Below are 71,628 nucleotides of genomic sequence, written 5' to 3' on the forward strand. Positions count from 1 at the left end.
TAATATTGAATCAAACAGACTGCATGGCAAGCAAATATATCATCTTGTATTTAGAACGTGTAATATGTTGGGAAACATTTCACTGAGAGTCCCAAGATAAGAACAATACATCTACTACCCCATATACTAATTTATGAAGCAAATTGATAACAGCAATTTTGGGAGATATCTATAAAGAATGCAGGTTAAAAACTTACTAGCAAGAACGGATTAAGTAAGCAAGTCCTCCACAGCAGAAGCTGTTTTGTTCTGACCTTCCTCTCTCTTTTTCAGAGAAAAGTGTTTCGGGAAGAGGGAATAAAACCTTTACATTTAGTGGGGTAGGGAGTAAGGAATTATATTGTGGTAATGTGAGACCAACCACGCAGCACTGTAGCTGGCAGAAACTTAAGCTTGACAGTTATGTCAAAATTAAAAATATTCACCCTTTTGTCCCCAAACTAATTAGTTTTAGTTTTAATGTAAATTCCAGAGGAGCCAGTTAGGGTTCTGCACCTATATCCCAGGGGCTGAAAACACTAGTGAGCATAGCTGCAGACCCACATATCCTAAATTAGATTGTAAGCTAAGGCACAAGCAATTAACAAAAATGAGAGATAAGGTGGCTGGATAAAACATACGTTATATACTCCAGTCATATAACCAACTCTGAATTTAGACATTTCTTTGACTTTAAATAGAGATGATCTAACTCTTCCCACTTCTTCAAATTGAGCAAGGGAAGGGGTTTAGCATCACTTTTGGCAGAAACGGCTTTTGAGGAGAAATTTGGAGAAGCGGAGTAGTGGGAGAAAAAAAATGGTTTTGATGGTTAGTAACTTGTGTTTGTGCTGACTCACCTCTAGCCAAAATTTGTTAAGAGGCTTCAGAAGTAGTCAGCATTTCCAAACGTAGGTGCCTGAAGTTAACATTCTAATTGCACTGTTAGGCACTGCTCCAATAGCTACCCCTCAGTGCTGGGAGAAGAGGAGAGGTCACCATACATCTGGAAACTCTGTTCTTGGGTTCTGAACAAGAGAAATGGTCTGGATTCTTCACCATTTTTCCACCTTCCTAAAACCACTCTTCCCCACTACCCTAGCACAGAGTAATGGGTGTGGCCATAAACAGTTCTTGGGAGCCTTCCCTCTTCAAAGTGATGTTACAGCTTCCCGCAGAAGGAAGAAACAGCATCTTGGAGTTCCTCCTAAGCTACAATTCAAGCTGCTAGAGAAAGAAGGCACGGCCTTCAGCAAGCGTAAATCAACTCAACTTCACTGGTCAACAGCTAAGCTCATAGCCTAGAATTTATTCATGGTTCCATCTCATCTTAGAATTAAAGCTTTTACTATTCAGAAATAAGACAGAGAGAAAACATAGTCCTACTGAGCCTAGGCATGAGCCTGTCCTGGGCCCAGCTACACAAAATTGTTTCCAGAGAGCCTCTACCAACCATCTTCCCTTATAAAAGCCTCAGGGTGAGTGCCTGGCATGCTGAGGAGCTCCAGTTGCTTTTCTGGGCTCTGTCAATTAACTCTTGCTTCCCCAGCCTTAAGTCTTGGTGCTGTCTCATTGGGTCACATGCCCTACCACTCTGGGCCTGTGATGGGCAGCATATCCAATCACCATCATGTCTATAGCTATGCAACTACTCTGTCTTTGATTTCTGTGACCATGACACATCGCACTGTTAAGAACTCTGCTGTTTGCAGAGACCAGAAGCCATTTTAAGAGACAGCCTGTTACAGGGGCCTTTCACAGAAACGTAGTGTTTTTCCTTCAATGTTGTGTACCTTACTGTAAAAGAAAAGCCATTCTGGGTGAAAATGCATGTTCACTCTCATGTAAAACATATCACTGTTGCAATGGAAAATGAAGGCTCAGATCCTGCAACCACTTACATATGCAATGAACTTCACTTCCCTGAGTAGCCTCCTTGAAATCAACTCACGTTAATAAAATTAACACACAAGTGCCTGCAGGATCAGGGCCTAATTTTCAGACATACTCTCCCAGTTCTCAGCATGCATCCCTCACCACACTGAACGTTATCAATTTCTCAGTAGTGCCAGCTGTGAAATAGCACTTCCTGCCTGTCAGGAGGGTGTACCACTCACCGCTTACCTGGCACCTCCTTCTGGGCACTCTAGGGAGTATCTCTTGAGGCTGACCCACCTTCCTGTAGTCATGTGCCATCACATCTCTCTCCTCCCAGGAACTGCAGTGTCCTCTTCATGACTCAGCATTCCCCCTCCCAGGGTATATCAAAGTCTTTCCTTCAGCAGTCCTAGGCAGTCTTCCCATTCACCACCTCAGGTGCCACTTCTCCTTCAGTGGCTGGTAGGAGGCCCCAGGCCCACCCTCTGCTCTGGGTTCCAGTCCCAACACCCTCTGGGCTTTACTCTCTCAGCCCTCACTGCTCCTTCCTCAGACTGGTTCTTACCACTCCTGGTTCCTCAACTTTCTCTGGGAGGACAAGCTCTAAACTTACCTCCCAGGGCCTGACTGCTGCTTTTTCCCAGCAGCAGCCTCCAAACACATCTCCCTCTTCCCAGGAGCTAACAGCCCCTGTCTGTTGCCAGCTTCCTGCCCAGCTAAGCCTGCTTGCAATCAATCCCTGCTCCCTGGCTCTTCCTCCAGCTGTAGCCTGTGGAGTTAATAGGTCTACCTAGCCACCTTAACCCCTTCCAATCCAGGAGGGCTGGACACCCTATTACACTGCCCCATATCTTTTCCCTGCCCTGAGTAAAGACGGTTACTCACCGTAGTAACTGTTGTTCTTCGAGATGTGTTGCTCCTATCCATTCCAGTCAGGTGTGCGCGCTGCGCGTGCACGGCTCTTCGGAACATTTTTACCCTAGCAACTCCAGCGGGCCGGCTGGCGCCCCCTGGAGTGGCGCCGCTATGGCGCCGGTTATATACCCCAGCCGGCCCGTCCACTCCTCAGTTCCTTCTTGCCGGCTACTCCGACAGTGGGGAAGGAGGGCGGGTCTGGAATGGATAGGAGCAACACATCTCGAAGAACAACAGTTACTAAGGTGAGTAACCGTCTTTTCTTCTTCGAGTGATTGCTCCTATGCATTCCAGTCAGGTGATTCCCAAGCCTTACCTAGGCGGTGGGGTCGGAGTGAGACGTGGCGGAGTGTAAAACTGCGGAGCCGAAGGCTGCGTCGTCTCTTGACTGCTGCACCAACGCGTAGTGGGAGGCGAAGGTGTGGACAGAAGACCAGGTGGCCGCTCGACAGATGTCCTGGATAGGAACATGGGCCAGGAAGGCGGCAGACGAGGCCTGCGCTCTCGTCGAGTGAGCGGTGAGGCGGCATGCAGGCACGCGAGCAAGCTCATAGCATGTCCGGATACATGCCGTCACCCAGGAGGAAATCCTTTGAGAGGAGACCGGTTCGCCCTTCATGCGATCAGCAACCGCTACGAACAGCTGGGTCGAACGCCGGAAGGGCTTCGTCCGCTCGATATAAAAAGTGAGGGCCCTGCGGACGTCGAGGGTGTGAAGCTGTTGCTCCCGAGGCGAGGCATGCGGCTTCGGGAAGAAGACCGGGAAGAAGATCTCCTGGTTGAGGTGGAAGGCCGACACCACCTTAGGGAGGAAGGCCAGATGTGGTCGAAGCTGCACCTTGTCTCCGTGGAAGACGGTGTATGGTGGACCAACCGTTAGAGCACGGAGCTCAGAGACTCGTCTCGCGGATGTAACTGCGACGAGGAAGGCTGTCTTCCAGGAGAGGTAGAGCAGAGAGCACGTGGCCAGAGGCTCGAAGGGCGGACCCATAAGCTGGGCCAGAACGAGGTTCAAATCCCAGGTCGGGGCAGGACGCCGCACCGGCGGGTACAAGCGGTCCAGGCCTTTAAGGAAGCGGGAAATCATCTGTTTGGAGAAGATGGACCGGCCTTCCACAGATGGACGAAAGGCGGACACTGCTGCCAGGTGCACCCTCAAGGAGGAGACCGCAAGACCTTGCTCCTTAAGGTACCAGAGGTAGTCCAGGATGGTAGGGACAGGGACTAGGAATGGATTGAGTCCTCGTTGATCACACCAGAGCGCAAACCGCTTCCATTTTGCAAGGTAGGTGGAGCGAGTGGAAGGCTTTCTGCTCTCTAGCAGGACTTGCTGTACTGCCGCCGAACAGTCCCTCTCTGCGTGGGTCAACCACGCAGGTACCAAGCTGTAAGATGGAGGGACTGCAGGTTCGGATGGCGGAGTCTGCCGAAGTCCTGTGTGATGAGGTCCGGCCATAACGGAAGGGGGATGGGATCCCGAACGGAGAGCTCGAGCAGCAGGGTGTACCAGTGCTGTCTCGGCCAGGCCGGAGCTACGAGAATGACGTGGGCTCTGTCCCTCCGAAGCTTCAGTAGCACGCGGTGCACGAGCGGGAATGGCGGGAAGGCGTAGAGGAGGTGATCCGTCCAGGAGTAAAGGAAGGCGTCCGACAGGGAGCCCGGCGAGTGACCCTGGTACAAGCAAAAGAGGAGGCACTTCCTGTTCTCCTTGGAGGTGAATAGGTCTATCCGGGGAAACCCCCACCTCTGGAAGATTGTGTGGACGACATCGGGACGGAGAGACCACTCGTGGGAGAGGAACGACCGGCTGAGATGATCGGCCAGCGTGTTCTGCACTCCCGGAAGAAAGGACACTTCCAGGTGAATCGAGTGGGTCACGCAGAAGTCCCACAGGAGCATCGCTTCCTTGCAGAGGAGGGAGGAGCGGGCTCCGCCCTGCTTGTTCACGTAGAACATCGCCGTCGTGTTGTCCGTGAACACTGTCATGCAGCGGCCTTGCAGGCGGGCGCGGAAGGTGTGACACGCCAAACGGATTGCTCGCAGCTTGCGGATGTTGATGTGCAGAGCGAGCTCGTGGGGTGACCAAAGACCTTAGGTGTGAAGGTCGCCCAGGTGAGCTCCCCAGCCGAGCGCTGAGGCATCCGTGGTCAGAGTGGCGGATGGGCGAGGAGGGTGAAACGGGACTCCCGCACACACGACCTCCGGGTTGAGCCACCAGCTGAGGGACTCGAGGGTTGGGTTGGTGACTGTGACCACCATGTCGATGGGGTCGCGATGCGGCCGGTACACCGACGCTAGCCAGGACTGGAACGGGCGAAGGTGGAGCCGCGCGTACGCGGTGACATACGTACAGGATGCCATGTGGCCCAGGAGGCAGAGGCAGGATCGCACCGTCGTGGTAGGGAAGGTGAGGAGGTCTCGAATGATGGAGACCATTGTCTGGTGCCGAGATCGTGGTAGGCAGGCCCTGGCCAACGAGGAGTCGAGAACCGCTCCAATGAACTCCACCCGCTGGGACGGAATTAAGGTGGACTTCTCGGCATTGATGAGAAGACCGAGCTGTTGAAATAGAGACAGGATTTCTGTCATCTGGCCCATTACCAGCCGCCGGGACTTTCCGCGAACCAGCCAGTCGTCGAGATACGGGTAGATGTGGATATGACGACGGCGGAGGGCTGCGGCAACCACTGCCATGCATTTGGTAAACACCTTCGGTGCGGTGGAGAGCCCGAATGGTAACACGGCGAACTGGTAGTGTGCATTGTTGACCACAAAACGGAGGTAGCGTCGATGGGGAGGGTAGATCGCGACATGGAAGTAGGCGTCCTTCATGTCGAGGGCGGCAAACCAGTCTCCCGGATCCAGGGAGGGAATGATGGTCCCCAGGGTGACCATGCGAAACTTGGGCTTGAGCAGGTACTTGTTCAGCTCGCGAAGGTCCAGGATAGGACGTAGCCCTCCTTTCGCTTTGGGGATGAGAAAATATCGGGACTAGAATCCCCTGCCCCGCCTGTCTTGAGGAACTGCCTCTATGGCACCCACGCTCAACAGAGTCTGGACCTCTTGTAAGAGGAATTATTCGTGAGAGGGGTCCCTGAAGAGGGACAGGGAGGGTGGGTGGGAAGGGGGGGGCGAAACAAATTGAAGGCGGTATCCCGACTGGACTGTTTGAAGCACCCAGTTGTCCGTTGTTATTTGGGACCACGCCGAAAAGAAATGGGAGAGGCGGTTGTAAAACAAAAGGGCAGGATCCGGTAGGGAGAGTGATGGGCCGTCCTCGGGCGTCCCATCAAAAGGCCTGCTTGGACCCTTGAGGGGCCTTGGAAGGGGCCTGGGCCTGGTTGCGCCTGTTGCCGGATGGTCGACGGCGATTTAGGCCCGGTCGCCTGCTGTTGTAAGGGCGGTACCGATGCTGAGGGAAAGGTCGTGAGGGTTGCTGCCTGAAGGACCTGCGCTGTGGTGCCGGTGTGTGCATCCCGAGGGTGCGGATGGCAACGCGACCGTCCTTCAAGATCTGGATCCGGGAATCAGTTTTTTCAGAGAACAGACCCTGGGTATCAAACGGGAGGTCCTGCAATGTGTACTGCACCTCCAGTGGCAGGGTGGAGGACTGCAGCCAGAAGATGCGCCGCATCGTCACTCCTGAGGCCAGGGTCCGAGCTCCGGAGTCCGCGGAGTCAAGGGCAGCCTGGATGGAGGACCTGGAAGATTTCTTCCCCTCATCCAACAACGCCAAGAACTCTTGGCGGGAGGCTGTTGGGAGGAGCTCTGTAAACTTCGCCAGGGACGCCATGATGTCATATGCGTACCTGGCGAGGAGGGCCATCTGGTTGGCGATGCGAAGTTGCAGGCCGCCGGCAGAGTAGACCTTGCGGCCCAACAGGTCCATTCGCCGCGCCTCCTTTGACTTCGGCGCAGGGGCGGGTTGACCATGCCTCTCCCTGTCGTTGACCGACTGCACGACCAACGAGTCTGGGGTCGGGTGAGTATACAGGTACTCATATCCCGTGGGGGGGAGCGAGTACTTGCGCTCGACCCCGCGGGCCTTAGGAGGGATGGACGCCGGTGACTGCCAGAGTGTGGTGGCGTTCTTTTGGATTGTCCGAATGAACGGTAAGACCACCCGTACTGGAACCTCCGCTCCAATGACGTTTGTGACTGGGTCCTCATCCTCCTGGACCTCTGCCACGGGGAGATCTATGGCCTTCGCCACGCGGCGAAGCAGGTCTTGATGGGCCCTTAGGTCTATCGGTGGAGGATCTTTGGCAGATGCTCCGGCCACCGCCTCATCTGGTGACGACGACGAGGACAAGCCCTGGACGACAGCCTCCGTGGATGGATCTGCTGACGGTTGCTCGGCTGGCTCGGGCTGCGGGTGCCTCTGGGGGTCAGGCGGTATCGAAACCGAACGCGGTGGCGAAGGGGGTGGTGGACTGATGGTGGCCTCTGGTACCCTGCGCTCGGAGGCAGGTGCTCTTGGAGGAAAAGGCACCCCCTGGGTCTCGTATTGGGCCCAAGGGACCCAAAAGCCCCACTGCTGTGCCCCCTGAGGTTGGCCCTGCGGAGTAGGTGGCAGGTGCCCGTTGCTGTCTGCCCCGGAAGCGACCGACGCGGGGCGGGATGGCCATGGGGGTGCCGAGGCGCTGACGGACTGTGCCATTGAATGAGGCAGTCTGGCCCCGGACGGTGCCGAGGACCGGTGCCGGTCATCACGGTACCGGGATGGTGACCGAGACCAACGTCCGCCACGGTGCCGGGAGCTCGACCGGTGCCGGGAGCTCGACCGGGATGGGGACCGGCGGTGCCGGGAGCGGCTGCGCGAATCATGGTGCCGAGAACGGTGCCGGGAAGCAGACCTCCGTCGGTGCCGACGCGAAGGCGATCGGGACCTGGAGCGCCGCCGGGAGTGCGACCGGTACCGCGATGTCGAACGGTACCGGGACTGCGACCGGCATCGAGACGGCGACCGGTACCGCGATGGTGAGCGGTGCCGGGATCTTGATCGGCGGGACGGTGACCTGCGTTGGGACCGGGAATGTGACCGGGACCGGGAGCGCCGTCCATGCCGTCCATCTGGAGAAGGGGGCCGGATCATCATGGCCGGCTTTCCCGCTGACACAACAGCCCGCACCGGCGGTGCCGGGGGCCGGAGGCTCGGTGCCTCTGTGAGCTCTATGAGCTTGCGCGCCGTACAGAAAGTCTCAGGCGTGGATGGCAGCCGGAGCTCAACCGCGGTCGGAGCCGGGGAGCGTGGCGGTGCCGGACTCGACGGCCCTTGCGGCGCCGGAGTCAACGGCACGGTGCACGTCCTGTGCACGGCCACCGCCGGTACCGCAGGTGGCGGTATTGGCTTGGCTGCTGGGACCTCAGTGTGGGACTTGGCAGCTGTCTTCGCCGGCTTGCGCTTCTTGGATGGCGATAGGGAGCGGTGCCGGGCCTTCGGTGCCGCTGGCTGAGGTCGCGGAGCCTCGGTGCCGGAGTGGCTCGGAGCCGCCGGTGCGCTCCGCACTGATGAAGTCTTCGGTGCCGACGCGGACGGTGCCGGGGGCTGGAGCGACGCCTCCATTAGGAGCTGCTTTAAGCGAATGTCCCGCTCCTTACGCGTTCGGGGTTTAAAAGCGGAACAGATAGGGCACTTATCTGTCCTGTGACTCTCCCCGAGGCAACGGAGGCAGGAGTCGTGCGGATCCCCAACCGGCATAGGCCGCTGGCAAGATGCGCAGGGCTTAAAGCCCAGTGCCTTGGGCATGAGCCCGCACCGGGAGAGGAAAGGGAGGAGAAACCCCCCCTTATCCTTATCCTAAAACTAACTAACTAACAGAACTATCTACACTAAGTAATGAACGAACTATATACAGGAAAAAGTAGCAAGAGCTAGGGTTGTGGAGGACAGAGAGCACTCCACAGTTCCAACTGGCCGTCACGGGCGGTAAGAAGGAACTGAGGAGCGGACGGGCCGGCTGGGCTATATAACCGGCGCCATAGCGGCGCCACTCCAGGGGGCGCCAGCCGGCTTGCCGAAGTTGCTAAGGTAAAAATGTTCCAAAGAGCCGTGCACGCGCAGCGCGCACACCTGACTGGAATGCATAGGAGCAATCACTCGAAGAAGAATGTATATTCCTTCGCATAATCATGGTTCGTGATTTCTTATTTCACAGTATGAATTCCTTGTTCCCTCAAACACTTTACACACACAACGAAATGCAATAAAGGCCTTTCTTAAATGATATACAAGGTTGTTTTAATTAAAGTGTTTGCATCAACAAAGCACCATTTATGCTAATCTACAGAATTAAGGTCTTCTGTATGAGTTGAAGCAATGTGTGTAAGAAGAATAGGCAGTTTAGAAAGAGATATTCAATATAATGAACTGTTTCATTAAATGTCCTATCATGATTCATGACCTTAACCTTTTTGAAAAATTTAATGCCAACATGAGACTGAATATAGATAATTTACAGCATTGTGAATCAGAACTTCCATGTGAATTAGTGTTTTCTGGAATTTCAGGAGATTTTTATTTTATTTCAGAAGCAGCAGGCTACTCAGGAAATGAATCTGGAAATGGAGAAATGTTTCATATCCACAAGAGAGATGTGGAATACGGTATATGTGAGGGGGGAAAAAAGAAGACACAAAATGCCTACACATAAAATTGCTGTCTAAAATAGGCAGATTCTACCCCAGTTCAGCAAAGCACTGAAGCACATGCTTAAGTTGAAGCACATTCCTGGATCACATTGAAATCAATGAGACTTAAGCATGAAATTAAAATTAACAGTTGTGGTTAAGCATGTGCTTAAGTATTTTGCTGAACTGAGGCCATGGAGAATTCTAGAAACCACCATGACCATAGTAATTTATGGCCAAACGAAGTTGCATATATGAATGGGTGGACCAGAATTTTTCCGTTATTCAGTGCCAAAGACGATGTACAATTTGTTACCACTGGGATCTGGAATCTCAATAGAATCCGATATTATGGTATCATTTGCAAGAAACGCTTTGATATGTAAGGGGCTATGTTCATTGTATCTAACGGTCAAACAAACATGTTGTTTTGTCTTTTAAGAAGCCAGTGCAAAAGGTAAGCGTAATTGCCCTTGTTCTCTGGCAGTGGGTAGTTTGTAACTACCAGCAGATAACAGGCAACACCGCTACTATCAGATCTGTGTTCTACGGGCCAGACCCAGAGCAGGTGTAAAGCAAAATAACTCCACTGATTTTACCAGACAAGGATCTGGCCCCAAATCTCCCATAAGCAAGTTTTTTTCCCCCCATTGTTAAGGAAATTCAAAGGGTACACATTAGTTTGATACTGCTTCCAGGTAATGTGCTTAGGCATCTGCACTGCCAAATGAGAGGCATGATTCTTAGGTGTCACCAACTCATTTATATTTGCATATTTTCACTTTCCAGAAATAGATTTGTTTCTTTATAACATCCTATGGTTGTAAAGTTCATTCCTGCTGATGGCAGGAGTACTGTAATTTCCATGTGGAAAATAAACTCTATACCACTATAGAAAGGTAGGGAGAGAATATGGCTTTGGTTATTTTATTGGTTTCTTTTATTGTCAACAAGGAGAGAAAAGGCAAATGATCTTTGGAAATCCACATTTCTGCGCAACTAATTCAGCATCTCTTCGAGCCTCTGCTTTGGCGGCGTGGATTTGATGGTGTTCCATATGGGTACATTTAATCATGTTTATCGCCCCGTTGCCTCTGTTGGCAATAACTTTTCTAAATCAAATGTTTTAATCAAAATCCATGACCATTCAGAGATGGGTGGAGGAGCTAACGGCTTTGCAGTTTTTTTGCCAGAGTGTACTTTATTGCTGAAAGTGTTAGGTCCAATTGCTTTTTCATTCATTTCTTTCTTTATAGCTGCAAGATGGGAAACAGAACTATCCCCCAAGCTGTGTGTAACGATGGCCAGCACTTTGCCTGCCACCAGTGTTGCATACTTTCAAAAGGCCCCAACCTCACAGGGAACTCTACTTGGGCAGAACTTTGTGTCCATTGAAAATTCTATTGAATTCAACAATACTTCCAGCCATCTGATTTCAATAAGACAATTATTGCTAAATATATGACCACAAATATAATTTTGCCCAGATACGTTACTTGTTCATCTATCCTCAAATGATCTCTGCTGTGGTGGATTCCTGAACCTGGAATATGTCTCACCGAGAGCCCTTCCAACTGAGATTGGGACCACCACTGTGCAAACACATAGTAAGGGACAGTCTCTGCCCTGGACAGCTCACAATCTAAATAGCCCAAGGTCACAGAGCAGGTTAGCAGAAGAGGCAAGGTTAGAATCCAAAACTCCTGATTCCTGGTTCAGACAATGTTAGAAATATCCCCCAGGTTATGTCTGTCTCCCCTCTTGTACAAAGCTTTGACTAATATGTAGAGGTTGCTCTTTTATCTGTAAAATATAGGCGAGTAAATACTGGATAGCTCTGTTTCTAAATTGGTAGCGTTCCACCAGGGCAAAGGTTTGCACTGGAAAGGTGCTCACTGCCGGACTGGGGGGGGGTTGGACATACCCAATGAGGCACCTCTGGTTTCTCCTAGGATGAACATCTTTGACATTTATCAGTTACATATGAAGTCATATATTTATTATACATATGTATCCTACCGCCCTTCCGTCCTTCTTGTTCATGATTATAAGATTTTACACAGCCCTTTAAGTGTGGCTCATGCTTAAATCTGCTTCCTGAATACCGATAGTTCCTTCAGTCAAGGCCACGGGAAATACCATCGCACTTTTAATGACCTAACATAGTCAAAGCTCTATTTTCTGGCTTATCGGAGAGCAGAGCATGAATACTCACTGATCTGGGGTATGTCACTTGCTGACACACCACGGAATTTCCTTAAGCAGATGGGGCAAGATTTCAAAACCCCACTAGGTGCCTATCTGCATGTAGGTGTCTCCATACCTTTAAAGATCTGACCCCCGGGTTCCCAGACACATATTGGTCCAATCCCATACCCTTTAGCTTAGGAGGGCTAATGACAGCACCTCCCACGTAAGCTTAGTGCAGCGCAATGACTCACCCAATCTATTGCTGTCCATATCAAGTTAGCTACCTCGTCCCACTTCTTTTGCAAAGGTATCACCTCACATTTATCCAATAAATCCAGCATAAATGAGATAAATCATAGCGTGTTCATTTTGGTCCCATGTCCCACTAAAGTTCAATGCTCCATAATACTTCCTAATTGCACAGCTTATTTGCAGAAACTTTTTAAAAAATGCCTTTTGCAGGGATACTAGACCACATCTGTATGGCTTCGAAAGGGGATTAGAATCAGTTTGGGGTGGAGGGAAGATGGATTCTTTTCGGGGTGGGGGGCAAAGGAGAGGAATTTAAACTGTCATCCACCTGTGTCTTTAGAAAGGTTAGAAAGGGGGATGCCAGCAATCCTGGGGGCTTCAAATCAGCATCCTGCTCTGTGATTAATTATTATTTGTATTAAAGCAGCATCGGGAGGCCCTAAGGTGCTGCACAGATGCAAAGTCAGAGACAGTTCCTGTTCCAACCTAAGACCTTGATTCTGCAAAGGCTTACACACCCTTGCTTAACTTCAGTTGAGTTCAGTGGAACTACTCAGGCACATAAAATTAAGCAGATGCAGAAGTCTGAGGCCTGTAATTATGAGGCTGGGAGTATAGTACTTTGCTAACTATGGGCCCTTCCTTTATCTGCAATAGCCATATAGAGAGGATACTAAAGAGAGCTCTATTCAACCCATCCTCCAACTACCCCTTGCCTCTTGCTGTTCACTCACCCCATTGTATACATTGCCATTAAATATATGGCAATATCCTAAACAGATTGAACAAATCATTAGAACCTACCTTTTTTTGGTCTGTTTATTCTACATTTGTTTTTCGTCTTAATTTATGCAAAAGTGTCTTTGATTAGTCACGAAGAATCTTAAATAAAGTAAATCTACTCTTGTTGTCAGTGGTTAATCCTTCACCAGCTGTGACGATAGTATGAGTAAATCCCCAAATTTCCAATGTTTACTTAATTAGCTGATGTATTTGTAAAATGTGTTCTTTTTTGCTGCCCGAATCAGCAAGCAGAATAGATGGCAAAAGTTCATTTTGAGTCATTTGTTAATTAAAATCACCAAGACTGTCAATGCTTCTTCACTTCATTAAGAACTGCAATCACAATGGAATAAAGGTTGGGCTCCCTCTGGGTGGTTTTGGAAAGAATCAGATGTCTGGCGAGGATGCTGGGCAACTCATGTTTTGGTATGGAGAATGCAAGGCCATGAAAGGGTTAAGTTAGAAGAGACAGTGTTCAGGAAGTGCTTGGGTTTGATCAGCCCATGAGATTTGTTCTGCTGATGTGATGCCTCAAATCTGTATTTTTATTGGCCAAACATTGTCTTTTCATATCCTGCTGGAGCTCTTTGTGGGTGGGGCATTTTGGAAGCTCGCAGAACATTCCCGCTTACAATAGCTCGTTATACCCTTATTAAACCCATTAAAAATAAACAAACATTCTAAATTCCTCTCTGAACTCAACATTGCCAAACCCTAACTTTCAAAAATTATGAACCAGGCCCTCCGACTTTCGCTTAAAATAATGAGATTTTTAAAAAATAATAAATTTGATGTTTGGGGTTCTTTTATTTGTCTTCAGCTTTCTGACTCTTTAGGATGCACTCACTTCATTTTTTCAAGCTTTTCTCTACAACTCTGAGGGCTAGAAACTTACTATTTTTGTTTAATAATAGTTGAGATTCTCATGCAATTTCGTGATGCCAGCAGCTAAGGGCTTTAAGAAAAGCACTCAGTACTGTGAGACTCACAATGCAATCACAAGAATTGGCAACACTGATTTTAAATGTGATTGCTCTAGAGACAAACATTGGGAAATGCACTTCTTCAAAGATATCGAGTCTGGCAGGGCATCATAATATTTATGTAGCTGGGAAGCAAAGAACAGAAAATGCATTGACAAAAGAGCCTTATTTTTCTAGTTGTTTTCTCCTTTTCACCTAGCCTTTGCCTGAATAAAGACTTCAGCATTGATAAAATTAATCAAGAGACTGTAAGAACAAGCATACAAAAGGCCTGTAATATAGAGCAGAACCTCTCTATAGTGAGCCCTTCGATGATGGAATTAAATTTGATAGTGAAGTTGAACAAAAGTCTCAGATCATGCCAATGCATTGCAGTATGCACATTATATTTCTGCTTACAGAGTAATTTTTTAAGGCCCAGTTCAGGACAATCCTCCATTCAGCACTGCCACTCATTAACAGAGAGACACTTAAGCACATGCTTAAGGGGTTTCCTAATTTGGGACCACGCTAATGGAATCTTTCAGGGGTGGGAAGTGGAGGAATGGCTTCACAAGAGAACTAATCTCAATCACAGTTTCACTAGGACTCTTAAATGTATTAAGCATTAAAAGTAATAATATGTATGCAAATGAGATGTTAAATATCAGTTAAACTGCTGCTCTAGTAATCCTTATATTAAGATGCGAGGCATTGCTGTCATTTATGGCGCCAGCCTGAATTGCTGCGTAACAAAGAGTTTAATTGAAAAGTTCTGTGAAACAGAAAGTCAGTCTGGCTGGCAAAGTATTTACACTTCAAATGAGCTGTCACAAATAAGCATTTAAATTAGGTATAATAAAGCAGTTACTAAAGGTTAATTACTACTTAATAAAATATATATATACACTTTAGCAAGCATGAAAGAAAGGACAAACCAGTTGCTTTGCTGTTATCTCAGAATTATACAGGCAATAAAGTTGGATTTGCATTTTAATATATTTAAAGTTTATGGATTTAATGGTAATATTCTGAAATAACTTGCCAATCATTAATTCATCTGAAATGCATTGCAATGACATTTATTAAGATCAAATCTTTTGGCAATAATATGGATATGAGATGATAGATAAAAAAAGTAGTAAAATTTGCCAGCATGAAAATCCAACCATATTTAAACGCTAACAATAAACATAAGAGAATCTGAAAAGTTGTTTCAACTAGTCCTGATAAAATAAGAACTGTCCTGAATCTTCACCCGTCTTTCAATTGAATTATTTGAAATTGTAAGATGCTCATATAATTTTTAAAGCATTTTTAGATGCTTCTCTATTTTTTCCTGTTTCATCTCACAGTGGAAGCAGATGTGTCAATCGTCTGCACACACACACCTGTTCTCAGATAATTTCTGACTCAATCCAAACCACAGAGTACATCATAGGTCTTGAAAGAAGCTGGTCCTTGCTCTATCTGAAATCTATCTGTAGCTTGAGATTCTTTTTTCAGAAAGAGGAAAATGAAATCGATCCCTGGGGAGTTTGTGCTGTTTAGCTTAGTAGCCTTCAAAGGGAAAGATAACCCAAACAACATTGGAGAGGAAATTGAGAATGTATGTGCTCAGGTGTGAGAGAGAGATAAACAGCAAGATCACTTCTGAGCAGATACCTGCAGGGAAAACAAGTACTTTAAGAATGATAGCTTGCGACACTGGTGACATGACATCACAATGGGGGGAAATGGGGCAATTTTGGATGGGAAGAATATTTTAATTTAGATTTTTAGATCTCTTCAGCATAAAATGGGAGGAGTCAAGGCCCCCAAATCCCATCTTTAGGCACTGCTATGAACCACAACACTCCTACCCAGCAGTTGCCTAATCCTGTAGATGCCTAGTCTCTTGGCACCTATTTTTTTTTGCAATAAAAGGTCCCTATGCACATGTGTTTCACATTCTGAGCATGCACACTGCTGCCTTGCTCTAGGCCTCCCGGGGCTCATCTCCCACCTAAGCCCCAGAGCAATCCATGAGCTGGAAAAAGATACGTTCATCCACCTAAGTCATATGTGGGGCCCAGTGTGGTAGGTTTGTAGACAGGCAACCTACCTCCACAGCACCTCCCTTATAACATGAAACCTACAGGTTAAGGTACTCACATGCAATGTGGGATACTGCTCCACAGCTCATGTCCCCTCTGTATCTCATTAGGAGAAGGGACCTGAACAGTAATCAGCCTCCTCTCAGGTGAGTGCCCTACTCACTGAGCTAAGGAATAGTTTGATACTCAGTCTCTCCTATTGAAGTTGTTCCACTCTAATTAAATAATTGAATAGTTAAATATTAATTGGGCCAGATTAATAGCTAGAATAACTCAATAGCCTAGTGGGTAGGGCACTCACCTGAGAAGTCACAAATCAGGTAGCGGGAGCTTCCATTATCTCACCAGAGTACCCTAACCAAAGGTTACACGGAAGGACCTGGGCTGTTCTCTGTGGAGTTAGGCAGCCTCTGATCAGGACCCATATGCAACTTATGTGGCTGAATGCCTGTGTTCCCCCAGTTCATGAATCACAAGTGAAGACAGCTGCCTCCCTGCAGCCTGGATGTAGATGCTGAATTCTAAGAAAGGGACGGGGCTTAGCACACACCCCTTTTGTCAGCATCGCCCACTGGCTAGCTTAGGCGGCTTTCTGCCTAACACACTGGATTTGTGGATCACTTTCTAAGATGTCTCTCTCTGGGCATTCATGGTATAGGAGATTAAGCACCTAACTCAAGCTTTGTGGATCACAGTGTTCCTGTGATTTTCTGGATGCCTAAAGGATAGGTTTTGCAATACTGAGAGTCACAGGACCTATTTCCCTTCTGTGGATCCAGGCCTACATGACTAACCCCATACCATGCATGTTAAAAAGCAAATAGTCAAAGTGAACACAGAGCTGACTGAAAAATGTAAAAAGAGTAAATAAAGCCCCTCTCGCCTCAATTTTTACACGGAAATTTCAAATTTCACCATTTTTGGTGGGGAGGGGGAATTACCAGAGAAAGAACTAGAATGACATTCGTTCCAGTTTCAGGTTCTTGCAATCTAGGTTAAGAATTGGTAACAAAGATATTTCTTCCTATGCAGTTAAAGTGTGCATTATGAAAGGAGTGATCCGACTGGTTTGCAAAATTGACTCTGCAAGTATCTAGGCAGTAAATGAGAGGAAGGCTGAAAAGGCATAGATTCAGAGATTTTAAGACCAAAATGGTTCTTTGTGGTGATCATGTAGACTGATTTCCTGAATAACACATGTTGTAGTCACATTGGTCCTAGGATATGAGAGAGACAAGGTTAGGTGAGGTAATATCTCTTATTGGACCAGCTTCTGTTGGTGAGAGGACAAGCTTTCAATCTTCTTCAAGTCTGCACTGTGTCAGCTCAAAAGCTTGTCTCTCTCACCAGCAGAAGTGGGTTCAATAAAAGATATTACCTCACCAATCCTGTCTCTCTCCATAACATAAACCAGATATTTTTACCTAGTTATTCCAGCATCAAGCTCAGTAACTTGCAAGGTAATAAGAACACATTTTTTATAAAGATATACAGTCTTTAAATCAATACGAAGTCAGGGAGAATCCGTCAGCCATCTTGGTAGCTGTTTCTATGATTAATAACAATTGCTATTAAAAATGTGCACCTTATTTCCGGTTTGAATTTGCCCACCTTCAACTTCCAACCATTGGATCTCGTTATGACTATGCTACATATACCATCAAATTTTTTCTTCTCATGTAGTTACTTATTGGCAGTGATCAAGTCACTGCAAATATTGTCTTTGATAAACTCAGGGCCGGCTCTAGACCCCAGCGTGCCAAGCAGGCGCGTGGGGCGGCCCTTTCCCGGGGGGGCGGCATTTGGCTTCGGCGGACCTTCCGCAGGCATGCCTGCAGGAGGTCCACCGGCGCCCGGGACGAGCGGACCTGCCGCAGTCATGCCTGCGGCGGGTCCGCTCTTCCCGCGGCTCCGGTTGAGCTCCCGCAGGCATGACTGCGGGAGGTCCACCGGAGCCCGGGACAAGCGGACCTGCCGCAGTCATGCCTGCAGCGGGTGCCGTGGTCCCACGGCTCCGGTTGAGCTCCCGCAGGCTTGCCTGCGGCAGCTCAAGCAGAGCCGCGGGACCACGACACCCGCCGCGGGACCGGGGAAGGGCGGCGCAGCGCACCGCGCTGCTTGGGGCGGCCTAATTTATAGAGCCACCCCTGGATAAACTCATTAGATTGAGCTGCTTAAGTTTCTGGACTTCAGATCATTCTTGCGGCTCTTCTCTAAACCCTCTCCAATTTTTCAGTATCTTTTTTGACGTGTGGACACCAGAGCTGGACACAGCATCCCAACAGTAATCTCATCAGTGCCATATACAGATAGGAAATGGAAGCTCTAGGTTGTAGATTCCATTTACTGGATATCTACAGAGGCCTACAAGTGTCTGTTGGCCAAGACAACCCCCATTTTTTTCAAAGAACAGTCTAATTTTCAGGTCAGATCTTCTCTTAACAATATAATTAGAATAGGTTTACCCTAGAAAAAATTGATTTTGTGGAAACTACATTTGCGATGGAAAATATCATTGACAGAAAATTCCAAACCAGCTCTGTTCGTGAGGCTACTTTAGCATGCAATCGGAAGCACAAAAGGCATGCATGCCCCTGAGCAAAGAAATGAAACAATGAAGGAGAGAAATAAAGCAGTATGGTTCCATGGCAAGTTACAAGAAGCCACAGCCAAAGAATTTGCTGTCCACTACCCTCCCTCCAGAATAATAATCATTAAGCCCAAATAAAGTCACTAGGAAGGCACAAACTATGGCAAATGCATATTAGTTATGAAATGAAAGGTGGGATCATCAGGAAAGTTTTCTCTAGCTTATCACTGGATTCCCATTATAATATTTTAAACACACGCTTTTCAAATATAACAATGTATCAGTTTGATTATAGAGAGTATCAGCTCAACCAGAGAAGAACATGATGAGTTTCCTCACAGCTTTATCACTGTGATTTATGATCTTCTGATACATGGGAAGCACCTACTGTCCCTCTTTTTAGTGGAGCTACTTGGCAAGTTGTCTGTGGAAGAGGGTGATTCCCCACTGTTAACAATTTCTTCTCCTGGGGACAGAAGCTGCGCACGCTTAACTGTCTCTTCAGCTTTGGACCGAATCAATTCAAATATAACTGGCTCTTCGGTTTTGGCCTCAATCTGCTTGCTGTTATCTATTTCTTCTGCTTCTGACTGAACGTGCTCAGTGATATGGACAACTTCTCTTTCAGGCTGAATCTGCTGTGGTAGGGGCAGTGTATCATTTCTTTGATTATCAAACTGGCCATCACTGGAAACAGTCAAACATCCAGCACCATGACTATTGCTAGAGTCGGGGTCCCTTATAGGCTGCATCTTCTCTTCCTCTTTTTCCCCATCATGTTTAGTCTCTGCAGTATTGGAGAATGAATCAAAAGTGTTGGCCTTCCTCTCAGCTAGTGAATAAAGGATGCAGTTGTCTGAAGGAGAGCGATTATTAGCCTCATCAAAGTGTGTCTGCATCTGAAACAACCTCTGCACATTGTCTCTCCTGACAAATTCTCCATCAGAGGAACCAAGCGTGGAAACCAAGTCATCAACAGCCTGTTCTAAACTGGAACAAGTTGATCCTGGGATTTCATCATCCCAAGAATCCTCATCGTTAGTGGCTATTGATTCACCATCATCATCATCTTGGGAATCCTCTTCCTCCTCTGAAGTAGTAAGTGAAGAATAAAACTGGTATCCCTCTTCATGAAGAAGAAAGGGAATATCATAATTGGCTCGCCAGTCATATGCCTTAATGTTGAATGGAGATCGGGCAAAATTGATGAATTCATGAAGGAAGTGATTAGTATAATACAGCAAGTGAGGTTGTAGGATATCAGCAAAGGCCTGACTTTCCAGATCATAATGAGTCATGTTGTGCAGGATGATATGCTGTATATCATTGACCAAAGACACATGAGTGCCACACAGTACTCTTAATTCACGCTTGAGCCATGGAACTAATCTGTGGAGGCGGGAGGGATTGCGGTGGAAAAAACCTGCTGAAATATCCCGGTAGAAACCTCCAGCTTGGACAATCCTCACCCACACTCCAGATTGATACAGAGCTCTCCTGAACTTAATTGTAACCTGCTCCCGTATTTGCCCCAATGATATTCCCCCAGGGTGAGATGGTCTTCTGATTGCAAACTGTCTCATCAGCTCATCAATTGCTCTCTCCCTCACTCGAGATGGTGGACCTGAAAAGCCATCATGCAGGATCCCATGGTCTGGTGGAGATTCAGGCCTTTGAGCAGAAGCTGATCTTACCTCAAACATGGCAGAGGATCTGTTCTCCACGGGTAGAATATATTCCTCAAAATCATTGTCAGCCTTGATAGTGTGGAAGAATGAATGGAAATGTTGCTTACAGAGTGGGCACTCAGCTTTCCTTTCTGACCATTCCTGTATACAAACAAAACAGAACCCATGGAAGCAGGGATTTAAGTAAGACACATTTCGGATTCTCTCCAAGCAGATAGGGCATCTTGAGTCTGAAGATCCCTCTCCTGCCACTGGAACATCCTCACTGCTTGTCCCGGCTATGGATGAAAAGCTGCCATCAGATTTAAATGCTTCTTTTGAGGATGCCATGATCTACTGAAAGAGAAAAAAAGAGGCTGTCGAAGAAAAACTCAGTTCTCGCTTTTTGTTTGGGTGCAGCAAAATCAAATACTTTATTATTTCTCCAGTAATTACAATGGAGGGAGAGAGTGCCATAGGACACAGGGTCGCCCCAGTCCTGGACAGGTCTCTCAACTGGTAAACAATCACAGCAAGCCTTTATACCTTTGTTACAGACAATTTCTAGCAATAATACAGACAGTAAAAAGCAACAAATACATTTTGTTTATACATAGCAGAAAGGCTTATCTTATTTGTCTCACTCCTAGAAAAAGCAAGCCTGCATTTTTGGTTAGACTGTTGCAAGGTCGTAATAACTTTTCACACAGTTCACTCTGTCTCACATTATTTTGCTTCTACAAATCTCACATCATTAGGGTCACAGCTAGCCTAACTCATGCTAAGTAACTAACATGCATTAAGATCCCTTCAAATCCTTGTTAATTATTTAGTGGCCTCCACAAGGCCAATCAGTAGGATGAGTTTATGGTAGACTTGTTTGACTCAATTTTTTTTGGCCAGAATAATGGGCTGAATTGCTTTATTTTGTATTACCACTGCACCTGGCCTCTAAGTATGACATAGTCCAGAGACCACATATCCCCTTCATCAAGCCCTGCTGACTTAAAGACATCTAATTTATCAAAATATTCTTTAACATGTTCTTTCCCTATTCAGGCTTCTCTTCCCTCTTCTTTGCTCTTAATATTAATTGTGTTAAGCATCTGGTAACATTTTTAGTGATGACAGAAGCAAAACAGGCATTCAACACCTCAGCCTTCTTGGTCTTGCCTAATGTTAACTCTCCTTCCTGCTAACTAGAGGACATATACTTTCCTTCATCTTTCTCTTGCTCTTAATATATTTATAGAATCTATTCTTTTTGCTTTCTATGTCGCTTGCTAGGTGTAACTCATTTTGTGCCTTAGCTTTTCTGATTTAATGCCTACATGTTTGTGCTACTCTTCTGTATTTATCCTTGGAAATATGGATGAATTGCTACTTTTTGTATAATTTAATATTGGCATCTATTCTTCCTATCTTTTCTTCACATTGGGATAGTTTGATGTTGTACCTTTAATATGGTCTCTTTCAGAAATGGCCAGCTCTCCTGAACTCCTTTTTCTCTTAGATTTTCTTACCATGGGACCTTACGGATCAGTTCTCTGAGTTTGTTCAAGTCTGCATTGTCCTTATTCTGCCGCCTGAACTCCTTCCTTTCCTTAAAAAAATGAAATCTACCATTTCATGATCACTTTCATTCATGATCACCTTCATGTCTGCAACCAATTCCTCCTGTTTGTCAGAAGTAAGTCTAGAATAGCTGTCCGCTTGGTTACTTACCTGTGACTGCAGCATAGACATGCCTTAAGAATTAATTCACCAGTACCACTAGAGACTAATGCCTGAGATCTTAAGAGGGGACAGAAACAGTAAGCAATGATTTATATTACATAATGCTCACTAGTTAGAGTGAAGGATCAAGCCAACCCATATTATTTGTAAGTTCTCCAAAAACTGGTTCTGTACTCAAAGAGTAATTCTGTGGAGGCCACATTATACTTTTCTTACATGAAAGAGAGAGGCTGAATCTTTGATTAAAGTACAAAACTCAATTCATCCTTAACTACGGAGTCACTACCAACATCTCTTTACTAAGGAGACTTAAACAAGTTGAAAGGTTTTTTAAATGTTTTACCTAGAGGTAATTTGTAAATGTTATTTCCTTTTCTTTTCTTGTCTCTCTTTTCCACTCCACTCTGTGATTTTTTCCTTCATAAAGTATGTCTCCTTTTTTTCTCTCATGTCATCATCTCTCTAATGATCTCTTATTATAGGCTTAAGGATCCATGTTTCATGTGTTGCCCAAGACCAACAACATTCTGATTGGATCTTTTCGATGATGTCACAACCACACACCAGCTCACAATGATGGCATGGCTTGAACCTTGTTGCTAAACATTCATAACCACAACATAAGGACTTTTTTTGGAGAGAGGCAAACTGGCAATTAAAGAGGGAATGGAGAGAGGGTTTTTTTTATTTTTACATTATATTATTTCATAGTATATCAGTAGTAGCATGCAATATGACATGTATGTCATGTCAAGTCACATCAAAATATGGCATGTCCTGTGATGCACTGCTTCTACTGCCATGTCATGAAATACAAAAATAAAGGTATTTTTAAAAGGGGGGGAAGGTTTGAAAGCAAAATTGTTTTTATACAACATTTCTAAGTTTTTAATTAATGTACTTGAGCAGGAATTTTCATAAATATTGATCCAATTTCACACACACACAGACACACACCAGATTTGTTAAATGGAATTTTCTGATCAGCTCTAACAGTGACATCCCACTGAACTGATGGAGAACCCTGGAGAGGAATGCTTCCTCTAACTCTGATACTGTTGCAGCAGAGAAAGGGACAGTAAAAATTTCAGATATGGCCAGGGGAGAACCCTCCCTCTCCCCCCATACTTCAACACAGAAAGTAGGTTGGGTCAGGGTTGTAACAGATCCTGCTGACTGTAGGTGGCTCAATTTGGGTAACCCAGCATAGAATCGCAAGGTTGTGATCAGGGGCGGCTCTAGCAATTTCGCCGCCCCAAGCACAGCGGTACGCCACGGGGGGCGCTCTGGCGGTCACCAGTCCCGCGGCTCCGGTGGAGCATCCGCAGGCACGCCTGCGGGAGATCCACCGGAGCCGCGGGACCAGCGGACCCTCCGCAGGCACGCCTGTGGGAGGTCCACCGGAGCCACCTGCCGCCCTCCCGGCAACAGGCAGAGCGCCCCCTGCGGCATGCCGCCCCAAGCACACACTTGGCTCGCTGGGGTCTGGAGCCGACCCTGGTTGTGATGTTGGCTCAAAATCAACAATTAGTCCCTTCTCCCTCTGGTCTGTGAGTTTTGCGGTTTACCTCAGAGAGACAAAGCAAAACCAGAACAAACAAAAAACCACACCCTTGATCCAGTTCTCAGGGATAACAAAGGATCTTGCTAAGAGCACCATGTTGGTTCAAGGCCCAAGGGAGACAGGGTACAGAGGGACTCTGCAGGTAGCACGAACAGCCCTTAGAGGAGTCATCAAGAGACCTGGCTTTCTCCTCCTCTCTTGCTAACAAGGAACAAAGGCAGACTAACTGACTTGTTTCCTTTATTCTGAAAATAGCACCTCAGCCCTCCACACACATACCTCAGTTTTCAAAACCACAACCTCAAAGTGACTAGTTCAGCCAACAATTAACCTTCTGAAATTAATTAATCCTATGATCAGGGACTGCCCTATAAGAAACTCAAGAGGAAGTCCAGAGGTCAAAAGACAGAGTCCATCATGGAAAATGTCCTGCAGGCTTGATGGTACAGTTGGCTTTGCATTCTCCGGAGAAGCAAGTGATGAGCAGATTACACCTAGACTGATGATGAGCACTATCACTGTTTAGCAACACACGTGGGTAAGGAAAGGGAATTGATCATTCTATGAACACAAGTTGTAGTTGTCTGCGAAGGCTTCCGCACTGTAGTGGCATACAGGAAATTGTAACAGATTTATATACATACATTTTCAATACAATTAGAATAAATCCTCTTTTATTGTAAATCTTTACAATACTTTAAAAAAAATCACTCTAGAGGAGAAAAAAATCGGAGAGGAGGAACAATTAATTCAACTGCCACCTTGTTGGGAGCATGGCTCCTTCATTCTTGAGAGGCTGCATGACCTAGCAGGGGAGGCAAGAAACAGGAGTCAAGTGAGCTGTTCTCAATTCTGCCCCTGGCCAATTCACTTTCCCTCTTTGTGCCTTTGAGTCTCTCCCCACACCCCCATTTATTTGCCTTGTTTATTTAAGTTGAAATCTTTCCAAGACAGACCATTTGTAGAACGCCTAGAATGATGGGGCCTCCCAATGCGAGTTACAGCCTCTATCTATTACATGCACATAGTTTTCCATCGCTCCAAAGGGTAATGTGATAGAAGAGAGGAAATCCATTTAACATTGGAGAGCCCACTTCATTCATCATTCTCAAAACCAGATAGTTACAGTGGGTTTTCCTAGAAGCCCCCACAGCTTGGCCTATCTCCTACCCTCACCAAAGGGAGAAAGTTACCCAAGAACTGAGTTCTTTTGAAAAAAATCCACCCCATGTAAAGGTAAAGTTAACCAAAGATTAGGAGCATAAGGTATCTGAACTCTCTCCTGCATGAGTCAGTGCAATACCATTTTTGGTTTTGGATGTTCCGTTTTTCTATTAAATATCAAAGTTTTCCATGAAAGGAGATGCAGTCTGTTAAAAATTCCCTCTCAAAACTCCAGATTTCCATTAAAAGAGATTGAGAAGAAAGTTTTCAGTAGGCCCTAAGATTGAATGCTTTTGATTCTGAAGAACCGGAACATCATGCGGGACACAAGTTTGTTAAGCAGTCTACTTGCTGCCACAAGTGCCTGTGTTTGACACCTTTGTACTAGATCTAGAAAGCAATCAGATGAACAGGATTTCAAATGCATTTTAATAAATAGGCTGCAGCCAGAGACAAAGTTTAGAAGATAAAGTACTCCTACCAAGTCAATTGTTTGTTGAAGCTGGGAAAGGGCTTGCTGAGCCATTTGCTCACCATGATCCATCTTGGCCAGGGAATCCTGGTAAGCTTGGTGCTGGAGCTCAGCTGGTTCTGCTGCTCTACAGAACCCATTACTGATCCCTCCAAAGAAGCTGCAAGTTTAGCTGAAGGAAACAAATAAGTTTAGCCATCTAATCAAATTAAAAGGAGAGGCTATCTGCAGGAGCGGCGCCAGAGTTTCTGGCGCCCTAGGCAGAATTCAGGGGGAGGCATTTTGTGCGCTCCTCATGGGGCACACTGGAGCTTTCAGTTCCACTCCCATCACGTCGCCGAAGAAGGACCCTCCGCCGAAATGCCGCAGGCGACAGCAGCAGTCATTGAGCTGCTCAATTGCCTGCCACTGTTTTCCGCGGCACGTTGGCAGAAGGTCCTTCTTTGGCGGCGGGACGGGAGTGGAAACAGAAGCTCCCGTGCACCTGTGGGGAGCGCACAAAATGCCGCCCCCCGAATCCTGGCACCCTAGGCGACCGCCTAGGGTTGCCTAATGGAAGTGCCGGCCCTGGCTATCTGCTAAATAAGTCAACTAGACTAAAATGTGGGTCAGGCTTGGAATTTCTTTAAACCAATTATATAAAAATCTGCAATCGGTTATTCAGACTTAGCAGAGTGTGCATTACATGGCTGAGTCTTGAACAGTTTTGCTTTATGAAACAAAGAAGGTTGTCATTTGCTGCAAGCTAAAGGATGTGCTGTTAAATGTTGCAGTTTGATTTTTCATACCTCAGCTTTAAAAGGCCAAAGATAAAACTATGATTTGATGGGCATTTTGCCAGCTCAGAGCCTGAATCCAGTAGCCTACAGTTATATGATCAAGGATTAGCTTGTTTGTGTTCTGAAGTAGAGCCCTTTGCTATCTCCCTTACCTAGTGGAAACGCTGGGTTATCTAGCCCATCTGACACAGGAAGATGTTTAGCAGAACTAGGGAAACAGCAATTTTCACTTCCCACTTTTAACAAAGGTGAAAATGTATTCTTACCTAGACTCTCATCTGTCATTGGGGGACAGTGGACAATCAGCTCTTCAGGCTTCTTCAGCACTGCGTCAATGCCACTCATGAGTATCTGACCAATACTTGATCCCATTAGTTTGTTCACATTGCTGCCTGCCACAGCTGTGGCAGATTCTATACTGCTGTGGACAACCTCTTTGGCCATGTCTACTGAATGCTTTGCCGCACTGACAGCACTGCAAACTGTAGCCTGAATGGAAGATACCAGCTCCTTGTTATCAGAAGCCACCTACAGAAAGAGGACAGAGAAGAAAGTTGACACCAGCTCCAAGAACTGAGGTTTAATTCAAATTGGGAGACAAGACCAGCATGTGCTCATCTTTAAAAGAGGCATTTTAATCATTCCTTCAGGGCACTTTCTAGAGCTTTGACCAATACACTTCAATAATTTGTCTTCTGCCTAATTCTGACCAACAACTAGAATACTACTAGCCAACACTGGATGCTATTATCTTTGGAAACCTCAACTCCACAACTAATTCTCTATAGCTCAGGTGTACCATTACTCTTCCTCTTGGAACAGTGAAAGGATCACCCCTATGGAGACTTGTTATAAGGGTCATATCTGATGCATCAGTTTGAATATACCAAGATGCTTTTATGCTGACTAGCTGACTTTTGGCACTTTTTAAAAATATAAGCTTGCTTAAGTGATGTGTTTATTCCACACAGCAACTTACAAGAGTGATGCTTTGACAACAGGATGAGCTTAAATTGAAGAATAACAGATCTAGAAGATTTACTACCAAGAAGTTTGGAAAGTCCTAAAGTTCCCATACAGAGAAAAGGGTCAAAATCACCAGGTCAAATACACATGGCTAATGTGTAATCAGTAATAAAAGCAATTCAAAAAGAGAAATAACATAAAAATAGCAAAGACAGCTAACCAGTTATGACAGTTGAAGCTTACACATGCTTATTGTAGGAGTTGTGCAAGATATATAATACTTAATGGTGATTGGAAGAGAATGAATATGAATAGTCATTGGAAGAGAACTAATGAATATATAATTGGGATGTGTGTAGTATGTGTGAAATTGTAAGGAGTAGTCAGAGCTTCACAGGAGAAATCCATTATGATCAGCTTATGCTCCAGAAGAAGGCACAGTAATCATCCACAAGGAGTATTTTTTGGTTGAAATAGAAATTTGAATTAATAAACTTAAGCGTGTGACATTTTCCACCCAACATCATCTTCCCCTTCCAAAGAGACTCTTAAGGAGTTACTGTATCAGCTGGCAGCTTCTCCCCCAGTCCTTCACAGGCAGGTGTATTCGCTGGACCTACTGCAACTGTAATGGGATCACTTTGATTCCCAGAGAAACTTTTCAACCCTTGTTATGAATACATGCACTGGCTAAGCCAAGAGCTGCTTCTAGATATCCAGTTCTGCCATTATTCCTACATATGGCTCATATCTGTAGTTAGTTAAGCCTTGAGAGCTACATACTAAATGACCATAGTCAAGGTGTTACATCTACCTCAGCCTAACTCCCAGTTACAGTAAAAAGCAGCTATCATAAGTTGTCTAATTTTCCATCCCTGGAATACAATTATTCCTAGCAATAGGAACATTTTTGCTAGTTGGATGCTGTTGGTCTGGTCACTTCTGGAACTAGAGCCGATAGTTAAAGCTCTTCATTTTATTTTTATACTAATCCCTCCTCTCTGTGCTCTTTTCAGGACAGCGTCATTAATCCAGGTCTTAAAAATGACCTTTTTTTCCCCCCTCCAGAGGATGAAGAGAAAAGTACAGCTGCCAGGGGTAATGCAATCATAGGGCCAATCCAAAATAATTTTACTTAACTATGCAAATCACTTCTACCACTGAAGAGAACACCCCCCAGAAGATGCAATAGCTTTATGATACCAAAATGAGTTACACTAACCACATGAAATTTGCAAAAAGCTAAAACTACCATCTTCAAGTAACAACAAACTCACAGTTTCACCAAGACTACTTTAAATGCTAACAGCAACCAAGCACAAAACGACATCAGCCACTTCACACCATACCACCCAAAGCAACATAAACAAAACTAATACTCCAGCTGCCACTGCAAAAGATAGCACATCTGACTCAGAAAATAACTTAGCTCCGAAAACACGACAAGGCTCTGTTTGACCTCCCTCTCACCTGGTTTCATCCTTTAGACTCCGAACTGAGAGAAGTACACCACTCCACTTTTAAACCCCCAAGGATGTCATTGAAGGATGTGGCATGCTCAGGAATGCAATCAGAAAGCAGCATTGTCCTCTGTGACTAATGAGGGCTGCAAGCTGAGTGGAACAAGAGGAGAGCAGCAGGACTATTGGCCAGTTACAATACAACACTTCTCCACAAGTAATTCCAGCAGACTTCCCTAGAAGAAATCTTAGACCCTGCCTTTCTTAGCAAGAATTGCTGTGAAAGAGAAGATGGGTTTCTTTGGGACAGGGACTTTTTTGTTGTGTGTTTGTCTAGTGCAGGGGTGGCCAATCCATGGCTCTTTTGCAGTTGAAGCGTGGCTCACAAAGTCTATCACATTTCCCCCTATTCTCCACCTACCAGAGTTGGACAGGGGCGCGGGGGGGCGCTCAGGGCTTCAGCCCTGCTGGGTGCCCCTGCCTGGGCTCAGGATGTCAGCAAGCACGCCCCATGGGGCTGAAGTCCCAAGACCCTCCTCTCTATGTGGTTGAAGCCCTAAGTAGGGTAACCAAGTGTCTGGTTTTCAAGCGGAATATTTGGTCGGAAAGGGATCCTGGCAGCTCCGGTCAGTACCACTGACCGGGCCGTTGAATGTCCAGTTGGTGGTGCCGCACAGCAGGGCTGGCAAGCTCCCTACTAACCTCCACTCCGTGCAGCTCTCAGGAAGCAGCCAGCATGTCCCCTCTCTGGCTCCTACGCGTAGGACAGGGGTGGAGAACCTAGGGCACACAGGCCAGATCCGGCTTCATGGTTAATTTCATCCGACCTGCAGCTCCCCGTAGGACAAGAGCTGCAAGCGTCGGCTCGCCTCATTACGGTAGGGAAACCCTGAGTCTTGGCACCCCCCATGGGGCTGGAGCCATGGCTCCAGCTTGTCCCACTGCAAGGGGAAGCCCCGAGCCTCCACGCCCCCGTCCTTCTCCCCACTGGAGCCACAAGTGCCAGCTCACCCTGCTGTAAGGGGAAGCCAAGAATCTCTCCCCCACCCCCTGGTGGGTGAGTGGCCCATAATTGATTTTTTTTCTGAGGGCCAATGAGCCACCAGAGCCCCCACCCCCAGCCCAGAGACCATACCTCCTCTTACACCCCAACCCCCTGCCTCAGGCCCCATACTCTGAACCCCATACTTCAGCTCCATCCCCCAGCCCAGAGCCCCCTCCTGCACTCCAAACCCCTCATTCCTGGCCCCATCCCCAGAACCTGCACCCCCAGCCAGAGCCCTCACCCCCTCCCACATTTTAACCCACTGCCTCAGCCCGGAGTCCCCTCCTGCACTTTGAACTCCTCATTTCTGACCCCACTCCAAAGCCCACACCCCCAGCCAGAGCCCTCACCCCCCCCCGTACCCCAGCCCTCTGAGCCAGCACGGTGAGAGTGAGCAAGTGAGTGAGGGTGGGGAGAGTGAGCGAGAGGGTGGGGTTGGAGTGAACAGGGGCGGGGCCTCAGGGAAGAGGCGAGGCATGGGTAGGGCCTCAGAGGAGGCAAGGTAGGGGTAGGGGCCAGGGCAAGGGTGTTCTGTTTTGTGTGAGTAGAAAGTTGACAACCCTAGCCCTGACATGAGCACCCTGGCTCTCAAACTTCTGAAGGTCATATGTGGCTCGGAGGGTTAGTAAGTTTGGCCACCCCTGGTATAGTGCCTAGTGCAATAGTCTCCTGGTCCATGATTGGGACTCTTGGGTGTCACTACAATACACATAAACAATAATGACCTATGACTTTCCTTGTTTTATATAAATAAGCTGGTGGTTTTTCTAAAGCCCAAGCAGCAGGACTAGAGTTCTCCAGGGAAGGTAAATTTTAATAGATTGTGCTGGGGTGATAACATAAATAGACTAATTTAAAAATGACTAATCGTGTATCTGAGCGGCTAACACTGTTATGGAAATCTTTGTGACCAACAGCTCCCTCTTGTCATCAGTTAGTCTGTTTTGAATCAAATGCATTATATTCTTTACCTGCTACTCTACATTTCTTAGTAGTTCATCTTCACATGGTAATTTCATCTACACACTCCCTGGAGACCACAGCCTTCAGAAACCAGCAGCCTGATCCCACCACCTTCCCCGCCTCCACCTCTGAAGAGCTGCTTCCATACTCAAGGACAAAATCCCTCCTCTCCTACACATGGATGCTTCAGGGGCATAACCCAGAGCTAGCACACCTGGGACAATGGTCTGCAGAGTCAATTGCACTGCCCAGACTATGCACTATGCAAGCAACGTGGCAGTCATGGCCTAAGCAGAGATTTGCAAAGGTGCTGGGCTCCTCAGTGATGCATCCAAAATGTGTGTTGTGTTGAGATTGAAAGATGTGGTTGTCTGGCTACTTTAAGTGGATTGGTTCACCCATTTCTCATGACCATCTTTGGCCACTCCATTATTTTTATGACAGCAGAGCCTGGAAGCCCAATGGTACTAAGTGCTGTACAAACACACAGTGAGAGATGGTGTCTGCCTCAAATATCATAGACAAGATGGAGTGGGAGGAGAAACAGAGGTGCAGAGAGATGAAAGCCCAGATCCTCAAAGATATTTAGGCACCTAACCCCTATTGAATGGGAGTTAAGCACCTACATCCCTTTCAGGACCTGGGCCAGGTCACCCAGCAGAGATACCCACATTTCTTGACTCCCAGGTCAGTGCCCTGTCTTCTAGGCTACATTGCCTCCTATTTGATAACTGATTGTAGTTTCTCTCCTCTTTGGTAGGTTTGAGAAGACTGTTGCCAACATGCATGACAGCCAAACAGAAGTGAGCACGGATTGTTTTCATTTAATTTACAGGAGAGACCAATACTAGACTCCTCGCAAAGTTCAATTACTCTAGAAGTGCATATGCACGGGGAAGACCTGATAGGTAGCAAAAAATCCTTTGATGTAAAAACAGCTGAAGGGGCATTTGCCTATAAAGCTGACTTTCAGCTGACAATGGAAGCTAATGAGGAATGTTAACTGCCATCTCATAAATACCAACTCATAAAATTTTCCTCTGCCTCCAGCTTCTGTATCTAGGGATAAATCACTCTTCTGGACTACACCACTTATTAGTGCACTTCAAACTGGCTTCTTGATTCCACCATTACATTAATCCATCACTTCTTCTGTTGGCAGCATATTTGAAGTAACCCCCTTCTGACAGGCGGCTGGCAAATCTGCTAGGAAACGATTCACTCCTTGTGCAGTAGGCTGCATTTTTAAAACCGAACTGCACATCATCTGAGGTGAAGCATTCAGAGCCTCCTGCAGAGCCCCATGTATTCTATGAGAGAATGGATCATCTCCCCAGGTGTATCCCCCGATCCCTCATTTCTGTCATGCACCTGTGCTCACTCCGGTGGTACACAGACATCACGGTAGCAGCATCGAGCCAATTAAATAATGGTCACACATGTAGAGCTGGGATGTGAGGTGGGAGTAAGAACCCTTTACATGGGACACCCTGATCTGAATATGCAGGACTAGGCAGGGCAGTGTGCCCCTTGCCACCCTCCATGATGCAGGGGAAAGTGGGGAAATGGGTAGAGCCTTGGTTGAGGGCACAGGGACACGTGGGGCTAGCTAGCATGAGAGAAGTATTGAGCAGGAGCCAGACAGAGATGGGTTCAGCTGTTAGAATATGAGCCACCTAAACAAGTCTTGTAGGGCTTAGGGCCTAACTCCAGGAGAGGGCTTGTGGCTGAGCATCCTGTGGACGGAGGTACCTATCTGTGTGGCCTGGCAGCCAGGTACACCAGGGCAGCTGCTTAAGTGCCTAAGTCCCTTCTCCTCAGCACTTTTCTCCTGCCTAGCTCAGCTTGCTGGCTTCTGAAGATCCCTTTCTTAGGGTAGGTCTATACTTACCTGCCAGGTCAGCGGGTAGCGTTCGACTTCTCGGAGTTCGAACTATCGCGTCTAATCAAGACGCGACAGTTCGAACTCTGAACGCGCTCCCGTCGACTCCGGAACTCCACCACCGCGAACGGCGGTGGCGGAGTCGACGGGGGAGCCGCGGACTTCAATCCCGCGGCGTCTGGACGGGTAAGTAGTTCGAACTAAGGTAGTTCGACTTCAGCTATGCTATTCATGTAGCTGAACTTGCGTACCTTAGTTCGACCCCCCCCCCTTAGTGTAGACCAAGCCTTAGGCACCTCACTCAGGACTGAGGATTCTGCGACTAGCAGGCTGCTTAGGAGTTAGGTGTTGCACCACTGAGCAGAGGAACATCAAGTACCTTTGAAGATGTACCACTATGGGGGCATTTCTCTCAAGCACAATATCTCCGAGGGCTACTCCTGAGGTGATACAGTTGTGCACCATCCCCCCGATCAAGTCTAGGCCTAAATTCAGTGTCTACTCCTTAATAAACAAGGATCGCACCAATAGCCAAAGAGATTTTCAGTGCCTAATCAATTAACTCAATATAGAACCCTTTCCTCAAGGCTATTCTCAGTATGCTTTAGTTGGCTGTGTTTCCATCCCACAGAGCCTGTTTCCATGCTTCACGCTTTTTTGTGGGGTTTCCCCTTTAATTTGATATTTTGTTGTAAAAATATCTCAGGGGTGTGTAACCAAGCAAGAGACGGGAAACCCATATAAAAGCATCATTTTAAGTAAGTCCTTAAATTTCCTTGTTAAGAGCTTTGCCGGATTAGGGCTGTCAGTGTGATAGTTGCTTGAAGTTATGATGAGTTACTCATGAAAATGTTAACCTGCCTATATTGCGGTCACTTTATGCACAGTTTTATGATGTTGAAGGCTTCCTCTATTGTACACTGCTTACTACTGACTTTCTATGCACAGATTGCAGCCAGCTTCTGTACCTATAGATGGGTATGTAGGTAATTAACCTTGTGATGATGTGATGCCAGGCTTTTTTTCTATTAGCACAATTCTGTAGTTAAGAAACAGATTAGCCCATACAGAAGAGCTTGAATAGCTGCCCCTAGCAAGGGGATAAAAACAAAATCCATTTTTAATGTTTGGAAGCTTGTAGCTTAGTTCTCATTAAAAGGAAATAATTCTGTTTTCATTCTGCTCTCCTGTAAAGTGCCTGCTTCGGGGAGATATTTTTCTAAATGAGAGGTGGGATTTTTTTAATACCCTCAAAGGCATCAGTGACCCTGCTGTTCGAAAGAACCTAAGTCTCTGACTGGAGCGCAGCTTTGTTTCATTTTTAATGCAGTGATTTAAAATGAACTGCTGCAAAAATTCTCCTGAGTAAAATCCAAAAAGCACTTTATCCTCCTCATCGCTTCAATGGAGAAGACGAGGAAGCAGCACTGGACCTTTTCCGAAGATGTAATTTACCTAATCACGGAGCAGGCGTAGGTAGCCATAATAGAGCTATTCAAAGCCTAATAGTAGACGTGATCGGTGTTTGTCATAATGGGATAACCTCTTCTGAGGCTCATGTAAAGCTGAGCTGGACACAGTCAGCTTGGCAGGGAAAGCAGTATGGCCTAATTCAAAGTACTGAAGATCTTCAGACTACAGTAACTTCTTTATGTGACAATGATGGATGGCTTCTGTTACAGCTTATGGCCTCATCACACTTAACATCATCTTGCTTCCTGTTTTCGGACCATCTTAATTCCTCTGGGCAGCTGCCATCCATTTACATGGATGGGCCCAGACCAAAAAAAAAACAAAACAACACCGCATATTTGTCAAAATCCTTCCAGCTGTACAAACAGCTCCTTCAAAAGGAGCATGCCTCACATTTCACCTATATCTCACTTCTTCACCGGGAGTGTAATAAATAGTTTTTCCTGATGCCTAGCTGAGAAAGTTGATAATTTTTGGATTTTAATTATCTGTAGGAAGAATGATCCTGTGGGTGGGGCACTAGTCTAGGACTTAGGACAGCCAGATTCAAGTCCCTGCCCTGCCATAGACTTCTCATGTGATCTTGGGCAAATCATGTCGCTCTGTGCCTCAGTTTCGCCATCCATAAAATGGGGATAATAGCATCTCATGGGGTGGTGTGAGGATGACTATATTAAAGACTGTGAGGTGATCAGATACGACAGTAATGGGGGCCGTATAAATACCATACCTAGAACTACTGTACCTAGAATTTGATCAAAATAGTGAGGTTCAGTAAACATACTTTTGGGGTACCTCTTGGGGAGGTGCTGAGTTGACTTCAAAGGGAGTGATAGCTTCTCAGCACCTCCTCCTATTACACCATAGTTTCATAGGCGTGGAGGGCACTTAGCAGAGTGCAGGAGGTGATTAGCTTTTTGTAGGAATAGGATCTCAGTCTCACTCACAGTGATACTCGTTTTGGCCATATCTGTGCCACAGGAGCACAACTACGGCGCTGTAGCGATGCCGGCACTGTAGAGCCATCATGCAGACACTTCCTACCATGACAGAAGGGGTTTCTCCTTTGCTGTAGGCATTCCATCTCCCCATGCAGTGGCAGCAAGCTCAACAGAAGCATTCTTCCATTGGCCCAGCTGCATCGATGCCAGGGGTTAGGCCAGCATGACTACAGTGCTCAGGAATGTGACTTTTTCAGGAGAGTGAGTGCTGCAGCTATGCCGACCATACTTTGAAGAATAGGCCAGGCTTACAGTAAGGCCACTTCTTACTGTTCTGGTAGTGTAAATGGGACTTAGCGTGGATGCAGATTTAATTTATACCCACTTTAAGGCCCTCTACTCTGGTGTAAAGAGGACTCAGTATCAATGACAATCAGATCCCTTGTATTATTCTTCTCTCCTCTTTGGTGACTGTAAAACCGCACAATTTAGTATCCTACATGAATGCAGTTAATGTGCTTCTTTTATTAATGATCTGCTCCTTCTTCCAGATCATTAATAAAAGAAGAAAAGAAGAAGAATGGTCAGGAAAACAAGCAGGATATTTGTTGCCAAACAATTTATAGACCATATCCCAGGAGACAAGTATAGGCAAGTTTGGGATTTATTTTTATTGAAGATATTGTATTTATAATTTCAGCCATTAAAATTCATTTATATTAGCTGCTAGGATTAATGGACTATTAATGTTCCCAATAGAGCTGATCAGAATTCAGAATTTCCATCCCATGGGAAATCCAAGGCCCCACCACTTGAGTTCATCCCAAATTGGGACAAAAAGTCAATTTGGAATTTTTCATGAAAAGAAATATTCTGGAACTACTTTGTTCCTTATTAAAATGTTTTGTTGGAATAATAATAATTTTGATGTTTACATTATAAGTGCAATATATACAGTATGTATAGGCACACAATTATAATATAACACATGTCAAAATGATAAAGTTGAAACACAACGCTTTGCCCTTGTATCAAAATGAAACATTTTGATAATTTCCCATGAAAATGGACTAAATTGATGAATTCCTGTGAAATGTTTAGACACCATCAAATCAGCATTTTCCAAAGAAAAGTTGCTCAACTGGAAAAATTTGTTGTTAGTTCTACATTCCACTATAGGCTTGTCTACATTTAAAAAGTTGCCAGCCTAACTATGTCAGTTAAGGTTCTGGGGTTTTTTGCTCAAACAGTTATGCCCATAAAAGCTCTAGTGTAGATGCAGTTATATCAATATAAGGCATCTCTATGCTGATATCGCTTATTTGGATTTCCAAACTGAAATAAGCTATACTGGTCTAAGCACATTTATACCGGTATAACTGTGTCCACACTGGTAGAAGGGTCACTTTAATTATACTGGTATAGTTAAAGTGGCAAAACTTTCTAGGGTAAACAAGTCCTTAGTCTCCCATAACTTAATGGGCCAAGTTCTCAGCTGGTGCCTATGGGTGGAGTTGTATTGAAGTCAATAGGAGGCAGTGTTGTCTAATGGATAGAGCATGTACCTGGCACTCAGGAGGCCTGGTTTCTATTCCTTACTTTGCCACTGGCCTGTTTGGTGCCCTTGGGCCTGTCACTCCATGCCTCAGTTTCCCTACATGTAAAACAATACTGACCCTCTTTGTAAAATGCTTGGAGATCAACTGATTAAAAGCTAGGTATCATTATCATTTTGCCAAATGGAACCAGCTGACTATCTGGTGTGTGCTTATAACTTGTACATGCATTGCTCCTGGTCCGGTTCTCATTTCAGAACAAGACAATAATTTCACATTTTGTGTTAATAATTACAGTGTTAATAAGTTTTAGATTACTTTTTTCCACTCTTGTAATCAAATGGCTTTGTTGGTTATCACAAGCTATCAGTTCATACACTACTGTTATGGTCTTAAATTCAGATCTGCAATATTATGTATACATTGCTCTTTGTGATTTAATTTCCATTACTAAATTGGTGAGAATGAGAATTCTGAAATAATTACTTTGCCCCAGGCTTCCTTGATCAGGTATTTTCAGAAAAAAAACTAACACTGTTACCTCACTTCATTTCTTCTCTACTGGGTGTATAATTATCCTTAACTCTTTTGAGCTAAGGTGAAGCTGGAAGTCTACGCACATCCAAAGATAGTCATATTGTCTCATCAGATACATCTCCAAATAACTAAGATTACAGAGTGTAATTATTCTCTAAAGAGACCTCCTTGAAGATCCAATTATTACATTTTACTCAGCATAGTGTGTAAATTGCTGGGGAACATGTATGGATAAATACACAGATTTAAAACCTATAGAAGGCTGATTCTTATTTACAGTACAGTCCCTTTACACTTAAAGTGGGGGTAATTCAAACTCATTTTGAGGCCCCTTTAGTGGTGTAAATGGGCCTTAATTTAATGAGAATCAGGCCTATAATATTTCAGGAGATGCAAAGGTACAGGACCCTTTCCCTTCAAGTTTCTTTTCTTTTTTTAATTAAAAACTTTGAACCTGATGCTCTTCCCTTAGAACTCAGGATATGTCTTCACAGCACCTAACAGGTCTGATTCCCAGCACAAATGGACAGATTTGCACTGGCTCAGTTCAAGCTATTGTAACACGGTCTGTCAGCAGGCAGGATCAAACCTGGGACCTCTAGAGCTAAAGGCATGAGCCCCTACTGCATGAGCTAAAAGCTGCTAGCTAAGGCTGTAGCGCAGACATATATATATATTAAAATCTCTCTCTCTCCTCAGTGCCACTAGATGGGACAGAACCCCACACCCAGGCAGGGGCGGCTCTACAAATTTGGCCGCCCCAAGCAGTCATGCCCGGGAGGCGCCCCTGAGCCGCGGGAGCAGCGGACCTCCCGCGGGCATGACTGCGGACAGTTCACTGGTCGCGCGGCTCGGCTGGACCTCCCGCAGCTGCGGGCGGTTCACTGGTCCAGCGGCTCCGGTTGAGCTGCCGTAGGCATGCCTGCGGGAGGTCCAGCCGAGCCACGGGACCAGCGAACCGTCCGCAGTCATGCCTGCGGGAGGTCCACTGGAGCCGCGGGACGAGCGCCCCCTCCGCAGTCATGCCTGCAGCAGGTCTGCTTCTCCCGGGGCTCCGGTGGACCTCCCGCAGGCATGACTGCGGAAGGTCCGCCGGACCCGCCTGCCGCCCCCCCCGGGAAAGGGCCGCCCCAGGCGGGTGCTTGCCCCGCTGGGCTCTGGAGCCGGCCCTGCACCCAGGAAGTGTGTGGGTTACACTATTACACTAAAAATAGCAGTGTGGATGTTGTGGCATGGGCAGTGGCTTGGGCTAACCACCCAAATCCAAGCCAGCCCAAGCTTGCATGGCTAGGCTGAGTCACCACCCAGGCCGCAGCATCCAGTCAGCTATTTTTAGCTTGCTAGTGAGAGCAGAAATAGCACAAGCCTGTCTCCTATGCTGGGAATCACACCTCCCCGCTGCAATGGAGCCATACCCTTAGTAGCAAAACATTACTTGACTTCAGTGGAGCTCTGCGGATTTACATCTTCGATTCAGAGGCCAGGAGGGACCATTGTGATCATCTAGTCTGTGTAACGCAGGCCACAGAACTTCCCCCAAATAATTCCTAAAGCATACATTTAGAAAACAAATCCAAATCAGCTGATCATCTGGGCCAAATTTAGTTCAGTGGAGGCAATATCAAGCCTATTGAAGGGTAAATTTTAATTCCCTAAATGACATTACATTTTCAAATTTGGCTATAACGAAAAAAGGGATCAAATCACAGCAAACAAAAATTGTTTCAAGTCAACCCAAATTGTTTCAGTCATTTTTTAATGAAAAATGAAAAATTCGGGGGAGGGGGTGTTTTGTTTGAATCAACCCACTGGGTTTTGTTTGTTTGTTTGTTTTGTTTTGGGGTTGTTTTTTTGGTTTGGCTTACTGAACCGAAAAAATCCATTCTTTGCTCTCAGCTCTATGTAGGGGTGTGGGCCCTCAGTTTTGGTGGGTCTAGAATCTGAGACTGTGGAGGCCCTTAGTCTCTGACACTTCCCTTGTCACCACCAAGAGAGATACACAAAGCAGCACCTCACCAATCCTGGAAGATCAGTCCCCACAGGAAGTCATATCACAATGTGTGAGGTCACCTGATTGCTCTCTTCCTGGCTTAAGTAGTGTGTGTGAGCCAGAGTGGGCAATCCGAGCAACTGCGCAGACAGTATGGTATGCTCTAGTCCATCTCCTGCGATCCGCGCCCAAGCCCTGTTCCTGTTCCTTTCCTCTCCTGTTGCTGCTTCCTGTCTCACTCCTTCCCTTGCCTTTGGTTCTTGCCTTGCTCCTGCTGCATGCCTGACTTTTCCTGGTCTCTGACTCCCACCCCTATGCTCTGCTCTTGACCTTTGACTACTAGTCCTGGCTCCGCTCCCAGCTTGTCTTTTGGCTACCTGCTCCAACTTGCTTCCTGACCACTTATCCAAGCCACTCCCATTAGGCCAGGCCGCCTATGCCCCACTTCCTAACGCTCTACAGCTTAAGCTAAAGAACCATGGCTTGTAATAGACTTACATCCTCTGTCGACTGGGCCCAGAACGGGATGCATAGCACAACTGACTAGTGGGTTACATACTTCCTCTGAACAAAGCATGTCTCCGAGGCCCACACCAGAATCCTTGATGATCCCCCACTTATCTGTACCTTCCCTTTTGGCCAACAAATGGGGACTTCCAGAGCTAAAACGATGAGCACTACAGCTTGAACTAAAGAGCCAGGTTTTGTACCTGTAGCTGCAACAGACACATATTGTGATGTTCCCCTGGGTGTTATCTGGATCGGTGATCTGCTAGGTCACGCCAATCCTTGACTCTGGGAGCCAGCCTTACCCTGCTCCGCTGTGAGAACCCCCACTCCTGGGCTGTTCACGCACAGCTTCTGGCATGTAAGCTGCTCCTTGGATTGTGCAACTGAATGACACTAGCCAATATTTCCGGTCCCAGACACAACCCTAGGAACCTCTATCTTGCAGTATCCAGTTATTCCCGCTGGACGCTGCAAGCTTATGAGTTCATCAATTTAACAAATAAATTGATATGTACCAGGCTTGTTATCCCAAAGGGAGTCTCTGACATGCTTCAAACCAAATGCCCTGCTTCAGGTAGAACAAACAAACAAATGTATTAACTACAAAGATAGATTTTAAGTGATTATAAGTCAAAGCACAAATTGTCGGATTTGGTCAAATGAAACAAAAGCAAAACGCATTCTAAGCTGATCTTAACACTGTCAGTGCCCTTACAAACTTAGATGTTTCTCACCACAGGCTGGCTGGTTGCCCTTCAGCCAGGCTCTCCCCTTTGATCAGCGCTTCAGCTGTTTGGTGTCTGTAGATGAAGGTGGAAGAGAGAGGAAGAGCATGGCAAACGTCTCTCCTTTTTAACACGTCCTTTCTTCCCTCTTGGCTTTGCCCCCCTTCTGAGTCAGGTGACATTACCTCATCGCAGTCCCAAACTGACCAAAGGAAGGGGGGGTGACTTACTCGAGAGTCCTTTGCTCCTGTGAGGCTGGGCTGGGTTTGTCCCATACATGCCCTGATGAGATGTGAACTGCTCCTCTGCTCTTGGAAAGTTTTGCCTGGGCTTGTTTTAAGCCATGAGGACACATTTTCAACCTCATAACTACACACGTGAAATTACAACCTATAACATTACTATAGCAACAATGCTCAGCGCATCATGAACCTTCTGAAGATGCCCGACATAAACTTTGCATTGGATACCACACAATCATTTTACAAGGATGAACATGGGGGTGTAGGGTGTTCCCCCGAGGTACAGAGCATCACACATATCCCTCGTGAATCAGGCACACAGTGGGACATAATACACACTGACTGGTGGGTTATAAATAAATGAAGGCTCTCAGCATAAGAGAGGACCTATTTCTACCCCCTATTCATAAACTCATTATCCCAGTAATTTCAAAGATACGTGCTGTCAAACATTTCTCACTAAGGTCAAAATAACTTCTCCACTCCACACAGCTTTCCCTAACACTTTTATTTTCTCCTTCTGTCTGCAAGTAGCCATTAGATTCCATTAACTCAGACACTTGAAGACCTATTATTTGAGCTTTCTATTTTTTTTGGTAAAAATGTCTCTTGTGTTTGACTAGCAGGCAATGCTTTGCCTTTACAGACGCACTGAGAGAAAGAATACAGGGAGAAAGTGGCATCATTATTTTAGGTTTGCAGTACAGTAGCAATGGTTACCTTTTCTAATAACCCAGCTCCCCAAAAATGGCAACAAATTTTATCATCTGGCCATTTCCTGAGACTGTTCTATGTACAGAGTGAGTGGGTTTCTGTGGCAACTTTTACAGGAAAGGCAGCACTTTGTGAGAGGATCTCTGTAGTTCAGTTGCATTTCAAAACTTGTTTCAGAGGCAGTAGAAGTCTTGTTTCTGGTCTCAGGGAGTTCATTTGCCACAAGACCCCAGCTTTCCTGGCCATTCCAGCTTCTAAATGAAGATATTAATTAGCTAAAGAATAACTTTATTTCTTTGAGTATCATGTTCTTTCTTCCCTCTTGGCTTTCCCCTCCCCCCAGAGTCAGGTGAGCATTACCTCAAAGTCTGAAACTGACCAAGGGAAGGGGGGTGACTCACTCGAGAGTCCAACAGATCCTTTGTTGCTGCCTAGGCCAGTGTCCTTTGTTCTTGTGAGGCTGGGCTGGGTTTGTCCCATACATGCCCTGATGAGGTGTGAACTGCCCCTCTGCTCCTGAAGAGTTTTGCCTGGGCTTGTTTTAAGCCACGAGGATGCATTTTCAGCCTCATAACTATATACATGAAATTACAACCTGTAACATTACTATGACAACAATGCTCAGCGCATCATGAGCCTTCCAAAGACATCCGACATGACAAACTTTGCATTGGATACCACACAGTCATATTATAAGGATGAACATGCGGGTGCAGGGCATTCCCCCAAGGTACAGAGCATCACACCTCACCCCTTAGTTTACTGCAAGGGGGTTAGTCACTGACTAGCTCGAAGTCAGTTTGTGTTATAGTTCTCTTGGCATCCAGCCATCAAGGCTATTAGGCAACATGCCTCAGTTTCCCCTTTTACACACAGCAAACCAGGTTTGTTATGATTTCTCTGCTGCAATAAGCTTTAAATCTGTTTACATGTATTAACTGAGAACTAGCATTACCGTACCATGTCACAATTCTTATCCCCAAAACTTAACATTAATACCAGACTTTTTAGTATCTTTATGATACCACACCCTCTGTTCAGATAGGTTGGTTTGTTCATTACCCATGGTGTCTTTGACTTTCTCCCATGTAACCAGTCACTGGCTTTTCTTTCCCCTCCATTGTTCCCCTCTGTGTGGGCTCTTACTTTAATCATGTTTCTGGAATTTTGGTGCCTCCGGGTCTAGCAGCATAGGTGTTTAGGGGGATGCTGCATATTGGCTGGCCCTTTGGGGATCTGTCTCCCAACCCCAGGACTGTACATATGCAAAAAAATCCAGTTCCCTTTTTGGGGTTCCCCTGTGTTTCCCCCTCCCACCACTGACTCCTTCCCTGCCCCCTAGAGGGCTGTGATCTGTGTTCTCTGGGCTAAGGGTGTTTATCCTTTGACCACATGCACCCCTTCCCAGCAGCTTTCCGTGTCTCACCAGTGTGGGGAAAGACGCTCCTTTCTCTGCCAGTTGGGTCATTTGTATTCTCACAAGCTACCACCTGGCAACTTCCTGGTCTCAACTCCTCTGTTATTACAGGCGTTGGAGCTGCATCTGCATTTAAAGAGACAATTACTTTCCAAAAACTTATCAGAAATAGCATCTTGAAAAACTGGGACCTGGATTAGGGTACCCTCCACTACCCCTTTCTCTGTGTCTGAGAAGTCAGCTGGGTGACTGCTCCCCTCCAGGAAGTCAGTCACTCAATTCCCTCTCAAAACCTGGGTCACAGGCTGAGTGCCTGGGTGCACAGTTGCTGACTTAGCCATTTGGTCCTGGGCATCCTCTCCCAAGTGACCAGTGAGGAGACATTCCTGTACTCCTGCCAGGGGCGGCTCCAGGCACCAGCACGCCAAGCGTGTGCTTGGGGCAGCAAGCCATGGGGGGCGCTCTGCCGGTCACTGAGAGGGCGGCAGGCAGGCTGCCTTTGGTGGCTTGCCTGCAGAGGGTCCGCTGGTCCCGCGGCTTCGGCAGACCTCCCGCAGGCTGCCACCGAATTCGCGGGACCAGGGACCTCCCGCAGGCAAGCTGCTGAAGGCAGCCTGCCTGCCGTGCTTGGGGCGGCAAAATGCCTAGAGCCACCCCTGCCTCCTGCCTCCTGCTATTTCTTCCCCAGTTTCCTCCTTTGGGCCCCCCTCTAAGACACATTTCTCTGTGCTCCCAGAGAAGGGGTCTGTCCCTTGTTCAGCTGCAAAATCCTGCCAGCTAACACCTGGGACAGTTTCCTTAATCACTGCCAACACCTCTCCTGCCCCTGATCCTGAGTGCATTTTGCCTTCTGCGGGAAAGGAGCAAGTCTCAGCCCTTCCCATACTTGGAAGCACACTGCTTCCCTGGGTTACAGAGTCACAGGAATCCTCATCCACCTCAGTGGTTTCTGAGATCCCCTGACACTTCCTTGGGCTCTCCTCTGGGACACATTTCTCCATGCTCCCCAGCAGGAGCAGATGGCTCCCCTGAATAGGTTGAGTGCAGATGCTAGAAGGCCCCAGTGGAATACCCTCAATCTGACTTTTTGCAGCATTCACCCAGCTCTCTATAAGAACAAAAGGTGAAAATAGGATTTTAAAAGCCACTTAAAGGCTTTGGATGTTTTCATTTCCATTAGAAGTTAATGGGAATTGGGTATCCAAATCACCTACACAGCTTTGAAAACTGTCTGTAATGTTTCAGCCAGAATATCCTGATATAGTGTGCTGATGCATCACAGTTTTAGCCACCATGGTTATGTTTTACCAGTACACAGCACCGCCAGACCAAAGGATCTTAAAGCGCCACTAAAGTTCAATCAGTGTAAGAATAGGAGATTGGAAACCAGACTGGCTAGGAGAATGTTTTGGCTAGGATAGTAGTGTGCATACCTTGGTTCTGTGCATATTTACCCGTTTGTTAGCGGGCCACACAGCTCCAAAACGAACAACATTGATACGTGCACAACTCACAGGGTATTCTGGGGACCAAAATACCCTCTCTTTAAAATGTGATTTCCTCTACTGATTCCCTGTGATGGCACCATTAAGCACCGTGCTCAAAATGGCCTGGGCTTTCTAATTGCTCACTGCCTTTTGTATGACAAAAAACCAACAGGACTGGAGTTCTCTCATCCTCCCTATATTTTTGCACAACTGTAGCCACTATTTCCTGATTCAGTGTCAGGCCTTGGTGGGAAAACAACAGAGGGATCTCAGCCTTGTTTTAATTGCCCTCTTCTCAGCAGGTTCATTACAAAAGTTTAGCTCTATTTCTGCTTCATCAACCCTTTGGTAACTCAATGAACTGGTGGAAAGAGAGAAGAGAAAATGCTTTGGAAAGTATTTTCATATGCAAACAGAGTTCCTTTTATTCTTTCCACTCTTGAACACATGTCGTTAGGATTTGGATAATGGGTTCTAATTATTGTGGTTTGCAATTGCTGCTGTCAAGCTGGCTTAGGGGTGTATGTGACTTTCCCAGTTATCTTTTTTCCTCGAGTTATTTGTGTGGCACCAGCTGCGTTACAAAAATGGAGATAGCTAGTGCTTTGGACTGCGAGATAACGACTGTTTTCCATGGTAGGCTAATACCCTGATGCAAGAGTACGGAGGTGGCATCATATTATTTATTAACAAGGCTCATTCTTCAGCCTTTGAACATGCTTCTTTTCATGAAATCACAGTCCCAACAGTAGTGTATTCTGAACTGTTGAATGAAGGCTGTTACACTCCATTACCTGCTATGGGAACCAGGACAGAACACCTGAGCCAGAAGTATTGCTGCAAATCCTTTACTCTACTGCAACGTTGCTTTAATGTTGTGCCTCAGGACAGGTCCCACTCAGTAATTCATAGAACGGTGCTATGTGGCACTAGTGTGGTAGCCAAAGGTAGCTTGAGCTTATCCACAAAGCAGATTTAGAGCAGGAATGTAGGGCTAAGAGGATAGAGCAGATGTCTAGATGATCTCATGGGGTGGGAAGCCAGAGGAGCCTGGAGTCAACTCACTGCTAATGCCCAAGGCTTGAATGGCTCTGGAATCTTGCAGGCCTCAGGGGAGCTAATTAAAAATAAGGGCAGAATCACAATTAGTTCTGCAGGGGAAGAGGTGACCCTAAGTGCTGTTTTCCTCCCCCAAGGTTCCCTTTCCCTGGGGTCTTCCAAGAGCAGGTGGGATCTGAGTCTGAGGTTCCAAAATGGAACCCACCAATATTTTAAATCTCAATATTTCAGCATGCTGTTTTGGACTTCCCAGTCCTCCCTGCCTGCCCCAGATTCACTCTCCGCATTGGTATACCCGTTACATTAGATGGGACTTTAAGGGTTGGTCTACACTGGGGGGAGGGGGTATCGATCTAAGATACGCAACTTCAGCTATGTGAATAGCGTAGCTGAAGTCGAAGTATCTCAGATCGATTTACCTCAGGTCCTCACCGAGCGGGATCGACGTCTGCGGCTCCCCGTGTCGACTCCGCTACTGCCGCTCTCTCCGGTGGAGTTTTGGAGTCGACGGGAGCGCGTTCGGGGATTGATATATCGTGTCTAGGTGAGACGCGATATATCGATCCCCAAAAAATCGATCACTACCTGCTGATACGGTGGGTAGTCTGGACGTATCCTAAGTCGGCACTGCTTTTAACTTTCATAGCTAAGAACATTTATTGGGCAATGCTTACGTTCTTCTGTATAGAGCAAAAGTAGGAAAATCCTAAATACGACCCCAGGTAAAATCAGTCAGGAGTGCTTTGCTCACAGAGCAAGTAACTGAAAATGTCAGTTTGTCAATTAAAGCTGTTTTGTCATATGCAAAAAAGGCTCCTTTAAATTGATTTTATAAAGGGTTTTTGGGGGAGATGAAGTATTCTTAGTGATCCAATTTGTTAAAATGTTGATAAAAGATCTGTCTTCTCTCCCCTTTGCTGATAAAATAACTTGTTAGCGTGTATCCAAGGACAGCTGGTCCTGGAGAGGAGACCGGGCCCAGTGCCTCTGTGTCAGAGCAGGGGGGAACTGAGCCAATTCAAAGGGGGCCAGGCTACATGTAGGTCTGTTATGGTCTGTCCCAGGGTAGGAAGAGGAGGAGTGTTTAGAGCACTTGCTTGGAAAGAGGAGCCACAGAGGCAGAGCCGTAACAAGGAATTTTTGCACCCGAGGCAAGGGCCGGCTCCAGGCTCTTCGGCGACGGGTCCCTGAGTTTCTCTCGGAGAGAAGGACCCGCCGTCGAATTGCCGCCGAAGCGCCACTGATCGCAGTAGAGCTGCGCCCCTCCGCTTTGTGCACCCTTGTAACTCGCCCTTGTTACAGCACTGCATAGAGGAGTGGAGTTCACTCCTGTGATGGGGCTCTGGAGCCAGGGCCATGTACCCAGGAAGGTTGCCCTGGGGACCTGCTATTCCAGAAGAGCAGCAGAGCTGGCTGGGGAGGAGGAGTTGAGGAACTGTTTGTGTTTGGACAATGAACCTATTTCAAGGAGAATGGGTGGAGCAGTGTATGCTCAGAAGCTGGGCAGAAGTCATTCATCAAGAATCATAATTTGCCATTAGTGTCAGAACTGGGCTTTTATTCCAACCTACACTGGAGCAAACCACCTGCTTAACAGTGACTGCTCGGTAGACTAAGTCAATTGGTATGAAATGAAGTACATTTTAATGGGGAAAAAATTTAGTTCACTGTGACCATCTCATTTCCACTGCAGTTAACACGACAAAGTGACACATGTCCACACTATTGACTGATGATAGAACATTTGTGTTCTATTTGAAGTCTCGCTCATGGCAATGCATGCCAAATTGCTGCTCTCCTTTTCCGCTCTTTTTTATTGTGTGTACTTAGTGTACCAGGCTGTTAAGAAAGGTTGGTTCTTCTTACAGCAGTGGCTGAATCAGCTCCTTAATACTTCACAGACTTTATAGGCAACAGGCTGGTACTCTGAAGGGGACCTGTTACCTAAGGGCTTGTCTACATTGGCACTTTACAGCGCTGCAACGTTCTTGCTCCGGGGTGTGAAAAAACACCCCCCTGAACGCTACACGTTTCAGTGCTGTAAACAGTGTAGACAGTGCCCCAGTGCTGGTAGCTACTCCCCTCGCAGAGGTGGGTTTTTTTAGAGCACTGGGAGAGCCTTGACTATACGAGCCACATTAAAGCGCTGCCAGTGTCTCTCATTAAAACACTATGGTCAACGGGCCTAATTCTCCACTACCTTGCAATTTGTGAAGTCATTTCCAACTGTGCAAAAGCTGTAAAATCCTCCCCTTTTAATCAGGGGCAGGAACACAAGCCAAAATAGGGAAAGAACAACTTAAAGGATATTTAGATAAATTAGATGTAATTCGAGTCGGCAGGGCCTGATTAAATGCATCCTAGGGTACTAAAGGAACTAGCTGAAGCAATCTCAGAAACATGAACAATTATCTTTGAGAACTCATGGAGGACAGGTGAGGTACCAGAGAAACCAGAGGACTGGAGAAGGGCAAATATAGCACCTATCTTTGAAAATGGAAACAAAGGGTATCCAGGGAATTACCAACTTGTCAGCCTAACTAGGATACCTGGAAAGATACTGGAACAAATTACTAAACAATCAATGTGTAAGAACTTAGGGGATAACAGGGTGATAAGGAATAGCCAGCATGGATTTGTCAAAAACAGTTCCTGCCAAACCAACCTAATCTCCTTCTTTGACAGGGTTATTGGCATGCTGGATATCAGGGGTGATGGGGAAGCAATAGATGGGATATATTTTGATTGTAGTAAGCCTTTTGACAGTGTCCCACATGACATTCTGATAAGCATGACAGAAGTTCACCTACAAGGGGAGACATCATAGAAGAACGGTAATATTTCAGTATAAGACACCTACTTCATTCATAAAAATATCCAATTTCGGGAACTGTACCTCACACAGTATTGGCTATACAGACATTGTCAGTTACGATATTTTGCACTTGGCAGGATAGATCTGGATTTGGGTTTGAGTAGGTAGTGGAAGGAGCCATCCATTAAATCTTGCATAATCAGTTTTAATTTTCAGCTCAACGGTTGGTGTTTGAGAGAAGGGTTTAGTCTCATTGTGCTTACTTCAGCAAAACCAAAGGCTAAAATGTAGCATAAAATAGCTTGTGAATTTTAAAATATCTAGACCTTCAATTTCAGTCAAAGATGGCATAACATACTAAGACATTATCTTCTAGCTCCCAGACAGTTAACTTAGATCTTTGAGTAAGTTTAAATGTTTGTATGTCATTTTTTTTTCTTCATTTGTTTTGTCTGCAGGGCTGGTTTGTTTGTTTTTTTAGGTAAGGGAGGTGTTGAAGTAGAATTAAGTTTAAAATATTTTGTGGGTTTCACAGTGCTGCTTTAGCTAGCTTGCATTTTCTCCTCTATTCATAAACAATTAATAAAAGATACTGCTTTGTCAATAGAACATAAACATTGTAATTATAGTTGCTTTTTACTTTTTCCACTAATCTCCGGTTTGTAATTTGTTACACACTTTAGAGCACTTTCAATCTGAGAGCATTTCCCTCTCCTTATCCCTCCCTCCTAACTGAGTTTGAACTGCAGGTGTCAGTTACGGATGAGTTTCGTTAGTATCATGCCAGACCACCACGACATCACATGAAAAGCAGCTGTAGCACTCACCCACCAAGTAAAAACTAAGATAATTGGTTAATTCTCTTTCACAGCTCTCTCAAAGTTAAGTACTGAGTTGGTTGGAAATTGAGTTCCACCCACATATTAAGTTTCAATTTTCGGCAACAAGGTGGGGGGGGAGAGATCATAAAGCTGGTTTCCCCCCCCACCCCCCCGCCATATTAAAAATATTTAAATACAGATGTGCTGCTGCAATGCCTCACACTCTCATTCTCCTGTATATGCTAGTTTCCCTGGTAGAAGGACATCTCCCATGATGAACCATGGTCTGCCCTCTCTTGTTGATGGTAGATAGTTGTAGCAGATTGAGCACTCACCACTGTGGCGCCTCCTGCTGGTCATCCAGGAATTAGCTCCTCAGCCTCAGAGCTCCCCTTGCTGGCCGGTGTCTCACCTGACGCAGGCCGCATGTCCTTCCCGGACCCCAGTGCCCCTTTACCTCGGGGTTCTGCCCACCACAGCAGTACCCCCACCCTCTGGGTCTCCCCTCCCCGGGGAACCCCCAACCCCCTATCCCCACCTTGCCTCAGTGGCTACTGCCAGCCGTCATCTAGCCCCCTTTCCCTGGGGCAGACTGCCCTCTGTCATGGCCACTCATCACTGGCGAGGGGGTTGGACCAGCTGCCGCTGCCTATCCCAGGACTGCACCTCTGCAGCCCCAGGGCCTGCCTTGAGCCTTTAGCAAGGCCTCAGCCTGGGGAGTTGCCAGGCTGGAGCTCCCCAGCTCCACTTGCCCTTCCCCAGCACTTCCCTACATCAGGTACCCTGTGCTCCGGCAGGCAGCTAGGTCCTTCCCACCCCAAGGCTGGAATGAGACTCTCCCAGCTCCTCCCTTAGCCCTTATATCAGAGCCAGCTATGGCCTGATTGGTGTGGCCACAGCTGGGGCTGCCTCCCCAATCAGCCTTGAACCTTTTTTCCTAGGAGCGGGGTAACTGCCCTGCTACAATAGTACATAATGACACAGTCATATAACTACAGTGCATCATGGGAAATTAAGTACCGCTGGGGAGCTTGGTCCATATAGGAGAATGGGAGCATGACGCATCTGATCTATACCTCCTATAGGACACCGGGGCAGCATTTTAGAATTGAAATATTTGAGTTTTCAGCCAAAATATTTTGAGGTTCAGGCAAGTAGTTTTTCAGAATCTCCTAAAATGTAGGAGTAATTTAATGTTTTCCTTCCACTGTGCATTGCTTTGTATTTAATGATACTGAACATCATTTGCCATCGCATTGCCCATTCACCTAGCTTGGTTAGGTCTTGGTGAAGTTCTTCACAGTCCTCTCTGGTCCTGACTAACCCAAATAACCTTGTATCATCTTCAAATGTTGCTACCCCACTACTCATTCCCCTCTTTCCTGATCTGTTATATATTAACATGGGACGTTAATATATATCCCTTTGGTATCCTGTTGTCATGATGAAAAAGGACCATTTAATCCTACTTTTTTGCTTTCTGCCTCTATAGCTGTTTTTTGATCCAAGACAGTGTTGTGCCTCTTACCCCATGACTACATATCTGTAGTCTGGCCAAAGGTGGTTTCAAAGTCTAAATCATGTCAACTGGTTCTCTTTTATCTACAACTTTATTGAGACATTGAAATATTTCTAAGATTAGTGAGACATACTTTTCCTTTTCAGAAACCACACTAGTTAGATCATGGTCTTTCAGGTATGATAGGGATTTTAAGGGGTCCCGCGTGCCCCAGACTGTGTCCCGCTTGCCCCAAGCTGAGTTAGCTGCTAGACCCCCACCCATAGGGTCAGAAGCAGACTGCATCCTAACCCCTGCCTTTCAGGCCTAGGCCTGTTAGCAAAACCCAATTGCTATATAGAACAAAGGTTAACTTCTGCAATTCTTGTTTGTCTATATAACGGGCACGAGGGGGGGTGATGGTGGTGAAGAAACCAGAGAAAGGGGAACTGAGGGAAGCTCAGCTAGAATGCGACAAGAGCCTTATCCAATGCAACCGCAAAGGAGGGGTCTTAAGGCAGACAGACTACCAACGAAAACTGTCAAAGAACAATAACAGGAAAAACCAAATATGGAAAAATACTGAACTAGCTTGCTTAATTTGCCACTGTTAATCCCAAATAAGGAAATCTAGGTAAGTGTTAATTTGCGGTTTTAGCCTTTATAAGCTTGGTGAAAATCTGTTAAAGACAAGGCAGCAACCCCCTTCTTTGCATGGGGCCATGCTAGCCTTCCCTGTATTCATACCTGTATTTCAATAAAGGTGCCTCAGTGTGTGTGACACAAAATCAACGGTGTGGTCAATTTTTCCACAACAATTTGGGGGCTCGTCCGGGATCCACAGATGACATCCCTGGACCGGAGGACCGCGGGCAGTTCCCTTCCAACCCCAGGGCCCATCTGAGAGATAAGAGACCTTTTGAAATCTCTGCTGCTAGGGGCTTGGCAGAGGACTGGCCCGTAGGCTCTGGCTGGGGTAAGTCGCAAGCTGCATCCCACCTTGGGACAAAGTCAGACACACTTGACGCCCTTGTTTCGGCCTTAGCAGGGCCCGAGGTAGAGTTTCCGAGGTAGAATCACGTATCACGTTTCTGAGGTAGATTCAGGAATCAGGTTGAGTTCCGTCTCAACCCCGGGTTGAGTTAGTTTCGTCTTAACCCGGAGTCTCATGTTGTGCCGGCAGCCCCAGACCTCGGACCGCGCTCTTTTGGTCCGGAGGAGACTGATCGCCTAATAGAGCTGGGCGTTCGGGGTCCCGGAGCCACTAGGTTGGGAGGAACAAGGGGCAGTTTTCGCCCTGGCAGCTGTGCCAGGAAATGTGCCTGTGTGTGTGAGGCCGTGCGGCCTGTGTGTGTGTGTATAAGGCCGAGCGGCCGGAGTGTGTTGGTTGTGGAAAGACGCCCCAGACCCCCTGCGAAGCAATAGCTCGTGACCGGGGGTGTTCTGAAAGCAAGCGCCACAACCCGCTTGAAGAGAGATTGAAAAGCTTCCCTGACTGGCAGGCCTTGGTAAGTGGCTAACCAGTCGGGGTGCTTGTGCGTTCCCCATCCTGTTGCCCTTTTACCCCTCCATATCCCCATGGCCCTGTGACCGCTCTTTGAGCACTGCCTTGTAAAAGGCCGCAGAGTCCCTTTTGTTCCCCCCGGAGCCATAAGCTCCCTTCCCTTCCTCAGAGAGGAGGGAAGCCCCAGGAAACCGTACCGTCGGCTCTGAGGCTTCTGCAGCACCGTTGGCTCGAAGGCTGGTGCCCAGAGCTGCAGAGGGACGTGCGGGGACCACGGGCTTTTTCGTTTAGCCCGCCCCCCTTGCCCACTTGCCCGCAGGTTCGCCAGAGGACTGTTGCCTGAGAACCTGCTCCCTTGTGTTCCTGCCATGAAACAAGGGCAGGCCTGGTTGGGCCATTAGTGTAGAACTGTGGTGACCCCCGAGTTAGCATCCTGGTGTGACTGGCTTGAGTAAAAGTGAGCTGTGGTGAAAATGGGGGCCAAAGGATCTAAAATCCTGCCGGTCCCACCCAAAGGCACGCCTGCTGCTTATATGTACGTACATTATGGGTCGTCGATGTGTAAATATTTAGAAAAATGGAATTGGTATACCTGAAATGATCCAAAACTGCAGTTTCCCCTGGAGGGAAGTTTTGACCTTGACAGGATTGTACACCTCAGGGGTGCACTCCTTGTCAACGCCATGCCTGTATTGTGAAGGTTGTTTTGTGTCAGTTATAGGTTTGGGGTTAGAACCCCCGAGGTAGAAGCCACTATGAACCCTGGGGAAGTGAGTAACCCCGGAGTGGCCCTAGAGATAAGGTTGGCCAAGGCTCCCGTCAGCAATAGGCAGACAGTGGAGGGGCCGTAAAACTAGCTGCCAGTAATTGGAGCTAACAGCCCATAGGTGTGCCAGTGAATGCTGAAATAATTAAGAGTTACACCCTGACTGATGGTGAGAAGGGCAAAGGGGTGTGGTGTGTTTTGTTGTATGTTTTGTCCACTGTGCTAGCCTGTCTGTTAAGTGTTTTATATTTAGCCCTTTAGGGATGCCTGTCAGCTAGGTTGTAATTGTCTGCCCAGTATCCATAATGGGGGCAAGGGGGAATCTAAGCAGATTCCCATGCCAGAGAAGGGAATTTTAAATTGTGCAATCTGCTGTACCCCAAATGGTATGTATCTGGATGTGTCTGATCCCGCTCACAATGAGGTCCTGGCAGGTTTTCAGAAGGACACTCTGAAGGAGCAGACTGACCCCAGCCCTTCCTCGTTGCAACAGGAACAGCTGGTTAAGGTCTCTCCCTCCCTGTGGGCATTGTGAGCCGATCATGCCAACCAGGTTGGGCACATTGGGGCTGCCCAACTGGCTGAAATTTTGCCTAAACCCAGCAAGACCATTTCCCAAAGTGTAGTAAACCCTCTCTCAAACTAGACCGAGAGAGGAATTTTACTGTGCTGTTCATGCTGTTGTTTTCGGTGCTGAGGGGTTGTCACCGCCTCAGAGGAGGATTGTATTAAGTTCGGACATAGAAAAATGTTATTATTAAATAAAATGCATCAAGATGTAATGTGTGTATATAAAGGGATAAATGGGGGTTAAGTCAAAAGCCCGCCCTCCTTGCTAAATTGGTAGTGAAACAATGCCTGTGCCCATGAAAAGAAAAAAAAATGTAGCAAGAAAAAAGGATTGGGCCCAAACAAGCAGGCAACCGCAGTTTGAGGAAGTTAAAAGAAGGAAAGTTACAAGTTAACTCTGTAGTTATTGGAGGAAATTAAGCGGTACAACTATATACAATTATTAATAGAAGGTGTTATGGCTTCTTTGCAGTCATTCCTTTGGGAGTGTTTGTGAATAATCCAGACAAGAGGTTATTTAAGTAAAATCATTTGACTGTAAAACAAAATAGTCAATTTTGTTAAAAACACGTATGGTGAGTACAATCTTTGTTTTATAATAAATTGATGTTGTTTTGGGGTTGTAAAAACAAACAAAAAGAAACTAGTGTTAATTTTGGGATTTAGTATTTAATCCTTAAGGTAATTTAATGTGTTATAAAATTTTAGTAAGAGATTTTAAATCTGGTTTGGTAACGACTAGCAAATAGAAGCTGTAGTAAATACCCCACACTAAGCCTTAAGGTGGCTCTATGCAATCAATGATTATGTTGTCAAAGGAAAGCCAAAAGGGATTGTGTTTTCCATTTAAAAAATCAACATGTATTTAAGAACAGAAGTTAAAAGATAGAAACCATTAAAACCAGACCTGTCTATAAAACAAATACAGGAAATGTGGGGAGTAATTTAAATAATTCCTCAGTTTTGCCTGCAATCAGTAAGGGTATTTATAAAGGAAAATTATTTAGATTAATTTTATGTTTGAATGTTGTAATTGTAAGTGTGTGTTAGTTTTAGTAAAGTATTTTCTTGTAAAAAGACAAGTGACAAAACTGCTGTAAAACTTTGGCATACCTGTGAGTAGCAACAGTGATTGTGAACTTAATGTACTGAACAAATTGTAATGAGTTATGTGCAGCTTCACAGATCTAGTATGGTCAAATGCCCTTTGAAGGCCACTCCCAACTGAAAGGCCAGATTAAGCTTTTATAAAATTTGTATCAGGGCACCTAATGCAACTACCAACAGTGCCCTGCTGGCTTTGGCTCAGATGGACATTCATTTAATAAATAACACAATGCTTAATTAGTGCAAGAGACTAATGAAATGTGTTAGGTCTTTTTATCTACAGTAGCTCTGCTGCTTGCTGAAACCAGAAGGCTGAATCTACATGGAGGTCTACCAGTGAGAAACTACTCTGGCCTCATTCTGAAAGACCCTTATCATATCCTGTTAATTGCCAACACCACTGTAAAGTGTCAGGAACTGACTACCTGCCCATGTTTCTCACTGTAATGGCTCTCCGACTGATGATCGGTCTCTCTTTCCTTCTGGCGTTGTTGTTCCTTCTAGAAAGCAGGAGTGAAGGACAGGATACAGATGTGGCAACCTTTCCTTTGTCGGCTGACAGACCTACTGTGCCTTTGAATCTTACTAAGAAAACAACCTCTCCACCTGAGGACATAATAAAGCCTCCAAACAAGCAAGGTGATTGTGCTGGCAACCTCTCCCTTGCTGCCTCACTGCCGGACAGCGAAGTGAATTAAGACTACGAAATCTCGAAGAATAGCTTGCGGAAGCTAGCCAAAACTACCTGAATATGAAACTTGTAGTGTTCCTCAAACTCTCTTCCTTAATGAACTTAGGGTGGGATGAGGCTGATGGAGCAACTGGATGGTCGCTCGGTGGCGCCCAAGACTTTGTTGTCTTGCTTTGCTCATGTGACCCATGGTTTGGCCCACGTGAGCAAAGGAGGGATGATTGCCCTGGTGTCACGATACTAGTAGTACACAATAGTGTAAGCCAGTCCGGACTAAACCGGCAGCTCACCTCACCCTGTGGGGCCCATCTGTAAATATCCAGATTGACTTTATGAACATGCCAAAAGGTTGCTCATATGAATATGTGTCTGTATAGTCTCTGAATGAATTGGAGCCTTACCTTGTGCAGAGGCTGCCTCCATCACAGTAGCAAAGAAATTGTTTAGGGATTTTTATTCATGATTCGGTCTCCCTGTTTCTATAAACAGTGACCGAGGTATCCACTTTACGGGTCAAGTCATGCAGCAAGTCTGCAAGGCTCTACACATTGAGCAGCATTTACATTGTGCTCATCACCCTCAGAGCGCGTGGACAGTGGAATGGGAAAAAGGGAACTTGCAGACAAACTAGCCAAATTGTGTAAGGAAACAATCTTTGAAATAGATGCGTTTATGATAGGTAGATTAAATGCTAGTTTCTGGAATCTGCCACGATACTCATGAAAGGGTCCCCTTTGCTATTTGGTTACCTATTTGGTAAATAACCAAACGTATATCCACAGAACTTGTCTGTTTTCCTGCCTAGAGTCCATCCCTGTAGCAGATAACAACACCTGTACCTTATTACAGTATTCTCCCTCTCATACTACGAACCTAGAGGCATTGCAGGAAAATATCCACGTATATAACCAACAGCTGTGGTATAGCCCCTATTGAAAAGATACCCAGAGGGATTCAAATGAACTATACTTAATGCCACGTTAGGGACTATCAGGTTTACTTTACCGTTGACTCACTTTCAAATTGCCGCCATCTATCCCAGTTGTTCCCGAGGGGCGGCTGTTCAACTAATGTTGCAACACCTTTGGAGTCACAGGTCCAGGAAAAGAAGGAATATCACTGACACATTGTGGAAAGGGGCCAACAGTGCTGCCTCCGCTTGGAGTATTTGTAAAATCTAACAACATGAAGATAGATTGGGCCAACTGAAAAAGTATACCCAGTCTTATTTCTGGGGCGCAGTTAACTCAGGTGTAGGCGGGAATGGGTGAATTGCACGTTATTTCAGCCCTTAGTTCTATGACCCAGAAGGTATTAAGAGGGGTGGTATTAAATATCACTGATGCTGGAAAGGAATTGCAGTGGGATCTGGCATGTTTGGGATTTCCTGGGTGACCAGCTAATGGCCATTCAGAGTGATCTTGAGCACCAGGCTTGGCCCACGGCCCTTACAGACATCTCAGGAGTACCATCTGACCTCTGGTCATGGATGTATAATTGGAAATTCTCTGGGTGAAAAGTGTGTGCATTCACAGTGCTCCTTCCAAGTATATGGACCAGTTAACGGAAGTGTGAGCTTCCACATACCGAATCCTGCCAGGCCCGTGGGAAGGATGCATATGAGATTGGGTGATTCAGCAAGACATTTGGGAAATCAAGCCACCTCATATGCCTAGCCAATTCATAGTCAGTGCTCCTAAAATAGCAATATTTGGATTGGGATAGGAAACCAATAGATGCTCTCGCCATTAGAACCCCCACAGCTTCAGTGTGTATGTAAACTGAAGCCAGGAGAAGTTGTCACAGTTAATGATGGCTTTTGTTGGAAGAATATAGAACAATAAACTATCCTGACAGGACACCTGCTTCTTTAAGCTAATGATAGTTGTGTGCTCATAGAGACCACTATTTACAAGACATACATTTAATCTCACCACTGCTGCAGACAGTCATATATTGAATTGGCCTAAAAAGATATCAAATTGCAACTAATGCTTTTTATATAGCCTATAGGGTTTCTATTTGTGTATTAAATATGATGTTTTGTGTTTTGTAACTAAACCATTTAGTAATCCCAACCCCATTGTTTTATTGCCATAGAAATGTTATTGCTTTTATGTTATTGTTGCCTTTGTAATGGATGCCTTTATCATTACTTGCCCAGTCCTAAACTGGCTAGATTTAATGCATAAGAGCGAGTGAAGCTAATAATTGTTAATGAACTTTATGGCAACAGTTGGGAAAGAAAGGAAGCCAGAAGCAGTGATGAATGTGTATAAGGATAAGCAGGACAAGAGGGAAAATACAGTGGGCTTAGAACTTTGACTAGGCTTTTAGGCCCGAACTTTGGATAAGTTTGTTTTCAGGCTGTGTTAAACTTTGGTTCAACTTGTCTCTGTGTATAAGGGTAAGAGAGGAGGGGGACAGAGTGATGAAAGAGTGATAGAAAGTTGCTTCTGTGTGTCAAAAGGTAAAAGGAGTCACAGTGGAAAGTTCCCAAAATGGAACAGTGGCTTTTCTGTACAAAGGGCATGTGGGGGCAGAAAGATGTGGTCAGGGCCCCAAAAAAGAGGAACTAGAATTGGATAAAGGGAAACCAGAATATCTGTTATATTATGACAGCTGAGCTTGCTTTTGGAACTACAGAAAAGGTGGTGAACCAGTTGAACCACCCCACGGCCCTAACTGGTTCTTAATCGGTACCATGAAAATAAGACCGGATCTCTGGATAGGACTAGGTAACCTATGGACATTATGGCCCTTAGAATCCCCTCAACTCCAGTCCATCTGAACGCTTAACCTTGGAGACGTTGTTAATGATCATATTTGTTGGGAAAATAACAGCCAAATAACGACCCTTGCTTCCCAACCTCTTATCCAGGCCAATGATAGCTGCATTCTTGTTAACTCAATTGTTTTACGGGACATTATCAAAACCCTCTAGCCCTCCATACCTCTAGGTACATATACTGGGGCCTTTCCAAAGGAGGGTTGTCATTAAATATTTTTTTTTTTGTTATTGTTGCTGTAAAACTTGTTGTCCCTGCCCTATATTTGCTTTGTTTATGCCACTTTACTAAGTGGCCCTTGTTCCCTTGGGGGAATTAAATCCCTGTCTGCCTGAAACCCTGGAAGCATCCTACAAAATGGGCCTACAAGTTCTGAAGTCCAGAACTTAATAAATATTCACATTAAGGAGGTTGATGCCAGTGTATTGGCATCAAAAGGAGGGAATTGATAGGGATTTTAAGGGGTCCCGCGTGCCCCAGACTGTGTCCCGCTTGCCCCAAGCTGAGTTAGCTGCCAGACCCCCACCCATAGGGTCAGAAGCAGACTGCATCCTAACCCCTGCCTTTCAGGCCTAGGCCTGTTAGCAAAACCCAATTGCTATATAGAACAAAGGTTAACTTCTGCAATTCTTGTTTGTCTATATAACGGGCACGAGGGGGGGTGATGGTGGTGAAGAAACCAGAGAAAGGGGAACTGAGGGAAGCTCAGCTAGAATGCGACAAGAGCCTTATCCAATGCAACCGCAAAGGAGGGGTCTTAAGGCAGACAGACTACCAACGAAAACTGTCAAAGAACAATAACAGGAAAAACCAAATATGGAAAAATACTGAACTAGCTTGCTTAATTTGCCACTGTTAATCCCAAATAAGGAAATCTAGGTAAGTGTTAATTTGCGGTTTTAGCCTTTATAAGCTTGGTGAAAATCTGTTAAAGACAAGGCAGCAACCCCCTTCTTTGCGTGGGGCCATGCTAGCCTTCCCTGTATGCATACCTGTATTTCAATAAAGGTGCCTCAGTGTGTGTGACACAAAATCAACGGTGTGGTCAATTTTTCCACAACAGGTATTTTATTGTTCTATTTTTAGCCATATTAAAACACATAGTTTCTTTATGCCTCATTCACCAAGCAATCCAGGTCACTCTGATTCAGAGACTGTCCTCTCATTATCTTCCTCCTCCGCAATTTGAGTGTCATTCACAAACTATATCAGTGATGATTTTATGTTGTCTTACAGGTCACTCATAAAAATGTTAGATACTGTAAGGACAAGAACTGATTCCCGTGGGACCTCACTAGAAACACATCTTCTCAATGACAACTCCCCACATACAATTACATTTTGAGACCTTTTAGCTGTTTCAGCTGTGCCAGGTTCCTTTTATATCATTCATAGTTTTTAAACAAAGTGTCATGGGTACCAACTCAAACACCTTAGAGAAGTCTAAGTATATTATGTTAACACAATTACCTGGATCGACCAAACTTATAATATCATTAAAATACATCACATTAGTTTGAGGAGGATCTATTTTCCATAAATCCATGTTGATTTACATTAATTATATTTCCCTCCTTTAATTTTTTATGAATTAAATTCCATATCAGCCAATCCATTACCTTGCCCAGGATCAATCAGGCTGACAGGACTATAATTACACAAGTTATCCAGTTTACCCTTTTAAAAATAGGCACAACATTATTTTTATCCAGTCTTCTGGAACTTACAGTGCTCCAAGACTTGTTGCAAATCAACGTTAATGGTCCAGCAAGATCCTCAGCCAACTCTTTTAAAACTCTTACAGACAAATGATCTAGACCTGTTTATTTTAGAATCTCTAACTTTAGTAGCTGCTGTTAAACATCCTCCAGAGATGCCTGCGGAAAGGAAAGGTGTTACCTTACCTCTGTATGTCTCTGATTCCCCATTCACACAGGGGACACCAGACCCTCAAAAGTATGTAGACTTCTATCTGGGCTTCTAGACCTACAAAATGAGACCACTTTATCTATTAGGGCATGGGTTGGCAACCTTGCAGAAGTGGTGTGCCGAGTCTTCATTCATTCACTCTGATTTCGCGTGCCAGTAATACATTTTAACATTTTTAGAAGGTCTCTTTCTATAAGTCTATAATATAGAACTAAACTACTGTTGAATATAAAGTAAACAAGGTTTTTAAAATGTTTAAGAAGCTTCATTTAAAATTAAATTAAACTGCAGAGCCCCCTGGACCAGTGGTCAGGACCCAGGCAGTGTGAGTGCCACTGAAAATCAGCTCACGTGCTGCCTTTGGCACGTGTGCCATAGGTTGCTTACCCCTGTATTAGGGCCTCTAAGTGCTACTGTAATACAAATAATAAGTTATAGAGCTAATGTTTCCTTTTCTTCATATACATGAACAAATTGTGAAATTCTCATGAAATACGATAAAGCATTCACTGATTTCTTTAGGGTCTAATTCATGATCTAGAGATTGTAAATGCTGTATGCAGAAGACAATTTGAATTGTCTTAATTAATTACATGATTACAGTAAAGGACCAGATATAATGCCAGGAGACTTATGTCTCTAGCAGAACATATTTCAGATTGTATATGTGATTGTAGCATTGACTGTTCACCACTGGCAATGGCTGTAGCACTGGGTTTGTAAAACCAATATTCAAACCATTGAGCTTGAAATTCATTTTAAACTAGTTGGCTCAAGTTCTCCAAACCCGTGGGGAGTTGACATAAAAAGATAAAATAGTCCAATCAGGATCCGCTTTCTAATTTGAAGTCAAAATTTGCCAGATAATCATTTCGACTATCCAATCAGCTCAAATTATAACCCATATGTGAGTGTAACTTGTTACCTACACTAAATACTGCAAACAGGGCTGTGCACAACCCCTCCATCTCCTGATTCACCACCACTAGACTTGATTTAAAAAAAGCAGTAAAAAGCCAGCTGTTCTTTGAGGGAAAATTTGAAAAACAAACAAAGAAAAAAAGGTTGGAGGAGTTGATTAAAAAAAAATCAAGGGAAATTATGTTTCCTTTAAAAATGTTTTTGACACAATATTTTGGACCAGCACTAGCAGAACTAGATGATTAAATCAGAATTTTACACAGAGGGGTAGCTGTCTACAAATATATTTTTAAATCACTTTTATTGCAGGAGGATGGAAAGGAGAGGGAATAAAAAAGTCCATCAGCTTTGCTAGTAGGGGTGGGAGACCAAGGGATGGAGAGAAGAAGGGTCTGAGCAAGGGGAAAATAGCTTCCTAAAAAGGCAAGGACGCTTCTGATTACAGAGGGCCCGCTTTTTACAGGTATTTAAGCATCCAAATACCTTTAAAAATCGAGCGCAGAATGACTGCTGGGCTCAGATATCCTGCCTCAGGACGTAGACTGAATTTCACCAAAGCACAAGGGAGCAAGTCAGACATACATGTGCATGCACACACAGTCTGTCCTCCAGTAACAGCTTGATACCTTGTTCAAAGAGAACACATAACAAAAACACACAAACACACGCAGAATTCCTTACCTACATCCGCAAGCCCTGGAGTCAGGAACTACTTTTCTTCCATACAATCTCCTCCCCTCTACTCCTGGAGCAGCTGCATTAACAGAAAAGAGTTACTCGCCGTTGTAACTGTTGTTCTTCGAGATGTGTTGCTCATATCCATTCCAGTTAGATGTGTGCGCGCCGCGTGCACGTTCGTCGGAAGATTTTTACCCTAGCAACACTCGGTGGGTTGGCTGGGCGCCCCCTGGAGTGGCGCCACTATGGCGCCAAATATATACCCCTGCCGACCCATCCGCTCCTCAGTTCCTTCTTGCCGGCTACTCCGACAGTGTGGAAGGAGGGCGGGTCTGGAATGGATATGAGCAACACATCTCGAAGAACAACAGTTACAACGTTGAGTAACCGTCTTTTCTTCTTCGAGTGATTGCTCATATGCATTCCAGTTAGGTGATTCCCAAGCCTTACGTAGGCGGTGGGGTCGGAGTGAGATGTTGCAGAATGCAAAACTGCTGAGCCAAAGGCTGCATCATCTCTAGACTGTTGAACCAATGAGGCAAAGGTGTCGACCGAGGACCAGGTAGTTGCACGACCTATCCCCTGGAAGGGGAAGTGAGCCAGGAAGGCAGCAGAAGAAGCCTGAGCCCTGGTGGAATGTGCAGTAAAGTGGCTCGATGGAACATGGGCCAAGTCAGAGGAGGTGCGGATGCACGACGTCACCCAAGGTGAAATCCTCTGGGAGGAGACAGGTAGGCCCTTTGTCCGGTCTGCCAGTTGAGAAACACAGCATACCATGGGTTTACCATGAGAGCCTGAAGCTCGGAGACTCATCTGGATGATACAAAGGCTACAAGGAAAAACTGTCTTTCAGGACAGGTATACCAGCAAGCATGTTGTCAGTGGCTCGAATGGGGCAGCCATAAGACTGGTTAGAACCAGGTTGAAGACCCAGGTTTTGACGGGCCAGATACGTTAACGGAGTGGAAGGTTTCCTACCACCCAGGAGAATCCTGTAGAACCGAGGCAGAACAACGTAACTCAGATCAGTTTAGCCACACAGCAGCCATGCTGTGAGGTGCAGGGATTGTAGGTCAGGGTGGTGAAGTTTGCGAGATCCTGCGTTATGAGGTTTGGGCAAAGAAGCAGGGGAATCGGGTTGGCCACCGACAGGCCTAGCAACATGGTGTACCAGTGCTGCCTGGGTCACGCTGGAGCGATCATGATGAGGAGCGCTCTGTCCCTGCGGAGTTTTAGCAGGAGCCTATGAACTAGCGGGAACGGTGGAAAGTGTACAGCAGACGGCTCGTCCACGGCCTTAGAAAGCCTCCAAGATCGAGCCCGGGGAGAAGTCTTGGAATGAGCAGAACTTGCCTCTCTTTCCGTTCTCGCGAGAGTGAAGAGGACTATGCGGGGAAAACCCCACTTCCGGAAAACGGAATGTATAACGTCCGGAGGAATCGACCACTTGAGAAACCGGAAGGATCTGCTGTGGCGATCCGCCAGAGCGATCCGGACCCCTGAGAGAAAGGACATTACCAGGTCTATCAATTGGGCTGTGCCGAAGTCCCGGAGTCGGATAGCTCCCTGCAAAGAGGGGAGGACCGTGCTCCGCCGTGCGTGTTTATGTAACACATGGCCGTTGTGTTGTCTGTGAACACCGAGACACAAAGCCCTTGCAGGTGCTGCTGAAATGCCTGATACACAAGGCAGACTGCTCTCAGGTCCCGGACATCGATGTGCAAGGCCAGCTCTGGAGCCGACCGAAGGCCTTGAGTGCGTAACTGACCCAGGTGAGCCCCCCAGTCGAGAGATGAGGCGTCCGTCGTGAGGGACACTGAGGGGTGAGGTGGATGGAACAGCATCCCTGCACCCACCAGGGAGGGCATCGACCCCCAGTCGGGAGAGCCTAGGCCGCTCGGGGGGATTGAGGCGACCCTGACTATGCTGTCTCTCCCGGGTGGCACACAGAGGTGAGCCACGATTGAGATGGACGGAGGCGAAGCCTGGCATGATTGGTTACGAATGTGCAGGCAGCCATGAGACCCAGGAAACCTAGGCAAGTGCGAGCCAAAGTTGTCGGGAAGGTCCGTAGACCTTGTATAATTGTTACCATCGCGTGAAACCGAGGCTGAGGTAAGCAGGCTCTGGCGAGACTGGAGTCCAGGATGGCCCCAATGAATTCTATTCCCTGTGTGGGAATCAGAGCGGATTTCTGTGTATGGATCATCAGGCCTAGACTCAGGAATAGATCCTTATCGACGCCCACATGACTGGTAACTTGGACTCCAGTGGTCCCTCGAATGAGCCAATTGGCTAGATACGGAAAACGTGTACCCGACGGTGGCGGAGAGAGGCAGCGACTACAACCATGCACTTTGAGTACACTTGGGGCTGTATAGAGGCCAACCAGGAGGACCGTAAACTGGAAAGGATGACGGTTGGCCACAAACCGGAGGTACCTTCTGTGTGGAGGATAAACGACGAAGTGAAAATACGCGCCCTTAATATCAAGGGCGGCATATCAGTCTGCGGGATCCAAGGATGGGATGACGGTCCCCACGGATACCATGCGGAACTTCAGGCGTACCATGAACTCGTTGAGTTCCCGCAGGCCTAGGATAGGTCTAAGACCTCCCTTCGCCTTGGGGATTAGGAATTAGTGGGAGTAGAACCCGTTGTTCTTTTCGTCCTTTGGTACCTCCTGTATAGCTCCGATGGTGAGGAGCGTGTGCCCCTCTTGCAAGAGAAATTGCTTTGGGGTCCTGACTGACGCCTACGACTGCGTCAGCGACGCCTGCCGGCAAAGCCCTGTCTTTGTCTAGGCGCAGGGTAAGGGTGGTGAGGCTGGGGGCAGAAAGGTCGGCGCTGAGTCACCGGCATGTGCATGCCGAGAGGGAGCGCACAGCGACCTTGCTGTCCTTATAGGCTTTGCAGCCTAGGGTCAATTTTTTTTTTCTCGAGAACAGGCCCTTGTCATTGAAGGGCAAGTCCTGTATAGTGTGCAGCAGCTGCGAGGGAAGGCTCGATAACTGGAGCCATGAAATACGCCTCGTGGCAACACCCGAGGCCTGGGTCGTGGCTGCGGAGTCAGCTATATCCAACGAGGCCTGGAGGGAAGCTCTCGCCACCTTCTTCCCTTTTTCCAGGAGGGCAGCAAACTCTTAACGGGAGTCCTGAGGAACTGACTCTGTAAATTTTCCCACCGCTGCCCATAGTAGCGGCTAAGCAGGGCTTGCTGGTTTGCTACGTGAAGTTGCAGGGCCCTTGCCGAGTACATCTGACGGCCCAGTAAATCCATTCACCTAGCCTCCTTGGGTTTAGGGGCTGGTGCCTGTTGGCCATGGCGTTCCGTCCCATTGACGGACTGGACGACAAGGGAGGGAGGGGGATGGGGGGGACATATAGGTACCCGTAGCCCCTGGAGAATACCATGTACATGCGTTCTACTCCCGTGCCCGCGGGCAGGATAGCAGCTTGAGACTGTCAGATGGTATCCACTTTGGCCTTGATCTTCGGAACGAACGGTAGGGCCACTCTAGTAGGGGCATCACCCGACAGAATGTCTATGATCGGACACCGTATCTCCAAGACTTTCCCCCACTTGGGGATTCAGATTGAGTGCCACCCGTCTCAGGAGGTCCTGATGGCCCCCCAAGTCGATTAGAGGAGGGCCCGAGGAGTACGCCCCTGCCACAGCCTCATCTGGTGAGGAGGAAGAAGAAAGGCCGGGGACAAGCGGGTCCTGTGTGGGCTCGCACTCCTGGACAACCTCCTGATCCGGTGGGACCGGTCGGAGGAGGGCAGCTAACTGTCTCCTGGCACCCAGTGCTCTGACGGAACAGAGTGAGATGGGATCACAGATAGGCCTTTGGCCTGATGGCACGCCCAAGATGTACAGAGTGACCACTGATGGGGTCAGGGTCCTGGGCCTGGGGCACCTGGAAGACATCTGGTGTTCACTCTGGTGAATCACAGTCCTGCGCGTATAAATTGCCTGCGCAGGACAACAGTGATGCATGTTCAGATGGCCATGGAGGAGCTAAAAAGTCCTGGGCAGAGTCTCCCTCTCTAGCTGACGTCGCCTGACGCGCATCGGGGATCGGTACTGGGCAGCATACCGGTACCGGGAGCGAGAACGGGACCTGCCACCGGAGCAGTGCCGGGAGGTCAACCGAGATCTCGAGGCTCGACGTCGAGAGTGGCGACGGGAGTCCGGTGCCTGGAGCGGTACCGGGAGCTAGATTGGCGCCGAATGTACCGGGCCGGCGAACGGGATGCTGATCTGTGCCACGAGTACGACCAGTACCGAAATGGAGAACGGTGCCGGGACTGTAAGCGGTGTCAGCACCTGGATTGGCGACAGGACCGAGAACATCTGCGGGACCGCGATAGTGAATGGTGTCGCTCCATGGTGCCGAGGGAGGGTGGTCTGATCAAGGCAGGCTTGCCGATCGACTGTGTAACCCGCACCGGCAGCGCTGGGGGTTGAGGCAGCGCATGCGCTGTCATTGCAATCAACTTCCTCGACATGGAAATGTCTCTGGCGTAGAGGGAATAGTGAGCTCAACCACGGCTCGCACTGGGGAGCACTCGGGTACCAGACTTGACGGCTCTTGCGTGGCCGGAATCGACGGTGCTGATATTGTCGGTGTCACGGCAGGTATCAGTGCTGGGCGGTCTGACTAGTATAGCGCTTGGGCTGCGGAGCAGGCGGCTCTGACACAGCTTAATAGTGAGCTCAACCACGGCTCGTACCGGGGAGCTTTCCGGCACCGGACTCGACGGCTCTTGCGTGGCCGGAGGCGACGGTGCTGATATTGACGGTGCCACGGCAGATATCGGTGCCGGGCGGTCCGACTTAGTATAGCGCTCCGGCTGCGGAGCAGGCGGCTCGGATGCAGCAGGAGTCCTGTGCCTCTTCATCCTCCAGGAGAGGGATCTGTGAGGAGCAGACGTCGGTGCCGGCGACGGCCGGTGCTGGGAGGCTTTGGCGGTACCGGCGATCCGGTGCCAAGGGAGCGCTTCTTGAAGACTTACCAGCGCTCGGTGCCGAGAGTGGAGGCGTAAGAGCTGCCTCCCTCAGGAGCTACTTGAGACTAAAGTCTCGCTTCCCTATTGTTCTCAGATTAAAGGCCTTACAAATGTGGCACTTATCTGTCAGGTGAGATTCCTCGAGGCACTTAGGAGAGGATCTCTTGTCAGCATCGGCTTATGGCCGGCCGAGCACGGTTTGAAACCCTGTGAACCGGGCATAGTACCCGGCACCGGGTGCGGGGCAGGGGATAAGCCCCAATCTCCTGTGACTATATACACAAACTATACTACAAACGAATAAAGTTAACTATATAAATCTGAACCATATATACAAGAATTAACGAGAGAAACTACGAGTAGCTAGGGAAGTGGAGGTCAGCTATGCCGCGATCCACTGTTCCAACGACCGACACGGGCGATAAGAAGGAACTGAGGAGCGGATGGGTCGGCAGGGGTATATATTCGGCGCCATAGTGGCGCCACTCCAGGGGGCGCCCAGCCGACCCACCGAGTGTTGCTAGGGTAAAAATCTTCTGACGAACGTGCACGCGGCGTGCACACACCTAACTGGAATGCATATGAGCAATCACTCGAAGAAGAACTTGCCAGAAATTCCTGCAGGTGAACCTAAGTTGGTATTAACCCCTTGTTTGTCAAGGCAGGGAATCTAACCCGCCATCAGGGAATTACTCATCCTGAGACAGGAAGATCAGGCCCCTTGTTTACAAATGTTTCTCCAGTCTTTCCAATAATCCACTTAATTATTTTTATTACATTAGCACTTAGAATCCCCAGCTGAGCCCACTGTGCGAGGCTACTCTGCACAAACCTAGGAAGTCCCTGCCTCAAAGAGTCTGAATGGATACAAGGACGTATTGTTAGCCCCATTTTACAGTCGATGAAACTAAGGCAGAGAGAAGGGAAGTGACTTGCCAAAAGTCAGGTAAGAAGTCTGTGACCCTGACAGGAAATGAACCAAGATCTGCTCTCCAGTCTGGTATTTGAAGCACACGATCAAGTTCCTCAGCACGTCTATACATTCATCTTAGCTATGTAATCTAGATAACGTTGAACATATCTGTGATCATTATTATTGTCAGTCATCTCATGCAGAATGAAAAGGCACAAAACACATTTTAAATGGCACATTTCCACCTTTAAAAATCCATTGCCCTTTTTAAAGCAAAGAAACCATTTGCTCATGAAAAGGCAAATCCCACGTACCCAAGCCATCGTTGGAGTACTACGCCTAATAGAGTTATAATTGACGGCAGGAACCCAAGAGGAGTTTAGCAACTTGCATTTCCTTGTTGAGAAACCACAGTGTGAAGCTAACGCTCCCCAGGGTGCAGCATTTACTTTCATAGCTCCCCAATGTACACAGAGCACAAATGGAGAACTGGGCTCCAAATCTGTTGCGTTAGAAATCCCTTATGTCATCTATAAATTTTAATCTATTTCCTTCACCTGCTATTGTACAAATAAGGATGCACTTCCCTGTTGGTATTTTCATTCCCATAGATACTTTAATAAAAGAATATCATTCTTGCTTTAGCTAATGCGTAGCAGCAGCAAGTTTTCGAGAAAATTTGTCCCAAACTCATACACACTGTCGGAGGCAGGAAGATTGGATTTCTTGTTTAATTTAAATCTACGAGTGGTTTCGCAGGCAAAGCTCGCTGAGCTGAAACACCTCATTAACAGGCAGGCCCTGTGGGCTAAATATGTCCCCTTAATATGAAGATTGATTTAACTAGCTATATGAAAAATGACTTTTTTTAAACCATTGAATTTTGTAAGACATTTGATAACACAGTGCCTGACCCAAAGCCCACTGATGTCAGAGGGAGTCTTTGTATCACCTTCAGTGGGCTTTCGAGCTCACCCTTCACGGCCAGCTTGTGTCCCTAGCATTAGGGCTGGCCCAAGAGCAAAAACAAACACTAGACCTTTTCTAAAAAGCGTGAATAAATACAAGACAGCGCCCCACCTCCATGGTTAAGGGACTTCCTTGGGCTGTGGTTGACCTCGGTTCAAGTCCTGTTCTGAATCAGGCAGATCCCACATCCCAGGACAATGCCCGGTCCAATGGGCTATTATAGTGTCAGTCTTGTGCTGTTGCCCAATGAATATTTCATTACATATGTAAGCAGAGTCTGGTTGAGCTCTTCCCTGATATCTAGTGGTGAGCTGTGGAAAATGACTTCAGAAACTGACCTTGTTTGGATGGACACACTCACCCTGCCTAGGTGCTCGGCATTGTGGGACTGCTGGCCCAAATGGTCACTCATGGCTGGCGTTGGAGCCCCAGTCTCCTTGTTATTGGGGCAGGAGTAATAAAGGGTTGTTATCCTTGTTGTGTGAACCGAGGGCTGCAGAACTGTACCTGGCATGTCCCAATGGAGGGACTCACCCTCAACTCAATGGCATTCACTAGCCAGGGGACATGGGTTCCAAAGCCCAATGAGTTGAGAGAGGGTGAGGACAGGCAATTCTACCCAGTGGTATGGGACTGTTTAAGGACCCTTGACACTATTTGACCTTTCTTCTCTCCATGGTATAATAAAAGATTGAATTTAGACTCAATTGAGAGTCTTGTTACATGCTGCAGAGTTAAAATCACTGTTATATTTGGGACAGTGTCTCTATTGCAAGAGACTGCACAGTGTGCACCAGTAGTGAGGCTCCACCACTAAGAGCTGTATAAGGATTGCTCAGTGGTTTGAGCATTGGCCTGCTAAACCCAGGGTTGTGAGTTCAATTCTTGAGGGGGCCATTTAGGGATTTAGTTGGGGATTGGTCCTGCTTTGAACACAGGGTTGGACTAGATGACCTCTTCAGGTCCCTTCCAACACTGATATATTCTATGATTCACTGAGTGCTCTGTTAAGTGTGTGTGAGTGGGGGCCTGAAAACATCTTGGTGAGCAGGCAGCTGATGGAGAGGTATGGCAAGCAGCCAGCAGAGAAGCTGGTGGAGAGGACTAGAGCAGAGTCCTGCAGAGGTGTGGCAATCGGCCGTTGGGGCCACGAGCAAGTGCCCGAGTAGTGCAGCATGTAAGATGCCTTCTTACCTCCTCCTGCCTTCCACACAGGGTGGGAGGTGAACTCTGCGGATGAACCTCTGAACTCTGGGGCTGCACTGGCCAAGGACAGCAACTGTGAGTGGGGTACAGAGAAGGGATGAGCATGTTAAAGGGACTTTTGGGTTGCTGTACTTAAGACCGAGGGGGAAAGGACACTGCCCAACTTACTTGGGGGTCGGTCTTTTGCTCATGGTTTGTGTTTAGGAATCCTAGTTGTGGTGTTTTCCCAAATTAATGCTGAGTTAATTCCTTCCTTTTGTTAAAAGTTTTTGCTACACTCAGACTCTGTGCTTGTGAGAAGGGAAGATACTGACCCTTGTTGCTGCTGCCTCCACCTGGCAGAATAGTTACATATACAAAAAGTGGAACAGTACCAACAGAGGAGCATTCACAAGAGGCTGATTCTGTATCCAGTGGCCCGGGCACTCGTCTAAGATGTGGGCAATCAAAGTTCAAGTTCTTACTCAGGTAGAACAAGAACTTCACTCTGGTCACCCTCATGAGTCAGTTAAGGGGCATATGTTTGAAATTATGAAGGGCTGTAGCAGCATTCATGCTCCCTGAGACGCTGGGGACTTACAGGAAGAATGGCTCCAGGTGCTCCCAGTGCAGAGCTCCCAGGGGCAGCTCTGCACTGCCTTTTGCTAGAGAGGTGGCATACTCTAGCCCAGAGGGATTACAGTGGTGTAACGCTAAAGTAGTTGAGAGCAAAGTATTTGTAGAGTAATCCCTTGGGAATCCCCTAGGCCTGATTCACAATTGTCGTGCTCTTTTCAGAGTCTCCCTGTGCAAAGTGGCCATAAAACACCACCAACCAGACTGGATTGGCATTCCACACAGGTACATGTCAGTATACCAGAGGCATGGAGGCGGAGAATCAGGCACTCCCTGAGATTTGTCAGTCTATGTCAGGCAGTTAACACAGTATCAATACACCAGTGGGGCTTTTGTGCTGCATTTAATATGCGCTGCTGTTTTGGAAGATAAGTAAAAGTAAAGTCTGCTGTGTAGAGTCCACTTCCCTTTCGATGCTGAGGTTCTCAGAGTTACAGTGCACTTGGAGAAACTGAAGGAGAAGGCTGATCCCTGAAGTGACACATCCTTTGGCAACAGCCAGCTACAGTTATTTATTGTAATGATGCCAAACACTTCAAGTCCGGTGTCAAATGAGTTCCACTGGGATGCATCCCCACCTCCCCCTAGTGAAATTTTGCCATATCCATGAGGCTAGAACCTCAGCAACCAAATAATCATTGTCTTTGTGGAGTCTGGGTCAGCTCATTCCTTCTGGCCAGCATTCCACTCCCAAGTGTGTCAAACCGTCCAATCGTTAAGTGCTTTACTTTACATTCTCCTGGCTCCCTTTCATTAAAAAGCTTAACTGTTCATTTCTTTGGCCATTCTCTTGCTCCAGGAAGAGATGAATGGTTAGAGTGGGGGCCATAATGAGACTCTCAACAACCATAAGGAGCCCTGGAGAGCTGTATATAAACAAGTTTGGTCCAGTCCTATAAAGCTGTGTAATTATTGTGTAAAAAAAAAATCCCCATTCTTCTGAGTTGCACAGCGGGAGCATGGAAGCTTAGGGGAGGCTCAGAAATAATCAGGGGTTGCTAAAAACTAATTAGTCACGTCTCTGTGGTCCCCTCTCGCTTCTGCTCCATCTCATTAATATTCATTATTAATGAATATTAACAAAGTTACAAGAGGAGCGGACAGTTGCTGTTTGACGGTGTGCCTGGAAGAAGACAATAGTCCCACCAAGTGGTAAGTTACTTTTATTACAGCACAAGAATTTCTTCCCTTGGTCTTTTGAAGAACAGGAGGAAATATATACTGTGGCACAAAGGTAGCCAGAAGGAGCCAACATGGAGCTGAATGAGCACTGCAGCCTCCTACCTGAGAAGGGGCAGCAGACTCAATAAAGCTGTTTTATTCATGGCAGGTGGAGGACTGAACAGTGCCTCCCAATTAACACACTGGCTAGTGGAACCCTCCATGCCATCAATGCAGAGTATTTGGGGACCTAATGGTTTTAAGATGAACCATTGGAACATGCAGAGTTCAGTATTTTCCAACCCCTCTCCACCTCCCCTCCCACCCCAGGCTAACCCTGGAGTTAAGAGAGAGAGAGAAATACAGGCCCAGATTGAGGCCCAGAAGTATGAACTGACTGTTATGGAGTGGAAGAGACAAAACGCTCCAGCAGCTGGCTCCACTTCCCCAAAAATCCACAAACGGGAGCGACTATGTTTGCAGTATGATGAATCCAGCGATATTGCCAAATATTTCATCACCTTTGAGAGACTGTGCACCCTCCATGCGATCCCTGACAATCAAAAAATGACTACATTGATGGCAAAATTGACTGGAAAAGCTCTGGACATATTCAATAAGATGCCTATTGGCGATGCTTCAAACTATGGTAAATTTAAGGAACTGGTTTTGAAATAGTTTCAGATTACACCTGAAACCTACAGAATGCATATGCTAATTGTTGTATCTTCAATAAACGCGGCATATTGCCTTTTCCCCTGAAAAAGATCCCATGTGCTTCTTATAAGCATAACATTTTTGGTGCAGAATTGCAAAAGGGGGAAGACATGCACTGTGATTGTATACCTTTTAGCAATATTTTCAACCATCTGTATAAAGTGATCAATCATTCAGGTGTGAACACCCCCCACCATAGAAGTACCGGGCAATAGGGGGAGGATTAGAGTCCTCGCTCCTATCTGTCTGCCGGGGGAAAATTGCATAGGTGAATATACCCTCGGTTGTAGCAGGATCGAGCCCAAAGGTAGAAGGCTTAG

The 71,628-nt window shown here is 46.6% G+C and overlaps 2 protein-coding genes across 4 annotated transcripts; both read right to left on the reverse strand.

Moving 5' to 3' along the window:
* Positions 1–18,341: 18,341 nt before the first annotated feature.
* Positions 18,342–22,217, reverse strand: LOC123372335 (E3 ubiquitin-protein ligase Topors-like). Of its 3 annotated transcripts, none has more exons than XM_045020365.1 (2): positions 22,023–22,217; positions 18,342–20,104 (listed from the first exon to the last, which is right to left on the reverse strand). In XM_045020365.1, the coding sequence occupies exon 2, from the start codon at positions 19,976–19,978 to the stop codon at positions 18,632–18,634; it is 1,347 nt and encodes a 448-aa protein (XP_044876300.1). In that variant the 5' UTR covers positions 19,979–20,104; positions 22,023–22,217; the 3' UTR covers positions 18,342–18,631. The 3 variants fall into 3 exon arrangements, with proteins under 3 accessions (XP_044876300.1, XP_044876299.1, XP_044876298.1); XM_045020364.1 differs by having other exon boundaries at positions 18,344–20,296; XM_045020363.1 differs by having other exon boundaries at positions 18,348–20,299.
* Positions 22,218–23,672: 1,455 nt separating this feature from the next.
* LOC123372368 (perilipin-3-like) lies at positions 23,673–44,769 on the reverse strand. Its single transcript, XM_045020422.1, has 5 exons — positions 44,361–44,769; positions 42,089–42,205; positions 25,925–26,186; positions 24,942–25,051; positions 23,673–24,048 (listed from the first exon to the last, which is right to left on the reverse strand). Exons 2-5 carry the CDS (start codon positions 42,128–42,130, stop codon positions 23,989–23,991), a joined length of 474 nt encoding a protein of 157 aa, XP_044876357.1. The 5' UTR covers positions 42,131–42,205; positions 44,361–44,769; the 3' UTR covers positions 23,673–23,988.
* Positions 44,770–71,628: the final 26,859 nt, after the last annotated feature.

This window comes from Mauremys mutica, chromosome 6 (assembly GCF_020497125.1).
Source record: "Mauremys mutica isolate MM-2020 ecotype Southern chromosome 6, ASM2049712v1, whole genome shotgun sequence".
NCBI classification, from domain to species: Eukaryota; Metazoa; Chordata; order Testudines; family Geoemydidae; genus Mauremys; species Mauremys mutica.

Bases quoted from the DNA above. Each gene is read 5' to 3' on its own strand.
- LOC123372335 (XM_045020364.1), bottom strand. From the start codon at position 20,293: ATGGCATCCTCAAAAGAAGCATTTAAATCTGATGGCAGCTTTTCATCC.
- LOC123372368 (XM_045020422.1), bottom strand. From the start codon at position 42,130: ATGACCCAACTGGCAGAGAAAGGAGCGTCTTTCCCCACACTG. The intron at 25,052-25,924 runs GTAAGAATACAT...TGTTTCCTTCAG, and splicing joins AATGACAGATGAGAGTCTAG to CTAAACTTGCAGCTTCTTTG. The intron at 24,049-24,941 runs GTGAGCAAATGG...CTCCCCTGCTAG, and splicing joins CCTGGCCAAGATGGATCATG to GTCATGCAGCCTCTCAAGAA.